This window comes from Ahaetulla prasina, chromosome 4, assembly GCF_028640845.1.
Source record: "Ahaetulla prasina isolate Xishuangbanna chromosome 4, ASM2864084v1, whole genome shotgun sequence".
Classification (NCBI taxonomy): domain Eukaryota; kingdom Metazoa; phylum Chordata; class Lepidosauria; order Squamata; family Colubridae; genus Ahaetulla; species Ahaetulla prasina.
Genome location: NC_080542.1, coordinates 25239703 through 25302820, shown reverse-complemented (window position 1 = coordinate 25302820; position 63118 = coordinate 25239703). Strand labels below are relative to the sequence as shown.

Genomic DNA, 63118 nt, shown 5'->3' with positions numbered 1-63118 from the left:
CTTTGCAGCCTCTGACCCGGCGCAGGTCTCAACCGGCTCCTTGGTTCTCCGAGGAGCTGAGGGAGATGAAATGCCGGAGAAGACGCCTAGAGAGTGCCTAGAGATCCAGCCGTTCTGAGGCTGACCGGACACTAGTTAGGTCCTATAGTAGGACCTTCCTAGTGGCATCGAGGGATGCGAAACGTTCTTACGTTTCCTCCCTCATTGCGTCGGCAGATAACCACCCGGCCGCCCTGTTTCGGGTAACCTGCTCTCTCCTTCAATAAGAGGGGCGGGAGGACCCATTACAAGGGCGTGCCAAGGAGTTTAACGGTTATCTACACGATAAAATCGTTCAGCTTCGGGTCTTGGGGTTTGTATTACTGGGAAAAGAATCCGGAAATTCAGTTTTGGAATTTCACTCATCGTGTGCCAGTTTCCTCATGCTAGTAAAGAACTCTGGAAAACAATGGCTTCTGAGTTTTTTTAATGCAGAAGAGGTTTTTCTGGAACCTTGACGTTATTCCAAAACTCTTAACTTTCTTTTGCTAACGGTACCCTCTCCTCCGCTCAGAGGGGGCCCGTTAGGGGGGTGCTGGGCCCCAGCCTCCGCAACCTCCACAGCGGTGCAAAGACCCAGCGAAGATGGAGGAGCAGCAAGCTGAAAGCATGGATATAGCACAGAAGCTTGAATCTAACGATTTAAGTGAAATAACCTACTTCCCATCGGAAGATATGACTCAAAAACCCGAAGTGGTAGAGCCTGCTTGTCAGCTTGGAGCACGGCCCAAAGACTCCGATTCATGGGTAAGCTGTCGTTCGGGAGAAAACATTTCCCCGGGGTGGAATGGAGAGCCCCCTCCCTCTTCTCAACCTCACTGGAGGACAGTAAAACCCGGAGAATCGGGAGAGTCACTGGATTGGGACCTGAGAAACCCCCTGAAATCCCAGTCCCTATTAGACCTCCCTGAAACTTTTGAGCGTTTGGAAGTGAGGCCTCGTATAAGCTCAGCTCACCCACCTTGAGAGCCTTTAGCTCAGCCTAAATTCACCTTCCCTCCCATCAGAGAGGGAGAAATTACTGAAGCTCAAAGCCGTTCCGATGAACACAGGAGGACCTCCCTTCCCTCCTTCAGACGGCAGGGAGTTCAGGCAGCACCAGGGACTTGGGGGGATTCGCAACTCCCCCCTCCAATTGACTTTTCCCGCCAACAGAGGCCTACGCTGCCTCCAGCAGCTTCTATTCCTCCTGGTTGGGCATTTTATCCTGGACAAGGGTGGATCCAATACCAATGGCAACCAGCCAGTTCAGCACCTTTCTTTCCTGGGGGCCCCAGGGTGATGTTTGCCCCGTCAGCTGAAGCATTTCAAGGACTTCCTTCTCAGCAGCCAGGGAATTCCACCCCCCTTCACAACTCAGCAACCAGCCACAACAGCAACGGCCGTCCCCCAAATCCCTCTTCAACCGCAAGCAGGCCAGCTAAACCCACCTGCACCTCCTCACCCAGCCCCTCCCCCTTTCAAACCAACCTTTGATGGGAATCCACACCACCTGGCTTACTTTCTCAGCAGAATTGAGGCTTACGTTGAACAATATAGACATCAATACCCATCAGAAAGAAGCCTAATCAACGCCATCTCGGATGGTATGAACGTGGGGCTAGCCTCAGAATGGATAGCTCAACTACACAATGAATGTGCACCAGAACTAAACGATGTTCACGGATTTATGGCACTGCTTTGAAACCGGTTTCAAGATGATGACCTAATTACAGAATGTGAAACCACCTTAAAAACAATGAAGCAAGGTAACAGAAGGGTTGCTGGCAATCTTAGACATTGGCCAGAACGCATCATCCTCCACTACTTCAAAGACGCGATTGATCAAAACATCAGAAAAGCCTGCTCCATCAGAGGAATCCCAGAAGAACTAAATGACTGGTACAACGTGTCCATCGCTCTGGACAGAGAATTCAACCCCCTTTTCTCATTGGAGATAAAGTCTTTTTATCTACGAAGTATCTGAGGTTGAGAATACCCAGCAGGAAATTCGGTCCAAAATTTTTGGGTCCTTTCCCCATTGTAAAAATTATTAATCCCGTTACCGTCCAACTCAAGCTCCCTCGAATGTACCCAGCAGGAAATTCGGTCCAAAATTTTTGGGTCCTTTCCCCATTGTAAAAATTATTAATCCCATTACCGTCCAACTCAAGCTCCCTCGAATGTTGGGGAAAGTACACCCGGTATTCCATACCAGCTTATTAAAACCTGCTAGACAGTCTGGTCTGAGACCTCAACCTGCCGCTCCCCCACCACCCTTGATAATCCAAGGTGAAACCCACTATGAAATCAAGAAAATCCTTGACTCTAGACTATACAGAGGTCAATTACAATATTTAGTCCACTGGAAGGGATATCCATTATCTGAATCTACTTGGGTCAAAAGTTGGAAAGTAAATGCGGACAATTTGATTAAACAATTTCACGACAGTTTCCCTGACAAACCTAAAAAACCTCTTGGAGAGGGGAGGAAGGGGGGCTGAGGGGTATGGTAACATTCTTCAAGCGGTCAAGGTCGGATGGTGTTCACATCTGCAGGAAGAGTGGCAAGAATGCCACTACATGTTTACTGGATCCGTGCCCCTCCTGGCTGGTGCTGGCCACTCAGGAGGTGACACGAGGCTGGCTCCAGGGGATTATAAATGCTTCTTTGATGGAGGGGATCTTCCCCGCCGCCTTGAAAGAGGCGGTGGTGAGACCCCTCCTCAAGAAGCCTTCCCTGGACCCAGCTATTTTGGGTAATTATCCCAGTCTCCAACCTTCGCTTATCGCGAAGGTTGTAGAGAGTGTGGTGGCGTGGCAGTTTCCTCAGTACCTGGAGGAAGCTGTCTATCAGACCTGCTCCAGTCCGCTTCTGGCCCGGCATAGCACGGAGACAGCTTTGGTCGCTGGTGGATGACCTCTGAGGGCCAGGGACAGGGGTTGCTCCTCTGCCTTGGTCCTGTTAGATCTCTCATCGGCTTTTGATACCATCGACCATGGTATCTTGCTGCGCTGGCTGGAGGGGTTGGGAGTGGGAGGCACCGTTTATCGGTGGTTCTCCTCCTACCTCTCTGACCGGTCGCAGATGGTGTTGACAGGAGGGCAGAGATCGACCGCGAGGCACCTCACTTGTGGGGTGCCGCAGGGGTCGATTCTCTCGCCTCTCCTGTTCAACATCTATATGAAGCCATTGGGCGAGGTCATCAGTGGCTTTGGGGTGAGCTATCATCTGTACGCTGATGATACTCAGCTGTACTTCTCCACCCCAGGCCACCCCAGCGTTGTCAAGTGCTGTCCCGTTGTCTGGAGGCCGTACGGGTCTGGATGGGGAGAAACAGACTCAGACTCAATCCATCCAAGATGGAGTGGCTGTGGATGCTGGCATCTCGGTACAGTCAGCTGCAACCGCAGCTGACTGTTGGGGGTGAGTCATTGGCCCCGACGGAAGGGGTGCGCAACTTAGGTGTTCTCCTGGATGAACGGCTGTCGTTTGAAGACCATGTGGCGGCCGTCTCCAGGAGAGCTTTTTACCAGATCCGCCTGGTTCGCCAGTTGCGCCCCTTTCTGGACCGGGATGCCTTATGCACGGTCACTCATGCTCTCGTCACTTCTCGCCTGGATTATTGCAATGCTCTCTACATGGGGCTACCCCTGAGGTGCACCCGGAGACTTCAGCTAATCCAGAATGCAGCTGCGCGGGTGATTGAGGGAGCACCACATTGCTCCCGGGTAACACCACTCCTGCGCAGTCTGCACTGGCTACCTGTGGTCTTTCGGGTGCGCTTCAAGGTTCTGGTTACCACCTTTAAAGCGCTCCATGGCTTAGGGCCCGGGTACTTACGGGACCGCCTGCTGTTACCTTATGCCTCCCATCGACCCGCACGCCTCACAGAGAGGGTCTTCAGGGTGCCATCCGCCAAGCAATGCTGGCTGGCGGCCCCCAGGAAGGGCCTTCTGTTGGAGCACCTACCTCTGGAACGACCTTCCCGGTTTGCGCCTAAATATCTGACCTTGGACCTTTCATCGGGAATTAAAAACTCATTTATTCATTCAAGCGGGACTGGACTGATTTTTTAGATTTTTTTAAATTTCTAAATTTTAAATTTTAAATTTTTAAATCTTCTGTAATTTTATATGGGGTATTTTAGGTTGGTCAATTTGACGGTTTTAATTCGGCCACTATTGAATAGGTATTTTAAATTGATTTTTAACTTTGTATACTTATTGCTTTTTATCTTGGCTGTACACCGCCCTGAGTCCTTCGGGAGAAGGGCGGTATAAAAGTTTAATAAATAAATAAATAAATAAATAAATAAGAAGATATTCGAATGAACTGGAAGAACGTGGGACCATGTGACCATCAAAGGGGTCAGGGGGGTGGGACTCTTGGGGTTTGTATAACTGGGAAAAGAATCCGGAAATTCAGTTTTGGAATTTCACTCATCGTGTGCCAGTTTCCTCATGCTAGTAAAGAACTCTGGAAAACAATGGCTTCTGAGTTTTTTTAATGCAGAAGACGTTTTTCTGGAACCTTGACATCGGGATGGATTGGATCAAAATTGGGTAGATCCAGGCGAGAGTTTCGAGACCCGTCTTATTGAGACTGTTTGGGATAGTTTTGACTCTGTGACTCCCAAGGACATGGACAGGTTGCTGGGAAGGTTGAATGCCACCACATGTTTACTGGACCTGTGCCCCTCCTGGTTGGTGCTGGCCACGCAGGAGGTGACACAAGGCTGGCTCCGGGGAATTACAAATGCTTCTTTGCGGGAGGGGGTCTTTCCTGTTGCCTTGAAAGAGGCGGTGGTGAGACCTCTTCTCAAGAAGCCTTCCCTGGACCCAGCTGTTTTAGGAAATTACCGTCCACTCTCCAACCTTCGTTTTACAGCGAAAGTTGTAGAGAGTGCGGTGGCACGTCAATTACCCCAGTACCTGGATGAAACGATCTATCTAGACCCGTTCCAGTCCGGCTTCCGGCCCGGATACAGTACTGAGACGGGTTTGGTCGCGTTGGTGGATGATCTCTGGAGGGCCAGGGATAAGGGTTACTCCTCTGCCCTGGTCCTATTAGACCTCTCAGCGGCTTTTGATACCATCGACCATGGTATCCTGCTGCGCCGGTTGGAGGGTTTGGGAGTGGGGGGCTCCTCCTACCTCTCTGACCGGACGCAGACGGTGTTGACAGGGGGGCAGAGATCGACCCCAAGGTGCCTCATGTGTGGGGTGCCGCAGGGATCGATTCTCTCGCCCCTCCTGTTCAACATCTATATGAAGCCGCTGGGTGAGATCATCAGTGGTTTTGGGGTGAGGTACCAACTGTACGCTGATGACACGCAGCTGTACTTTTCCACTCCAGACCACCCCAACGAAGCTATCGAAGTACTGTCCCGGTGTTTGGAAGCTGTACGGATCTGGATGGGGAGAAACAGCTTAATCCCTCCAAGACGGAATGGCTGTGGATGCCGGCACCCCGGTACAATCAGCTGCAGATGCGGCTGACTGTTGGGGGCGAGTCATTGGCCCCGATGGAAAGGGTGCGCAACTTGGGCGTGCTTCTGGATGGACGGTTGTCCTTTGAAGACCATCTGATGACCGTCTCCAGGAGAGCTTTTTATCAGGTTCACCTGATCCGCCAGTTGCGCCCCTTTCTGGACCGGGATGCCCTATGCACGGTCACTCATGCTCTCGTTACTTCTCGCTTGGACTATTGCAATGCTCTCTACATGGGGCTCCCCTTGAAGAGTACCCGGAGACTCCAGTTAGTCCAGAATGCGGCTGCGTGGGTTATTAAGGGAGCAGTTCGAAGCTCCCATGTAACACCTATCCTGCGCAGACTGCAGTGGCTACCTGTCGTCTTCCGGGTGCGTTTCAAGGTATTGGTTACTACCTTTAAAGTGCTCCATGGCTTAGGACCGGGATACTTACGGGACCGTCTACTGCCGTCCTCTATCTCCCAACCTAACCGGTCCATTCTCACAGAGAGGGACTCCTCAGGGTGCCGTCAGCCAAACAATGTCGACTGGCGGCCCCCAGGGGGAGGGCCTTCTCTGTGGGGGCTCCTTCCCTGTGGAACGAACTTCCCCCTGGACTTCGACAACTATCTGACCTTAGGACTTGAAACTATCTGACGCCGCTAACTTGAAACCTATCTATTCTGCCTTGCTGGACTGGCTTGATTTTTAAAATTTTTAATTTGATTTTATGGGTTTGAAATTTCTGTCAATTTTATAGGGCGTTATTACATTTTAAATTTGGCCATTTGAATAAGTTTTTTAAGGGTTGTTTTTTAGTATTGTATGTATTGTTTCTTTTGTATTTTATTTTATTGTTCACCGCCCTGAGTCCTTCGGGAGAAGGGCGGTATACAAATTAAATTATTATTATTATTATTATTATTATTATTATTATTATTATTATTATTATTATTATTATTATTATTATTATTATTATTATTATTATTATTATATGTAGAGAGAGATTTTATATGTACATCGGGGTGAAATGTACTTACCTTTGCTACTGGTTTGCAAATGTGAGTGTGTGTGTGCACTTGCTATGCTTGCGCGTACCTCCTCCACGCATGCACAGAGCCTTTTGCGCATGCACAGAGGGTAAAAAATGGGATGCGATGACATCTGGGCGGGTGGGCGGAGCCTCCGGCCGCCAGCTACCGGTTTGCCTGAGCCAGATAGAACAGGCTGAATTTCACCACTGATGTACATGCATAAAGATTCTATATATACACATATAAAGAGATCATGTAATCTTGCTCCCTGCCCACTTACAGGAATCTACTGTACAGCATTTCCAACAGATAACTATCCAGTCTTTGTTAAAACAGGGGTGTCCGTCCAATCTTGGCAACTTTCAGACCTATGGACTCAACTTCCAGAATTCCCCAGCCAGCCTTGTCCACAGGTCTGAAAGTTGCCAAAGTTGGATGCCCCTTGGCTTTAAACACTTCTAGGAAAAGAAATCCTATTATTCCCAAGACTTCCTGTTCCGCTGTAGAATGGCTCTTTGTGGCTAGCATTTTTTTTCCCTGGCATTCCATTTAAATTTTCTTTTTGAACTCTCAACCTCAACAACTTTAAAGATAGTATGATTGTAAGGTGCTCAGAGTTACCCTCAGGTAAGATGGGCAGCCAATAGATTTTATAAATAAATATTTTATAGACAAACTTCTGAAGGCAATTTCTCCTTAGTTCTTAAGTTGCTTCTCTCCTCGATTAGTTTCCATCCATTGCTTCTTGTCCTGCCTTCAGATGCTTTGGAGAATAGCTTGACTCTCTCTCTTATTTGTGGCAGCCCCTTAGTTATTGGAACAGTGTTATCATGTCACCTAGTCCTTCTTTTCATTAAATTAGACATACCCAATTTCTGTAACTGTTCTTCATATGTTTTAGCCTCCAGCCTCCTAATTATCTGTTGTTCTTCTCTGCACTCTTTCCAGAGTCTGAACATCTTTTTATATCATGGTGACCAAACCGGATGTAATATTCCAAGCATAACCAAGGCATTATAAGTAGTGATCTTCATGTGATCTTAGTTCTATCCCTCTGTTAACGCAACCTAGACTGTTTTGGCTTTTTGGGGGGCAGCTGCAGCACATTGCTGGTTCATATTTAAGTGACTGTTCTTTACAGTTTGATGTGGATTCATTAAATGTAATTATGCATATTTTATATGAATATAGAGACATGAACCAGGTGTGATGGCTCAGCAGTTAGATACTGAGCTTGTCAGCTGTAAAAGCTGGCAGCTCGGGTTCAAGCCCCAAGCAACAGGGTAAGCTCCCGTATCTTCCTCAGCTCTTACCCACCTAGCATTTCGAAAACAGTGGTGCTAAAACAGAACATGATTGTAGTCCACATGAATAAACCTAATGGATGAGCATTGAAGCTATCCTGAAGCTATCTCATTCTGAGGTTTCTGAATATATACTAATGGATGAGCCGACAGTGGAAAAGAATTCTAGATTTTTTTGTCATGTTTCAGTGGATTACTAAATTTTTGGCCTCCCAATTACTATATCTATCTGCTTCCAAAAAAATGACTTATATTGTAGCGACATCATGGCAAGTCTATGTAGTTTTCTTGCAAATGGTACATAGGTGGTTTATTTTCTTCTTCTTTTTCTTCTGATTCTAGCATGGAGGTTCCTGGTGGTCTCCTATCTAGCATTTATCCTAATTTTTCTGCAAGATTGACTAGATGCTACTATTTAGGCAGGACCTTAATAAATATCTCCCAGGGGTGAAATCTAAAAATTTTCCCTACCGGTTCTGTGGGCATGGCTTAATTGGTGGGCGTAGCTTGGTGGTCAGATGGCTTGGTAGGCGTGGCCAATAACAATAAATAAAAATAATAAACAAAGTATAAAAAAACAATAAGAGGTACCAAAAACCAACTTTCACACTTTACACACATACAACACAACACAACTGACTCACACACAATGTAAAGGCAGCTGCACTTCACACTTCACATAGCCACAAAAAGCTCAAAAACCAACTTTCACACTTTACACACACACAACACAACACAACACAACACAACTGACTCACACACAATGTAAAAGCAGCTGCACTTCACACTTCACACAGCCACAAAAAGCTCAAAAACCAACTTTCACACTTTACACACACACAATATGCCACATACAGCTTTCTGAGATTTGGTGTGTTTGTGTAGTTAGAGTGAAACACTATAGAAACACTACAGAAACACACCAAATCTCAGAAAGCTGCACAAATATTTTATTTTATTTTATTATTTTATTTTATTTTATTTTATTGTGGACTTCAAATCCCAGAGTTCCTCAGCCATGAAAGCCAGCCAGTTGATCACCGAGGAAGTAGATTAGCTAAGTGATTGATTCTGTCTGTCTGAAACTGAAACTGCTTTGGGGCTGGAAAAAGAGCCATGTGTTCATCAGTAATCAGGTAAGTGCCTTAGAATCTCTACTCTTACTTGTAGAAAATATGTTTTCTACAACCAAGAGTACAAGTAAGGTTCTGCTGATGAGGAACTCAGGTGAGATCGCCAGAGGAGACTTTAATTTTTTTTTTAAAGTTTAAAGTCTCTGCCGATCTCAACTGAGGGGCGGGATCCTCAAAGGCTTTTTTTTTACTTTTAAAGGCCTGTTTCGGCTGAAGCAAAACCGGCTTTTAAAAGCAAAAAAACAAACAAGCAAAAAAAACCCTCTGCAGATGGTGCGGCTCAGCAGAGGCGGGGGGGCGGGGCCAGGGATTTTTTGCTACCGGTCCTCCGAACCAGCAGCCGCCATCGCTACCGGATTGCGCGATCTGGTCCGATTTGGGAGTATTTCACCCGATATCTCCCCTTAAACCAGGGTGGTCAACCTTTTTATACCTACCGCCCACTTTTGTATCTCTGTTAGTAATAAAATTTTCTAACCGCCCACTGGTTCCACAGTAATGCACTGTGTTTCATCGTCTGCGCATGCCTCTCGCACATCATGGATTGGGTTTGGGGGGGTGCCGGCTACCAGCTCTACTTGTCTGTTACAGCTGGGTGGTGTGGAGGGAAATGCACAAGCTTTTGGGATGAGGCTCTTTTGTTTGGGGTTCACTATAGCGCCATTTAGTTTCATGTACATAACGTGAACTAAACTTATGCACAGGCGATACAAATACTATATTTTCAGAAATTTAAATTTCTGAATTTTATGAAAACCTAATGAAAATGTTTTTAAATAATGGCTGATAGGTATTTATGCACCTAATCAGCAACAAGAAAAGTTTTACAAAATGTTACATGAGAGGCTGACCCTCTGGGATTATAGTTCGTTTATTTTATTAGGAGACTGGAATGGAGTAATTGATACAAGAAGGGATAAGAGAACCTCCTCCAAGAAGATACCTATACATGCAAAACTACCAAAATCCTTTTTTGAAATGATGGAAGACTTTGAGTTTAGAGATATATGGAGGTTACGGAATCCAGATGAGAGAGATTTTACTTTTTTTTCTGATAGGCATCAATCTTTTTCACGTATTGATTTTATTTTAATTTCTAATGACTTGCTTTCTAGGGTGAAGAAAACGAAGATATTTCCGAGGTGTTTAACTGACCATAGCCCAGTATGGATGGAATTATTACAAGGGAAAAAAGGTGGTAGAACATGGAGGTTGAATGAAAATCTGTTTAGATATGAGGATAATGTAACTTATTGTAAGAAACAGTTGAAAGAATTTTTTGATTTTAATATGTACAAAGGGACACCTATAGGAACTGTGTGGGAGGCGAGCAAAGCGTTTATTAGAGGGATATTGATTTACTTGGACAATAGGCAAAGGAATAATAAACAAAGGCAGCGTAGGTACTTGGAAGAAGAAATTCAAAGGAAGCAACAGTTATTAATTCAAAACCCACAAGATCACAAACTTAAAGAGGCTATAAAAATATTACAGAGTCAATTTAATATGTTAATGGCAGACCAGGTGGCAACGAATATACAATATGCTAAACATAATACCTTTTGTAATGCAAATAAACCTGGGAGATGGTTGGCATATAACTTAAGGAAAAAACAGAAAGCACGTGTCATACAAAAAATAGAATATAAAGGTAAAGAGATATATCAACAGGATAAAATTAAAAAGGCATTCTCAGAATTTTATACTGCACTATATGCAAAAGACAAAATATTGAATAGGGACATTTATGATTATTTGAAAGATTATAAGGTTAATATTCTAACATTAGAACAGAGGGAGGAGCTGAATCGGCCGATAGCTACTGGAGAAATAGTGGAGGCAATTAAACAATTAAAAATGGGGAAAACCCCTGGTACAGATGGTCTTACAGCAACTTATTATAAAAAAACACAGGATGATATATTAGGCCCACTTAAAGAATTATTTAATCAGATACAATTAGGAGCGGGAATACCCCCGTCATGGAAAACATCTTTTATTTCACTGATACCAAAAGAGGAGCAAGATTGCTCTAAACCTGGTAACTATAGGCCGATTTCACTTTTAAATAATGATTATAAGATTTTTGTAAAAATAATAGCAAATAGATTAATGTTAGTTTTACAACAAAGAATTCATACTGATCAATCTGGTTTTATAAAAGGGAGGCAGATGAGGAATAATGTTAGACAGATTATTAATATATTGGAATATTTGGAAAAGAAGAATACTTCAGCAGCACTTATTTTTTTGGATGCAGAGAAAGCCTTTGATCGATTGCATTGGGATTTTCTATTTAAATTAATAGAGAAAATGCAATTTGGAGATTGTTTTGTTAGAATAATTAAAGCGATTTATGGAGAGCAAACAGCACAGATTATAATAAATGGTAGTTTGACAGAAGTTATTAAGATTGCGAAAGGAACGAGACAGGGATGTGCCTTATCACCATTATTGTTTGTTTTGACTCTGGAACCATTATTAGATAAAATACGAGAATTAATGAAAATAGAGGAATTAAGATTAGACAATATGAGTATAAAGTTAGAGCTTTTGCAGATGATGTAGTGGTTACGTTAACGAATCCTATAAATTCAAGTAGATTTTGTTGGAAGTAATTGATAAATATGGAAAGGTATCAGGATTTAAAATAAATCAGAATAAAACAAAAGTGATAATTAAAAATATGTCTATACAACAGAAACAAAAACTAGAGGAAATGACAGGATTTGAGGTAGTAAAAAGGTTAAATATTTAGGGTCTATATTAGCTCATCGAACAAGAAACTTTATAAGAATAATTATGACTTGCTATGGCAAAAGTTCAGAATGATATGAGTGTCTGGAAGAAATTGCAGTTATCCCTATTGGGAAGGATTGCTATTAAAATGAATGTGTTACCTAGATTTTGTTTCTGTTCCAGATGATACCAATAATTAAAAAGGATAAAAATTTGGAAGATTGGCAGATTGGGATTAACAAATTTATATGGCAGGGTAAAAAGGCGAGGGTTAAAATGAAAATAATACAGGACTCACGGGAAAGAGGTGGTTTAAGAATGCCTAACTTTAAATTATATTATGAAGCAGTAGCCCTTTCAGTAATAAGTGACTGGTTTAATTTAACGGAGGAAAGAATTTTGAATATAGAAGGTTATGACTTGTTATATGGATGGCATGCGTACTTATTTTATGAAAAAAGTGGATAGGGCTTTTAAGAATCATGTGTTGAGAAGTGCTCTTTATGGTCTGGAAAAATATTCCTATAAATTAGAATACAAGATTCCTATATGGGCGAGCCCTAGACATGCAATAGAGAATATAAATATAGAACAGAAACAGGAAATGATTACTTATAAAGAACTTTTGTATGCTGAAGGAGGTAGATTGCAATTAAAATCATTACAGGTATTAAATGAAGAAGGGAGGAATTATACTTGGTTTCAATATGGGCAAATAAGTGCTAGATGGAAAGAAGATCAAAAAATTGGTATAATGCAAAGGAGGAAAATTTAATAAAGCAAATTAGAAATCAGACCCAGGAGCATATAAAGAGATTGTATAATGTGTTGCTTGAAATAGATTCGCAAAAGGATTTGGTAAAGGATTGTATGATAAAATGGGCACAGAATATTCAGGAACCAATAATGTTGGAAACATGGGAGAAAATTTGGGTTAGAAATGTTAAGTTTACACAAGCACAGAATTTAAGGGAAAATTTTTATAAGATGTTTTATAGATGGCACTTAGATCCCAAAAAATTATCATGTATGTATCCTAATATCCAAGCAAAATGTTGGAGGTGTGATTGTGATGACGCTACATATTTTCATATTTGGTGGACTTGCAAGAAAATTAAGGTCTTTTGGATAAGAATTTGGTGGATTATTCAAAATGTACTGAAGAAGAAGATAAAGTTCCTGCCACAATTTTTCCTTTTGGGAATTATAACGGATTGTACAGGGATTGAGACTAAATTGATTCTGAATTTAATAACAGCAGCAAGACTGTTGATTGGACAATATTGGAAGAAAGAAGAGGTACCTACAATAGAAGAATGGATACTGAAAGTTATTAATTTGGCTGAGATGGCTAAAATCTCAGCGTTTTTAAAAGACAATACGCAGGAAAGATATTTAATTGAATGGAAAAAATGGATTGATTATTTACAAAACAGATATCAGATTAAGAAATATCAGATTGCCTTTGAATAATTAGAATAGAATAGAATAGAATTTTATTGGCCAAGTGTGATTGGACACACAAGGAATTTGTCTTGGTGCATATGCTCTCAGTGTACATAAAAGAAAAGATACGTTCATCAAGGTACAACATTTACAACACAATTGATGATCAATATATCAATATAAATCATAAGGATTGCCAGCAACAAGTTATAGTCATACAGTCATAAGTGGAAAGAGATTGGTGATGGGAACTATGAAACGATTAATAGTAGTGCAGATTCAGTAAATAGTCTGACAGTGTTGAGGGAATTATTTGTTTAGCAGAGTGATGGCCTTCGGGAAAAAACTGTTCTTGTGTCTAGTTGTTCTGATGTGCAGTGCTCTATAGCGTCGTTTTGAGGGTAGGAGTTGAAACAGTTTATGTCCAGGATGCGAGGGATCTGCAAATATTTTCACGGCCCTTTTCTTGATTCGTGCAGTATACAGGTCCACAATGGAAGGCAAGTTGGTAGCAATTATTTTTTCTGCAATTCTAATTATCCTCTGAAGTCTGTGTTTTTCTTGTTGGGTTGCAGAACCGAACCAGACAGTTATAGAGGTGCAAATGACAGACTCAATAATTCCTCTGTAGAATTGGATCAGCAGCTCCTTGGGCAGTTTGAGCTTACTGAGTTGGCGCAGAAAGAACATTCTTCGTTGTCCTTTTTTAATGATGTTTTTGATGTTAGCTGTCCATTTGAGATCTTGCGATATGATAGAACCCAGAAATTTGAAGGTTTCTACTGTTGATACTGTGTTGTCAAGTATTGTGAGAGGTGGAAGTATGGAAGGGTTTTTCCTAAAGTCTACCACCATTTCTACGGTTTTGAGTGTGTTCAGTTCCAGATTGTTTTGGTTGCACCACAAGGCTAGTCGTTCGACCTCTCGTCTATATGCGGATTCGTCATTGTCTCGAATGAGACCAATCACTGTTGTGTCATCTGCGAACTTCAGTAGCTTAACAAATGGATCATTGGAGATGCAGTCATTGGTATACAGACAGAAGAGAAGTGGGGAGAGCACACAGCCTTGGGGGCCCCCTGTGCTAATTGTACAGGTATTTGATGTGATCTTGCTTAGCTTCACCTGCTGCTTCCTGTTTGTTAGTGTTGGAAGAAATATCCATCTGGGTTCAGTTCCAAGTGGGGACAAAGACACTGGAAACATGGAGGCTGCTTGGAAAGATGGTTTAATGGTGGCCAGGATCACATGGCTTGAGATCCTGAACAGAAAAGGGTCCGAGATCCTGTGTGCTCCCTGGCTTTATGCTTTTTCTGAGCTTTGACCTTTCTGGGGCACAGGAAGAGTATCCTGATTGGTTGTCAGACTCCCAGGGGGTGGGAGTCTTAGCTAGCCTTGCTGGCTGTCTCTCAAGCTTGCTTGAGCCTTGCCATGTGGTGAGTTTCAGTTGTATTGTGTTGCAAATCATGGGGGGATTGAGTGAGCTTGGTTGAAGCCTTAATTGCCCATTGACAAAGGTGGGGAGAATGAGTGAGCTTAGCTGAGGCTTTTAATGGCCCATTGACAAAGGTGGGGGGGAGTCAGGAAGTTGCAGGGAGCTCCTTTGTCTTTAAAATATGTTTCTCCATTTCTCATCCAGGAAGGTATAATATTCTGCTTTTTTAAAATATTTCCTAGAATATTTCATTCTTCTAGGAGGGGGGTGGGTGCTAAATTCCTACAATCCCTACTTTTTTTTTTTTTTCAAAACGTGAGTTTTGAAACATGCTCTTGGCAAAAATTAAAATTGATCCAATCAGTGGGTGCTTTTAATTTTCCTGATGCAAAGGAAGCCATTGATAGAGACAACAGAAAAAAAGATTCCTTCAGTGGCTCCCAAAAACTTTCAACCATGAAGGTCTAGCAGCCAGGGGAAAAGTTCTGGTAAGAATTTTACAGTATCCAATTTTCTATGCCAATTAATTTCAGCTGTTAGATATCACTTTCTGAGAGCTTCCAGTCAGGTCAAGCAAGCACACATCCCAAAATTTTCACAGCCATGGTTTTCCTTTAAATTACAGGCTGCCCATTTCCAAGGGTTGGTTACTGAACCTGCCCTAGCTCTTACTTTAGTGCATCCAAGATTATTTTTTCCAGTCCAAATTGAGGTTAATCAGTGTGCAATCCAGGCTTTTTCCTTTCTTCTTCTTTTTTTTTTAAATTACGCACAATGAGCCCTGGGACTTCTACTCATGAGACCACCAGCGCAACATATCTTGCTTTACTGGGCAACTGGGCAGCATCATTTGTGAGTCAATCAGGGCTTGGGTTTTGGTTATCACTTTTTCTGCTATCTCTTCAAGAGAGGAATTGCCTGAGGGGAATGCCCCTCCCCCATGGAATTAGCAGGGAGATCTGACTCCTTGGGCTTTTAGTGCCACAGAGCAAAAATCAACCTAGGAGAAGCTTTGTGTGGAGGTAAGTGAAGGGAATAATTTCAGTCTAATTCTGAATGGTGTGTCTCTGTGCGTGCCTGTGTATGCAGCTACCTTTACAATTCAGGCAATACAAACAATACAAACATGCTGGACAAATTTCCCTACCATTAGACAGAAATCTCAGGTGTTCAGAACTTGCTGTGGTAGCCACTCAAATACAATCCTTACATGAATACTTTAGACTGATTACAATGTAAATGAGACAAGAAAGAAAACCTTACAATGAATTTTCCACCCTCCCCCATAGTCTTTCCAGTTGTCTTCTGGGAATTGAAAAGAGTCTTTTAGTCTTTATTTGTACATATCAGGGTCCTTTCTTTCATATCTTTTGGGTAGCATGCTTGGTAATAAGGCTGGTTAGTCAGGCTTGGAAGGTCTGCTCCACTCTGGTTGCTGTGATGACTTTCAGTGGGGGCTGGATTCAAACTCAATTCCTGGCTCCAACAAATGGAAGGTCTCCTCTGGGGGCAGCATCTGGAACCATGTGCTCTGCTTCCACAGTTGCAGAGTCATCTTTTCAGGGCTGAAAGACATTAGAACAGAATCTCCTCCCCACTTTTGTGGGTAATCTTCTCAGGAAAGGCATTGTAACAGGATTAAAAAAGGAGGGGGGTAGATATCTTGCAGGCAGAGTTTGAAAAGAAACAACACATCAATATTGCAGTTACTAAAAGGTAATGCAGTTTCAACAAAATGGAGACACAACTGATGAAAAAGAAAAAAAACTTCACATACTTCAGGAAGAGGATGAACAGGTAAAATCATTTAAACACACAGTAAATGCAAGTAAATTTTTTTTTCTCTTGTAAGTGAACTTAAAACGTTTCCTCATAAACTTATCTTGTAAGTGAACTTAAAATGTTTCCTTATAAACTTGAGTTGTTACTTTAAGATAGAGAGGAGAGAAAAAAAACAGAAATAGGATGAAAAGTCCTTTTTACTATTTTGTTGGCCGGACAAAGACAGGAAAAAGGCTCTTTCCTTTTTTTTTCTCTCTCTCTTCCCTATTTTCATTGCTTCAACCTTTTGTTTTTCTCTAACAATTTAAAATTCTTGTCTCTAGAGATCAGATACATTTTACAGTTACAATTACCTCAAGGGCCCACAAAGACAGACATACACACATAAAAAAACAAGGAGGACAAAGAGGAAAACAAAACTCTGAGATTTACACACACACTGATCATTCCCATAAATCTCAGTTAAATTAGGGAAGGCACAAATCTTAACAGACAGACCACGTGGTTCCATAGAAGACAGAGAAAGAGACAAACAAAACAAAACAAAACAAAAACCCAAACATTCCTATTTATATATTTCCTTTTTCTCTCTCTCTTCCCTATTTTCATTGCTTCAACCTTTTGTTTTCTCTAACAATTTAAAATTCTTGTCTCTAGAGATCAGATACATTTTACAGTTACAATTACCTCAAGGGCCCACAAAGACAGACATACACACATAAAAACAAGGAGGACAAAGAGGAAAACAAAACTCTGAGATTTACACACACTGATCATTCCATAAATCTCAGTTAAATTAGGAAGGCACAAATCTTAACAGACAGACCACGTGGTTCCATAGAAGACAGAGAAAGAGACAAACAAAACAAAACAAAACAAAACAAAACCCAAACATTCCTATTTATATATTTCCTTTTCTTTTAAGTACCTTTATTTAGCCAAATTTGTCTTCCTGGTGTTATCTCTTAGCAAAGCCCATTTTTACACAATTTCTTCAATTTCTATTCTCGCATGCCAGTCAACACTGGCACCTGCCTGGCGTCCCAGGCCCCAAGCATGTCTCTCAGGGATTTCCTCTACCCTCGAGCTTACGCTTCCCATGATCCTCGGAATGTGAGGCTCACTTTGTCATAGCCGGGCACTCCGCAGTTTCGGAAAAAAGGTATCCGCGAAGGACTCCGACTCCCTTCTGTCAAGTATGGGCCCCTTCCTTAAGGGAACTCTTATTTGAAGATCACCAATAAAAATAGTGATCCCGGAGGACCTTGCTGCCCCTACAGCAGGTACGAGCACCTCCTCTCACTCCACATGCTCCACTTTAGGCTTTGCTTTCCTTTTTAGATACACCGATAGTTCCTATATATTTCTTTTTTCCCTCTTCACACTTCTTTTCCTTTTGCTCAGCTTCCGTTCCTCGAAAACACAAAGTTCCACATTTTGCTTCCCCCCCTTGCTTTCTCTATCCTACCGGTCACGGCTCGGTGGAGCTAGCAGTAGGCAGAGGTGCGGCTAGAGGTTGCTCAAAGAGGTGGAATCAGACTGTTTCCTTAGGTGGAATCCCACACACACACTTCTTCCTTCCCTAACAGAAGGTCCTGTGCTCTGGCAAAACCCCCATGCTCTCCAGACTTTTGGTCTTTCTGCGGTTAGGAAATGCACAGAGGATGCAAGATCCAGCTATGATTGGGAGAAGGGCTCTCTCATTCACACACATGCAGGCATACACATATTTCCCATACTTTTCCATGCTTTAAAATTAAAATTTAGAGGTACTTACCTTCTTTCCAAGCAGTCTTTGAGCTCAACACTCAAAACCCCTTTAAAACCTAGTTCCAAATGGCCAAGGTCCAGGAAAACTTACCCACACACTCAATGGGTCTGCTGCTAGCAAGGAGGCTTACCTGGGCCAGGTCCATTGGTTAGGTTAACAGAGTCCCATCTGTGGGTGCCAATTGTTGGAAGAAATATCCATCTGGGTTCAGTTCCAAGTGGGGACAAAGACACTGGAAACATGGAGGCTGCTTGGAAAGATGGTTTAATGGTGGTCAGGATCACATGGCTTGAGATCCTGAACAGAAAAGGGCTGAGATCCTGTGTGCTCCCTGGCTTTATGCTTTTTCTGAGCTTTGACCTTTCTGGGGCACAGGAAGAGTATCCTGATTGGTTGTCAGACTCCCAGGGGGTGGGAGTCTTAGCTAGCCTTGCTGGCTGTCTCTCAAGCTTGCTTGAGCCTTGCCATGTGGTGAGTTTCAGTTGTATTGTGTTGCAAATCATGGGGGGATTGAGTGAGCTTGGTTGAAGCCTTAATTGCCCATTGACAAAGGTGGAGAGAATGAGTGAGCTTAGCTGAGGCTTTTAATGGCCCATTGACAAAGGTGGGGGGGGAGTCAGGAAGTTGCAGGGAGCTCCTTTGTCTTTAAAATATGTTTCTCCATTTCTCATCCAGGAAGATATAATATTCTGCTTTTTAAAATATTTCCTAGAATATTTCATTCTTCTAGGAGGGGGGTGGGTGCTAAATTCCTACATTAGGAAGCTTGTGATCCACTTACAAGTCTGTTCCGGTACCTGTAGCTGGTTTAACTTAGTTAGAAGAATGTCTGGAATGATGGTATTGAATGCTGAACTAAAGTCTACAAAAAGGACCCTTGCATAGGTCTTTGGAGACTCAAGATGTTGTAGGATGTAGTGCAGAGCCATATTAACAGCATCATCTGTTGATCTATTTGCTCGGTATGCAAATTGCAAGGGGTCTAAGAGCGGATTCGTGATGGTTTTCAGGTAGGAAAGCACTAGCCTTTCAAAGGTTTTCATGACTACAGATGTTAGAGCAACTGGTCTGTAGTCATTCAGTTCCTTGATGGTGGGCTTCTTCGGCACTGGGATGATGGTAGAGCGTTTGAAGCAAGAAGGAACATAGCACATCTCTAGTGATTTATTGAAAATATGGGTGAAGATGGGGGCCAATTGGTCAGCACAGACTTTTAAGCAAGAAGGAGTTATCTTGTCTGGGCCTGGAGCTTTTCCTGGCTTTTGTCTGTGAAATAGGTCCTGCACTTCCTTTTTCTAATTAGAAAGTTATTTTAGGTAATGGGGAGGGGGTTGGGAGATGAAAAGCTTTGGATGTGGTTATTTGGATTGGAAGGGAAAATTTTATTCTATGTTTGGTTTATGTATAACACTACCTTGTGATTGACCCGGGAAGCCGGGGGAGGGAGGGGAAGGGTTTTTGGTTTTTGGGAGGAGGGGAAGGGTTTTTGTTTTTGGGAGGGAGGGGGGAAAAGGGGGAAAATGTTTTTGTTTTTTAAAACTCTTTCAATAAAAGAAAATGTTTTTAAATAATGCTATGAATTTTTTTAAAAAAATCAATTAAATTAAAAAAAAGGAAAGTGCTTCAGTATCAAACAAAACCCCTACTGCCCACCATGAAAGCTGGAACACTCACTAGTGGGCAGTAGGGACTAGGTTGACTACCACTGCCTTAAACCTATACTAGTGAAATGGGGATATTTAGAATGAATTAAAACTGGATTTCGAAAGGGCTAAAGTTGGAAAGGGTGAGACTTCAGCTCACTTTCACTACTTCAAAAAAAGTTTGAAGTAATCTAATGGACAAATCTAAACTTTCTGTTTTAGGGGATTCCTCTTCATAATAGGCGTGGCTTTGTAAGCCGAAGCAAATCGTGTGGATGCTCAGTGATAGACAGCTGAGTTGACCAGTAAACTTGGTTAATGGTAAGGAACTTGGATAGATCAGTCGAACCAATAGAGAATGGCGGCATTAGGGCGGGAGATTTCAAACGGCGGGATCTACAGAAAGGGCAGCGAGGCTCGGTCAGCGGATCTCCCACCTTCAAAACTATTACTATGTCAGGCATAGGAGAACGCTACTCTTTGATCAACAAGAGTGGGGGAACGCCCACAGGAACTGAAGAAAGAGGATGATTGGTCCAAGTTCATTGAACTATCCAATGAGCTCTGGAGGCGTATTTTACTCATCGATAAGCATTGGGTTTGACCAATGAAGATAAGCGCTGGGGAGGGCTGTTGCAGTCTTTGTAAGAGAGGGTGGTTATATTTATTTGACATTCAATTATCCAATAGGGAAATACTGCTCTAGCTTCTAATATGCGCAATAAGCATGCTGTAGGCAAGATGCTGGTCCGAATAAGGAGCGCGACTGGAAAGGCGTAAGCAATTTGAGAGGCAGCATGTTTGCCCAATCGTACGCGTTGGCTGAGGGCCGCGTCCTCATTCGACTTCGGAAGGCGGGTTCAAAATTAATGGACATCAGCAGCGTCGAATAAGATGCGACCACACCCCTTCCCTTACGTGAACAGCGGTAGGAATCAACAGCAACACGCATCTGCCCTATCGAATAACAGACCGAGACACCCTTTCCAAAGGAAGTCTATCTACACCAATCATCCCCGAGCATGCGGGTGAGAAGTCCGAGAGGCCGTCTTTGCTTCAGAGAGACACAATAGAGACACACCGGGAAGCGGGTGGGGCCGCCTGTGATTGACGGCGGAGCGTGGCCAACGGCACCCCGTGACTACAGGACCGGGAGATTGACAGGCTTGCGGCACAGCGAATCGCACTGGGAGGGGGGGAAAGGTGGGCGGGAGCGCGCGCGCGTCGTGAGGCGGGCGAACCAACAGCGGAGAATAAGAAAACGGAGCGCTCGTGCTGTTCTGCATGTAAGAGAAAGGAAGAAAGGGAACAGGGGGGAGGGGGGAGGAGGAGGGAAAGCGAAAGGTGGTGGGGGGGGGAGGTTGCGGGGGCAAACTCCTTTGGGGACGGCCGCGGGTGAGGAGGGAGGGGACGAGGAGGAGGAGGAGGAGAAGAGCGCGACTGTCTCGCGCCCGGGTGGTTACACCAAGGCGCGGTGCGCGTGGGAGACCGCGAGGGGAGGGGAGGGGAGGGGAGGGAATCTCCCTTGGGTCGCGTGAGGGTTGCGTGAGGCTGGGGCACTTTTTGCCTGTCAAGTCAGTCAGTCGGTCTCTGCCTGTGGGGAAGGTGCCAAGAGAGTGCCACCCTCTCCGCCCGCCCGCCCGCATTTCCTTTCCCCTTCCAGTCCAGATCCTCAGGTAACAAAGCCCCGAAATAGGATTTTCCTCTCAGGATCGGAGCCCGCAGCCCCTTTCCCATCCTCTCCTGTTTCATCCTAAGCAGCTTCTATGAATAAAACAAAAACAAAACAAACGTTTCCTCATGCTTTCCCTCAAAGCCACTCTCTGCCCTTCAAACGAAGGCTTAGTTTTAGGGTTCAGGTAAGGAGCATTCCTCCACACACACACACACACACACACACACTCCAACCAACTTCTTCTCTTCTTCTTCGGGCTTTCTGGAAATAAAGAAACAACAGCTCGTTTACACTTAACTCTACCTGTCTGCCAAGCTATACTGACCTTCCCTTAAGTTTTTGGCAGCGTTCTCAATAGGTTTAAACAGTTTTTAGTCCAAGACATCAATGGGACACTAGGCTGGGGAAGTCTGATTAGATGTAGTTTTTATTTATTCATCTGTATCCCACCTTTTTTTTTAATTTTTTACAAATAACTCAAGGCAATAGTCACATGGTTGGTGGCATTAACTAGCTTTCTCTCCTCTCTTCACTTGGTGTTCTAATCGTTCTGTGTTAAAATATCTTCTCTTTATACAGTTGGTCCGGAAATTTCCTATCCGCAACTGTTGCATTCGGGTTCTGAATCCAGTGTAATAGCAGATTTGAAGCTCTTGCCCATTGTTATACATACAGGAAGTCCTTTATTTAACAATCACAATTGAATCCAAAATTTCTGTTGCTAAGTGAGACAGTTGCCCCATTTTACAGCCTTTCTTGCTATAGTTATTACGTGAATCCCTGCACTTAAGTCAGTAACATGGTGGTTAAGTGAATCTGGCTTTCACGTTGACTTTGCGTATGAGAAGATCACACATAACCCTGGGACACTGCCCCATTTGCAGATATGAACTAGTTGCCAAACATCTGAATTTTGATCATGTGACTGGGGATGCTGCAATGGCCATGTTTGTGAAAATGGTCATAAGTCATTTTTTTCAGTGTCATTGTAACTTTAAACAGTCACTAAATGAATGGTTGTAAGTTGAAGATTTCCTGTACTGTTCCACACACTGCTGGAATAGAATAGAATAGAATAGAATAGATTATCCAAGATGGTGCCAGCAAAGGCTGCCTCGGTGAAATGCTCTCTAATGGTGAAAGACCGGGTCTTATTTTCTTTTCGGCCCCAAAATAATATTTGTGTTTGTGTGTGTGCGTGTCTTATTTTATTTTCATGTATGGGAAGCCCACTTCTGCTTGCTTGTGGCAGGGCAGGAGGCCGTGCCCACGAGGTGAGGTGGTGGAGCCGCCCCATGCACCCCGCAGCAGCTTACCTCAGAGCCCCCGCGGCCAGATTAACTGATATCACCTCGCAGCAGCGGTTCCAGCAATCCTGTCCAACAGGACTTCTGCTTGCTCACGGCCGCAACAGAACAGGAGGCCAAGCGACATGCCCATGCTGTGGCCACAATATAGGGCTTATATTGGGGGTAGGGCTTATAGCTTATATTAGGCACATGTAAAAAACATGTTAGGGCTTATTTTAGGATAGGTCTTATTTTGGGGAAATGGTATTTGAGGCAGGTTTTAAAGCTTTTTTTTTTATATTTTAAAATTATTATTGTGTATCAAAAACAGTGATGTGTGCTGATTCTTCAGTATCAATCATGTTAATATCTTTCAGTGATTAGGACATTTAGGACCCCAGAGTTCAACGTTCAGCTATAAATAATTCTTTTATATTGGCACTTTCTTGTTTACTAGTAATTCTTTTTCCTGTAGCTCTTCGATATGTATGCAGTTATCACTGTATTTGATGTCCATTCCTTCTGAAAAGGACTCGGGTGTATGAAATCATAATGTTTTCCCCTTCATAACAGCCTGGAATATTGCACTTCATCCAATAACTGTATGGTAGTGCATCTTGCTTATTTCATAAACAAAACTAATAATATGAATGTATTGTTAAGAAAAATATCTCAGTAATTTTTTCATACAGTGCAAACAGCCATAATGTGGTTTCCTTATTTGCTGTTTAGTATGATGTATGAATGAAACCAAATATAGTTCACCCAATAAACCCTGGTTAGATTGATGTTAGTGTGGTACATAAGCTAAGTAAAAGGATTTTAGTTTGAAACAATTTTGAAAAATAGTCTGACAGAATTATATATTTGGAAATAGCAAACATGCTGTTGTTTTGACTCTGTGTTCTTTTCCCCAACCTAATGCCTTCCTGATGTGCAATGGGGTGGCATAGTTGTACTTCCTGATGTGCATTAGGCAACGTGTGGTGGCACAGAGCTGCATTTAACTTTTTGAGGGAATCCTAGAACATGATGAACAAATCAATGATGCAAATTGGATCTATTTTTCTTTGGTTTTTAAAGATGCGTTTTTTAAAAAAACTATGTTAATCTTACTAGAGGACATGCAATTTCAATTTTTGTATCTTATATGGTAACATATATTCCCACAAATGTTCAGCAGTAGCATTTAGAGGAATCTCAAAGTTATACTTTGCCATACTTGTTCTACAAATTTTAGACTAGTGCCAGGTCAGGAAATATTGCATTTTATCTACTCATAAAAAATAATTTATTTAAATTATATAATGCTCATATAACCTTCCCTAAGAATTCTGCCGTCTTGAAGACTAACTGCTATTTTCTTCTTCTGACATTGCTGGGAATTGGGACAAGAAAAGTAAGAAACCGCAGCCTGTTATAGTTCAGAAAACTAAAGTCAGGAAATTCTCTGGCCCAGATTATGAAACAGGAATTTACATGTTAATAGCATGAGCTCCTTACAAATAGATTATAGCAATCTTTAATTAACACCCTATCTCTTTTGAAGAATACTTTGAAGAAATACTTAGCACTGTGTGTGATGAAGTATAATGGATTCAACAATTCTATCTTGAAATAGTCACAGTGGTATAGAAAGAGAAAAATCTGCTCTATTCAGTTTAGCACAGTGGATTTATAGTATTTTGCACATCTCTACAAATAAAAAAATGTATATGAGTTAATGAATTTCAAACAATTTCAGTGTAAGATACGGAACTGTGTAAATCTGGATAATTTGTAAGATTTTTCTGGCATTCAGGCCGCAAATTCCTGACTTTTTAAACTATAGGAATTTTGTTTTTTGTCACTGTACCACAGTATTCTTTTACTGTTTCATATAACGTAATTAAATAATGAACTAATCATGTACGTTGGAGCTGCCCAATACCCTAGGCTAAAAATATCCTGTTTGTGGTTCAGTGTGTCATGTTAAAACAGAGAACTAGGCTGAATAAGTTGTGGTTTAGTTAACAATAGGTATTCATTTCAGGTGAGTATAGCTATTCCCTCACTTCAAATGATTACTTTGGCCTTAGCCGTATGGTTAAGTAGGACACAATAGCTGGCTGGCTTTGGAAGATAAGTACAGTTGGTTAGTATTTGAATGGAAATCATAGGTATAGACTAGTTTGAGAAGTTGCAAAAGAACGAAGGCAGCAGCAACTCATTTCTATATAACTGTCAAAAAAACCACATTAGCTGATTTGCATTTACAGTATGTCTTGCTGTCATCCAGTAAGAATTGCTAGTACTACACAACATGCTTGTGCTTCACAAAAGCTCAGGAGCTGGTAAATTAGAAACAGGCTTGGCAAGAATTTTGACTTCATATCCCAGTATAGTTTTCACAGTATCATGGTGCTCCTAACTCAGTAATTGATGTTCTGTTACAAAACATGTAGGTATTGTTTTCATAATAAGAGCAATTCTAGCAGAAATACAAATTATGAAGAGTGAAGGAGTTTGCAGGGTGTCTGGAATATAAATTGCTTTGATTCAGTTAGAAGCCAAATGGGCAAGTCTATTACAAGAAATAGGGGCCTTGCAAAATTATCTGGGGTGTGTTTGATTCTGTTAGTTCTGAGATAGGATGTTTGTGACATTAACATTGCCACTTGTTGATTGGATCCCTGCTTTTCCTGGTTGGTGAAGGCTCCTAAGGAGGTGACAGAAGCTGGATTAGAGGAGTAACGAATACATCCTTGAGAAAGGGTGGTTCTGCCTGCCTGCCTTGAAAGAGGTGATGGTCTACTACTACCCACACAGGATGCTGACGGGTGTCAAACTGGCAACCTGCAGGCTGGATGTGTCACGCGCAAGCCACGTCCACCCCAGCTCTGCGAATGGGAAAAACGTCGCAAAATGTCACATGATGGCAATGTGACACGGCAAGTTTGACACCCATGCTGTAACACCTTCGTTCCTACATTTCATTGGAAATGTAAGCTTAGAGTCTATTTATGACTAAAGCAGTGTACAGGCCTGAGTGAGTGGATAACTAGATGAATAAATACATAGTATTTGGATCAACTATCAGGAGATGAGAGGAATCCTGACATTTTTATATGAATCTAGAGTCGCTTTTCCAGCATATCTTTTGTTCTAATGGATAAAGCTGAAACTATCCTGGCCTCGACTCTTTGAGAACAAGTATTCTTAAACCAGCAATTCTAGCCATCTGGGGGAAGAATGGCGAAGGAGGTTCCATTTATTTTACCAAGAAAGTCCTTGTTAAGGATTTGATGAATCTGAGAAACAACAATGCAGTTTCTTTATGTTTTTATCATATCTCGGTGAAGATAGGGGAACATTCAGTCTACCTCTTGAGATCCTATATGTGCCAAGCTACTTTGGAAGTAGGGGTAGCAAGCATCCTGCTTGGTAAACCAACTAGTATTTGAGGATTCCTATTGAAGAATGCCTAATGTATTTGGTTTTTGGAGTGGGATTGGGGTATCATTTTATAGGGTTTCTGGGCATTAAATATTCACTGTTAAGGCAGTGAACTATGTAGAAATATCATTTGTAACGTTGATAAAGTGGGTCTTTTGAGTAGGTAGTATAAAAAGTTTTGGAAGCTTAAAGTACCGTAGCAGTGGAGAGAATTTTTTTTAACAGATTGGGACCAAATTAGAAACTTCTGGAATGTTTTATTTTCAGATATATATTTTGCTTTAACATACAATTTATAATGATTCATTCATGAATTGTATTATACAGTTTATTGTACAACATAAACTACTAATGATAATATTAATAAAGAGTATTACCAGTAAGTCTTGATCCTGCTGTTGTCTTGTAAGTCTGTGTCACAACTATTTTGAGAGAGAAGTGAAAAATGCATCAACAAAGAGGAGAGTAGGCATCAGCAGGTTTGGAATACTTCTAGTTCCAGTATTTCCAGAACTAGAAGGAGGCAAGAATTCAAGAAATATATGTTGAATGTTTTTGTATTTTAAAATGTAGTCTCTCTGGTCAAATTCATATTTTGGTGATGCAAGTGGTTTGCCATTTCCTTACAATGTTGCTTTGACATCCCAATCTACTTTACATCTCAGGGATTGCTGGTATTCTTCTATCCAGGACTAACCAAGTCCAACCCTGCTTGCCTTGTGAGCCTCACAAAGGTCAGTCAGATGCTGCCACCTGCTGGGTATCTGTCCCAAATATTCCCCCTAGATGGATTTTAACTCCTGTTACACAGGGTACCGATTTGAGGAAGATAAAAGAAGAATTATTTAAGGTTTTAGAATCTAGATTAAAATATTTGTATTTCATGTTTTGAGTTATGTAGTATATTTTTAAAACATTTTTCTAAGAAATATTTCATAGAGATGTTTGCAGTGCTTGTTCCCTCTCCCCTAACTATAGAGAATTTTGTTTTGTTGATCAGATCAAGTGAAAGTTATATGAGCTTCAGGCTTAATAAAGTGACACTAGAAGATTTGTCACTATATTAAAATATTACATCAAATATAGTTACATCAAATAGTTACATTAAATATAATGAAATAATTTTTGTTCATCAATTCAGTTTGTTAGAGATTAACCTGCAGGTATAAAAATTGTGTTTGTTGGCTCATACATTAATTATAAAAATTGTAGTACACAATGGAAACATCAACATAGTACAAACTTTATGCGCAAATGTGGCAAAATGCTATTTTTTACCAGTAGTTTTTAAATTAGTTTTAGTTTATTAGAACCATTCTAATGAAGGTTGACTTTCTTAAAAAAAGGAAAACTCAGTGTACATGCAGATAGCAAGGTAAAATTATGGTAGGGGTTGTAGGGAATACTTTTGCTTATTTTAATATTTGCTAGTCCTGCTTTTATTTGAGTTTTGATTCAGATTCCCAAATTCCCTGTATTTGGCTTTAATTGTCTTTCTTGTTTCTTTCTTGTGGCTAGCAGAGTTGAGAACAGCATGATTCTAGAAAGAAGATGGGCTCTACTAGGTTAACTGCAAAAGAACTATGTGAGAATGATGACCTTGCCACAACGCTAATTCTTGACTCCTACCTTGGCTTTAAGACTCATAAAATGAATGTAAGGTAAGATCTAGGAACGGACATGGAATAAGTCTAAAAATTAAGATTGTAAATAGATAAGGTTTTTATATATTTGAATATTAAGTGGTGAGAATTGAGAGCACAGATAGTCTTCGACTTACAATTGGGACCAGATTTTTGATTGTTGGTGGGCTCTGAATCTGGTAGAGGCCTCCTGTGCTACAGCAGATTTGCAAGCATGGTGCACAGCTGAGATGGGAAAGATAAGCGGGTGCAGGGAGTTGCAGGAGCACGTCTGTGATTGTTAGTGCAAGTAAGCTGCCATGCAACTAAATTTTGAACATATGATTGCAGAAGTGCTGCAACAATTATAACGTATCCATTTAGCACCATGGTAATTTTGAATGGTTACTGAACTAATGGTTGTAAGTCAAAGACTACCTGAAATGAGGGGAAAAAATGTTACAAAAGAAATTCTCTCCCTCTTTCATTTTTATAGCCCACTTCCAGCCATCAGGAGGAAGCACCATTTACGGGAGGCAGTAGAAGCTTTCCGGAAGCGCAAGGATCTAGAAGCAGCATATCAAGCCTTGATGCAGGGTGGCTGGGCCTGCCAGTATTTTGCAAATCGGAGCCATCAGCAGGAAGCTGCCCTCAAGACTCATGTACAATCCTGGTTTTTGCCTGTTTAATGGCTGGAAAGCATGTTGAAGTCTGAAAAAGTTATTTATATACACTTTTTCATTCCAATCACATTCCTTTTGGATTATTACATTATGGCTCTTATCATCCTAGTTAGCAGGCAGTTAGGGTGGTGGGAGTTTAATTTAACACCATTCCAAACAATCAGGTTTGGAAAGGCTGTTCCGTAACAAGTTATTTATTATTAAACGTGAATAAAGGGGCATGTACTTGTAACACGGGGTGAAATGCTCCCGATACGGACTGGATCAGCCGATCTGGTAGCAATGGTGGCAGGTGGTTTGGAGAACTGGTAGCAAAAATCCCTGCCCCCCTCTCCGCCCATGCCCTGCTGAGCCTCTTGATCATCAGAGCCTTTTTTACTTTTAAAAGCATTTTTTTACAACCTCTTTGGCTGAAGAGGTTGTAAAAATGCTTTTAAAAGGTTAAAAAAAGGCTTTGATGATCACAGCTGAAGCCTGCTGGGCAAAAAATGGGGATGTGAGGGATTCATTTTTGAGAGAGAGAGAGAGGAGAGGGAGGGAGGGAGGGAGGGAGGGAAGGAAGGAAGGAAGGAAGGAAGGAAGGAAGGAAGGAAGGAAGGAAGGAAGGAAGGAAGGAAGGAAAAAAAGGAGGGGAAGGAAGGACTACAAACCTGGCACTAGACGCAGCTTCAGGGGATAATCCAGGGCTGGAAGGGACCTCGAGGTCATCTAGTCCAACCCTGCTCCAGCAGGACATTGTTAGTGAGTTTCTGTCTTTTGATCTCCTAGTCACATGGTGACATAGCCATGCCTACCCAGTTACATGACCCCACCAAGCCACGCCTGCAGAACTGGTAGGACTATTTATTATTTTTTGTAAACAACTCAAGGAAGCAAACATATCTAATACTCTTCTTCCTCTCTTCCCCTCCCCCATACCCATCTTAGATTTATCGGTACCTTCGCATTTTCCTTCCTGAGAGCGGTTTTGCCATTAGACGCTGTAGTCGATATTCCTTAGAAATAAATGGAGCCCGGGTAGTGTCTACAAAATCATGGTAAGTTCATACTGCTATTGCTTCCCCATATGGAAAAATTATTAACTTGCATGCTGGATTATACTAAGAAAGAGAGAAATAAATAGAAATAGAACTATGACACCTAAAACTCCAAAAATGTATAAACCAATGTTGAGAGGAAAATAAAGGGAGGGGCAAGGAGTGCTTTTTCTGATGAGTGTATTTCATAACAGAGCATGTCCATTAGAAAAGCTTTCTTTCCAATTAGAAGTGGATAATAAAGTAGCCATGCATTTGCTCTTGCACGTTTTACTTAAGATTACAGCAGCATAATCCTCTGGATAGGTAAGGTTATTTTTTTTCCCTCTCCCATAAGGAGAAAGAATGATAAACTGGAGCTTTTAGAAGGCTACATTGCAGAACTGACAGAACCCGATGAGAGCCTCCTCCGAGCAGGTGAAAATGACTTCAGCATCATGTACTCCACCCGGAAACAGTGTGCCCAGCTTTGGCTAGGGCCTGCAGCCTTCATTAATCATGGTAGGTGGAAGCCTTCAGGTGGAAGCTAGAGAGGTAGTTGCATCAAACTGTTTAAATTGCTATGAAAATGATAATGGTAAGTCTCATATAACTGGTCTTGTAACTTAGACCAACTGATGAGGAGAAATAAGTTAGCTATCTATCCCAGATCAGAGAGCAGTACTAAATTATATTCTAGTCAAGTATTTGAGAAATTGAATTTTCTATAGATATCAATAGAGATACATCAGAACCAAACAGTGGAGAAGACTGATATGTAGCGAACATGCAGTTGTTATTAGTGGGGCAGTATAGCAATCAGGATTCAGTTGAGAGTATATTATTCAGAGCTCATGTGGGAGTGCTCATTAGACCTGTTGACATTTCTGTAAACCCAGTGTGGCTTTTCCAAGGCTGTTGTGAAACAAGAGAAAGCCACAACTTCTTTACAGAATTGCCACTTGAGCTGTGTGAGTGTCTCCAGATCTCCAAATCACTTGTTCCCCTTCAAATCTGAACTGCTGCATGGTCCTAATTACAGTATTAAGAGTTAATAATCTCATTTCAGCTAGCTTTGTAGGTGCTTCTGACATGAATACAGATAGACAGAACTCTATACTTAAGTTATTGGATTGCCAAAACTTGCATTATTTTTCATTGACAGAATGTTTTAAAATCTGTTTGAATCTTGATTTCTAGATACGGTTTCAGTTTTCTCTTACAAAAATGAATATATTTTCCTAGGTAATATGATTGACTAGGTAATAATGCTGAGGCATCTTTAATATTCATCATAACAGTCATTGTCTTTGTATAACATATAGGTAACTTATTCCTACTAACCGTTTCTTTTGAGATTTTTTTATATTATACTAAAAGAGCTAGAAAAATGGTATTGTAGTTGTAGCAGGTTGTTTCTTTGGTAGAATTACTGAAATTTAAAGGCACTGAGGCTTAAAAGAAGGTCAATTGGTTCTAAAGAAATACAAATGTCCCTACTTATCTGCCCAGTTAATGACTGGACAGAAGCAGTTTCTTTATAGGCAGTGGCCTAATCATGTCATTCTGTATGTGCACCTGTGCAAGTTATCAGTTATTATCTAAATTAAGCATTTGCCAAGAATTGTGATTATTTTAGCAACTAGGGGATATGTAGATGCTAACTCAATATAGGTGGCCTGTAGATTAAAAAATAGTTTGCATCGTCTAAGGAACTTCTTATCCTAAATGCATTTGAACATCTAGTCAGGATTGTATGTTTTATGTTGAATAGAGGACTGTTTAATTTTTTTGAATCTGGAACCAAATTCCATAAACGTTTAATCTTAAAAGTGTGTCATTCATATAAAGACTACTTAAAAAAAGGATGTTCTAAATTTATGTATTTATTATTTAGTCATTTTTCACATTTCAAGATATTCAAAATGGGAGATGTTTATTTTCCAGCTAGTTGTGAGGCATTAGTCTTTTAAGAAAGCTTTTTTAGTTGTTAATTGCTTAAATTAACAACAAATTAATTGCTTAAATGCTGTATTAGTAAGACTTTCAAATGACCAAGGGATTATCAGATAGATTTAGGGTTCAGAATTTAACTGCAAAAGGCAATAATAAATTGAACTTTTTTGGAAACTTCTCCTTATTCAGCCACAGAACTCATAGAAAAATTTACTTCCTTTCTGTATTTTAACATTTTCATTAAGGGTATAAGACATAAGGCACAATTGTTTTGCACATTATTGAGTGATTGAGTAATTTATTTATATGAATGACAAGTATGCTGCTCATAACGTGGAAAACAATGACGATTTAAGCCAAATCCAATTCTTCGATTGGATTTCCATAATTTATATGTTACCTACTCAATTTATTCAGATTTGTAAATGCTTCCAGATAAAGCAAAATGTACTGTTGAAAAGATGAGCAAATTTTCTCTGCTGCAGCTTCTGCTAAGAAGGAATACTTGTAATTCATGTTTAGCTCTTTTTTAAAATGTTCCTTTTTCTTCTTATTGTTCCCCTGCAAAATGTAATTCCTACCCACAGACTGCAGACCAAACTGTAAGGTAAGCTGTGTTGATGTATTGTTGGGGCAAGGGATGTTTTCATTAGAATACAAGACTCTGAGTTTGGGATGAGTCCTCAATGTATTACTGACTGCAGTAAATAGGAATGAGAGAGAATATATTTGGGGAGAGGTTGAAATAGAACAGGAGCACAATATATTGTAGTAGTGTCTGGAAAACACTTAAGAATTGTGATCATCTGAGGTAGAAAATATCTCCTTGTAATCCTAGAAGCTCTACCTCTTTAGGCTTCTAATTCTTTACTGGAGGTACAAGACTTTTTCCCCATCTTGAAAGCTGGAAATATGCCATAGTTTTCCATTGTTTAGGATCAGAAGAAACCAAATTCCTTATGATATCCTGTTTTGCAAAATTGTGCTACAAAGGCATAAGAAGTCTAAACAAATAGCTTTGAGAAAGAGTTGATTTGAATTGTGGACTTTCTGAAGGGGAAGAGGAAACTACTGTGTTCTCTTCCTCTCCTACGAACTTCTTGAATCCGCTTCTTTCCTTTCCTTTCCTTTCTTTTCCGATTATCCCTTTTTCCCTGCTTTTTCTATCCCCAACCCATTGTTTGTGCTGTAGTTTGTCCCAATGGATGGGAACACTGCTTGTGTCAAGGTGCTGCGGGACATTGAGCCAGATGATGAGATCACATGCTTCTATGGTGACGGCTTCTTTGGGGAGAACAATGAATTATGCGAATGCCACACTTGTGAAAGGTGAAAATGGAAGGGAGCAGAATCTCAAATATTGGGAGCTGGTTGGGAGTTGGATTTCTGAGTTTCTGAGAAACAGTTGCAGGAAGGGAAACCAAATGATAATCTCCATTAATTCTTGCCCCTATCTTCCAGTGCTTTCGGCAATCATTCCTGGCAAGAAGTGAAAACTGCTTAATGCCCAAGTGTTAACAAGCCTTAGTTCTCAAGGGATAGTTGCTAGCGAGCATAGGATTTTGAAAGGGGAGGGGCAGTATTTTTCTTCTATTGTCACAAGAACCCTGGAAAGATCGATGGTAGCATCTGAAAGCTAAGAAGAGGAAGTTCTGACACAGAGTTCATCAGTGGGAAATCTCTTCATCCTTAATGTTACGTTTATCATATCTTAATTTTTCGTGCATTTGACAAGTGCTTTGGACTTTGTTTTCTTGAAGGATAGAAAAGGATGTATAAATATTCTGAGTAAGCTGTGATCTTTTTGATTAATGTTGGGCTGCTCCTGATACTGTCTTTCATTCTCAATTTTTCCTTAGGAAGGGGGAAGGAGCTTTTCGCCTCCTGAATCGGACCCCATTGCTAGCTACCTCACTCAGTGAGAAATACCTACTGAGAGAGACAGATGGCCGTCTGCAGAGATGGAAAAATCAGTCTTGCAAACTTGCTCAACGTAATGTGAAAGTGGGACATAAAGCCCGGCGCAGGAAATCACAATTACATGGTGAGATATGCAAAAATACTTAACTGGAATGGATTTTGTGCATCATAGTGCTGTGCAGGGCAGTATGGTTTGCTTATCACCTATACGTAATCATAATGTCCATTATAATGAAGACTCTGTTACATCCCTGTCAGCCTCAGGGTTTGTTCCACAGCAGTAGTTATCCCAACTCTTTTTGTGGTACCAAATTTGTTTTTTTATTAAAGTGGATACTCAAGAACTATTCTAGCTACAGTATTAGATTAATGCCCGGCAGAACTAATTGGGTAGCCTTGCATACTTTCTGCATTGGGAAATGTTAGCAATGTTCAGATATTTGGCTCCAAAGTGGGAAAGATAAGCTATCCTGTTGCTGCCTCCTTAATGTTTTCTGGGATCTTGCACTTGCTGTGTGATTTCAGGAAAATGTGCAGCTTCTCTGTGAGACTGCTGACAAGTACAGTGAGGTTACCTATGCCAGATCTGTTTTAAAGTGTCAAATATTTACATGTTCGAAGAAAGAGTTTATAGGATTGTGGATGTTAGTGTCAGGGGTGGATAGAGAAACAATTATACACTTACTCCATCTTCTTAAAGCCCTTGAAAAATCCAGGGAGAAATGGAAGTTGCCTGTTGTATAGTGAAGATATGGCAACAGTAGCTAATAAGAAGAAACTGGGAAGTGGGGTGACGTTCTTATAATTGATACCTCTTTTCCTTTTCTAGGTGCTGTACACAGATATACCATCCGTTGGTATTTTAAGATGCTCAAGCCTTTATGTATCCCAGTGCACAACTGCTTGGCCTGCAGAACACATGGATGCAAGCTCCGTAAGCAGCCTCTGGTGTGTCTGCTTCGTTGTCCTTCTCCTGTGTTATCTGTATTGCGCCTCAGGCAGTCTTTGGGAAACAAGAATTGCTACTCCAAGGCCCAGCCAAGCTGCTCTCTTATAAAGATGCACAATTGCCCTGAAAGCCCTGGCTTGGCCAACCAGGGCAGCCTGGTAGTGAATCTTGGGAAGAGAATTTCCTTGGACTGGGCAAGGTTTCATAGGGAAGTAGCATGTGACATTAAGGAGGAAAACACCAATCAGGAGATTAGCCAGGGGACCGAGGAATACGATTCAAGGGATATGGAGAGTCATGCTGATGTTAAAGAAACCTATGAATCAGGATCTGGGGTTCTCCATTCAGGAGAGCAACCCCCCCTTGATTCTTCAGGTTCTCTTTCATCCAGTCAGTTCTTGTGCAGAACAAGGAGCACGGCCCAGGTTTTGCCCCAATCTCAGTTGTCATTACCAATGGTAGACCCCAAGCTTTCCCAGTATGCTCATGTCCGCCTGGAAGGCCCACCTTTTCGAGGCAAGCAGTGCTGGCAGCAGCCCCCTTCAGACAAGACGGAGAAGGAACAAGCGGAGGAGCAGCATCTTCCTAAGCGGATGGTTTCCTTTCCTCCTTTTGTTCCACCCAAACGGCTTCGACTGGTAGTGAGCCATGGTTCCATCAACCTCGAGGTAGCTGCAAGCTCCTGTGAGGAGATGTCCTCTGATCTGGCTGATCTTCTCTGATTGAAAACAAGACTTTAGCTTCTTATTGAATTTACCCATGATAACCATCTACCAGAATTTGCCTGAAATTATCCATCTTTTTGTTGTGCCCTTCTCCCCATCACCTTGTATGGGTTGATAACATCTCTTCTGAAATAATGTCCCCAGGTGGGCACAAAGCTGCCTGTGCTAAAAATGCAGCCTTGTGTTCGACTCCTACTTTTTTCCATTGAAATTGCTATTTCAGTTATCGTTCCAGAGTACTTCCTTTATCACTTCCTCACTGTTCTTTTAAAAAAAATTGTTCTCCACTACTTTGCCAAACTTCACTGTATAGTCTTGAAACCTAAGCCATATAGTAGACTGCATGGATGCTTTGGATTGCCTCCTGGTCTTTTCTTTGAACTCTACTTTCTCTCCCACAGAGTCCTTTCATCTCTCTACTCTCAATATCTCCATGCTCTGGTTTATAGCACTGTAGTCATAGACTTCTTGACAGATGGACATGGTATTTTGGCATTTATTGTCCCTCCAAAGTGAGGCAGAATTGGTGAAGTGACTTGTGGAGAAAAGAAAACCAGCATCTAATCAGGGAAGTCTCTTTAAAACTTATTGTGAGAAAACCAGCAACCAGAAGTGCACATTGGCATGCAGCCTAAACTGTTCAGTCCATTTAGCCTGAAGGCTGCTCTTTGCTAAACAGGCTTATATAGGGAATTAAATGTTCTTGCTCCTCTTCTTTTGCCGTCTCACTGTTTGGGTGCCTATTGTTACAAAACAGCTAATTTTCTAGTTTTGGAAGCTACTTTTATATTAGTTAATCTGCGTGACTTGTTTCTTCTCCCAGTCAGAGTTTTAAACTGGTGTCTGCTGGGGCTTTTTAGAATCTTAATGAACTTTAGATATTCAGGTGTTTTATATTTGATAAAGTTGAGCTGCTTGGCTCAGGGGCATTGTGATAAAGGGGCTTCCTTCTGTGAGAGGCTGATGAGCAGAATAAAAGTTCTACTCAGTTTAATGTGGCCTAACTCACTTCAAAGTCAAATATGGTAAGTGGATTTGCTGTATATTTTTCCCATTTATCTTGCCATGACAGGATTTTGAACAGATAGGGCACATTCTGGTAGAAATCTGAGTGCAAGGTATATGGGGAGAGGTGGTGGCAATTGAATGGGTGAAACATTGAGGTCAAGCTTTTCCTTTAAATGATTGCTTTGTTTTGAAATTTTGTGGAATCCTTTGTGGTGTTGACTTTGGATATATATCCAAGAGTCTTAGGACAGCCTGATGTTCCTTATCCAACTCCTCCTTTTTTGTTTGTCTGGTATTGTAGTTTGGTGCGGTTAGCGTTAGAGAAGCTTGTCTAGATGACTTGAAGGTCATGTTAAGATGGGGGTTAAGCTGTGCACATTTGAGAATAAATTCCAATAAACTTAGACTTTTTGTTAAATACCTAGGGGTAGATTCCAGCGTAGGTTCTTTGATCTCTGAAGTTAGAAAATCTAAATTATAGAGCTTTTAGAGTAGCAACTAGTTTGTCTGGCATGCATTTTTGGTCTGAGATACATAATGTATTGCAATTCTGGGTTTTTCAGTGCTCTGGAAAACAGGTGCTGATTCCTGGGAAACCACAGTAATTTTAAAAGTAGTTTTTAGGTACTAGCTTTGAAAAGCTAGAATGAGCTGATGCTGTTCAACCTGTCCTGAGAAAGAAATCTTAAGAAGAAGAACCACAGACAATGCATATTCGTGTAAAAATATCAGAGACACAATGCAGGCAACAGAGAGAGTGGAAACAAGTTTTCCACAAATTGATTGGGAAGGCATAACGATAGCATTTTTTGGTAACAATGCGAATATTTTCCTATAGGTGATTCATATGGTTGTCCAGAATGATCACTGTCTGTAGACATTCTTCCTTTTACTCTCCCAGACCTGTATGAAAAAAAAAAAGAGTTTAAAAAATGTTAGTGAACTTGATAAATGTGGTCCTTAACTTATGACCATAATTGGGACTGGAATTTTGATTACTAAGCAATGCAATCATAAAGTGAGACATAATGTGACCACATTACTCAGTGACCACAATCCTGGCAGTTCCTGTCACTGCGGTGAAGCAAATTTTACTGGCCATTAGCCAAGGACCCATTCCAAGCATTCCGAGATTGGTCCCTTCCAGACCTGAGCCTGCCTATCTGCCCCACCTGCCCAATCTCTGTACTTTTGGCTGTTGTGCACTCTGCCTTGGAAAGCTGCAGCTGTTCCAATTCTAGTTGCCCTCGTCATCTGGCACTCTGAGACCTCCCGCACTGCCCAGCTGCCATCTTCTTGCTTCCTTTGCTGACAAGGTTTACCCACCATGGCTGTTGGGCAGAACTGGGACTCTCTTCAAGGTGGGGGGGGGGAATCATATATATTAAATCATATATATTAATGAGTGATTGGAATGGTGTGTTGGATACTCGAAAAGGTGGGGGGGAAAGCACAAAGTCCATTCTAGAACTGAAATGTTCCTTTGCGCTGTGCTCCTGGGGACAAATAAGGCTGGCTTTGTGCTATTAAAAAAGGGGGAAACCCCAAAGCTGCTGAAAGAAGCTGCTTTGTGGGGTTTTTTTCCTTTTACATAGCGTAAAGCCATCCCATACATTCCAGAGCATGTTGCAAAGGGGTGTTTTGTTGCACTGTGGCCCCTTTAAGCTGCTTTGTCCTTTTTTTGCAGTGCAAAGCTGGCCTCAGCCCAATGCAGTACAACCACCAGGCCTCACATACCTTGTCAGCAGTAGAGCAAAAAAAAAGTGAAGGTCAGCTGGGGCAGCAGGGCAGCAGATGGCCAAATGGGAATAGATTGGGAGGGGATAGGCAATGGAAGGAGTTGAAGTGCCCCTGCGCTGGTAAGTGTGGGCAGGCTACTAAACACCTGAAGTTTGATTATGTGACAGGACACTGCCATGGCTATAAGTTGGGCATGGGTCATAAGTCCCTATGTTCAGCTACATTGTAACTGAATGCTTGCTGAACAAATGGTTGTAAGTCAAGGACTACTTGTATCACATTGCTCACTAAAATAATTGAGACATAGCTGAAATTGTACATCTTTTTCCTGTTCTGTAAGTTTGCTTTATATTTGTGAAAATTTGAACATAAGGCACAGTTTTCTTTCCCCAAAATTCTGTACATTAGTAATCATTTTATATTTCATAATAATTATTCCATTGATTATTCTTATTAATTGCACATTGTTGTTGATTGCATCACAGAATGTGTGATTCACTATGTATGATGCTATTTTAATGCCTATACGCGAGTGTCTATGAGAATAGTTTTGACCTAAAGTTGAGATGATGTCTCATTAGTTTTTGACTTTTCTTCTACAAGATGTGCATTTTCATCTGTGTATCAATGTTCGTGCACAGCGTAGATATATGTACTAAAAAGAAATAGAAGTTTTAGTGGTTGTTCTGACTTTGTGGCCCCTCTTAATATGGGCGCCCAGACTTGCTTTCTTGCTTGCTACTTTCCACTTATGGATGTTCCATGTTAGTTAATAGTTGGAGACTAGTGGCACAGCCTTTAGATAGTGACTGTAATGGGGGGAGGGGAGAGAGGAACAAAGAGGGCAAAAGATGGTCAAGGGTTTTGTGTGGGGAAAGGTCAGGGGTGGGAAGGGTGGATATTGCTAGTCAGGATACTGTACATTCTCTGGAAAGACAGACTGGGGCTCAGTTTTCACCTTTCTATGTGCCTCTCTTTCCCCCATCTTTCCTGGTGGGTTTATGGTTTGTGCTACCTCATTTGGGAAAGGAAGCATCAAGGCACTCTTCCATCTCTGACTTCAGTCTTCTTTCAGTCCAGTGTCCGTTAAGTCCTGTCATTTCTTTTCCCACTTTCATGCTTTCAGATTTTTGAAAAAACATACATGTTCTCATGAGGTGGAGTGGTAGCAGATCCAGGTTTTGTTGGGTTTTTTTGTTCTAGCATCCTATATGGGTAAGTTTTTAAATCAGCCTCTCCAGGTTCAACCTCTGCTTGTTTCCCTGATAATACCATGGTTTATTACGTTGCTTCTTCCATCTTTTATAAGATTTTTCAAAGATGCTTTTGGCCTGGAGCCACTCTATCCCCATTTTAAGAGAAAGATTGAATTCCACTTCTCCATAAAAGTTATTCTCAGGAGGGTATGCTAAGATACCTTGATTTTCACACAGCTGGGAAAAATAAGCAACCTGGACACTGGGGAAGGTTTCTGATTGGTTGGGTTCCTCAGGGAGTGGTTTGGTAGAACCCTGTATATCATTTTCTGCCCCAGGTTTTAACCACAATACATCAGTCTGACTACCTGCCTTTAGTGGTGGGGTTATTGCAGACTTGCTTCGTTAGGAAATAAATTGCTCAGCCCATTATATGCACTAACTAGGAATGTGGGGAATTTGCTCCATTGTACTACCCCATCTCTCAACATGCAATACTTTATTTAAATAGAGGATTCTTCCAGAACTTCAGAAGACAGAGTCCAAAAGGGGCAACATGGAACATATTTTCGGGGCATATGTACTCTGCCCCCCCCCAAAAAAGTAACATAAACTGAGCTCTGAATTTGCATGAATTATAATAATGAATTCTTAGGCCTTTTTTTGTAACATGGGCAACATGTTACAGGAAATTTGGCCCATGGGAAAAATTGATTAGTACGTCCCATCTAGCCTACCTGGTCTATACCTTCACAAATCTGTCATCCCAGTGTCAAGAGGCCAGGACTGGTTAGATGGAAGAATTTCAACAGGACCTGGACTCAAGGTCAAATCTTGCATTGGTACAGTATGATTGAGTGCATACAGCCCTGGGTGTGTATTAGTTTGGTCTGAGCAGGCCTGAGAGAGGGTGGGAAGGGTAAGAGGGTTGTCTGTATTTTTAATGGTGCTATATTTGGAAGGGTTGATGGAGGTTACTCTCAGCTCCAAGTGTGGAAAATTGAGGCCTCAGGGTATTTCCTGCCCCATGATCAGGCCGGTATCCTGAAGTGGGGTAAAGGCAGAAACTTCTGTTTGTATTTTTAATGGTGTGTGTTAGGGGGGAGGGGGTGCATAATACTTTTTAAAATACTTGATTGAAATAAACTCTTCTAAAACTGTTCCTGTTTCTTGATGTTGTGATGTATTTACGAATGCATGACAGAGCTTAATGCAAATCTGCCTCTTGTAAGATTTATTTGCAGAATTACTTCAGATATAACAAATGCTAGTTTAAAAATGAACGTTTAAAAACTATTTCATTATACAGAGGGATAAAAGAATCCTAAGGACATTAGACTCAATGTGTATTCTTCTCTCTAAGGTAAGTTGGACATTTTAGACAGGCTGAATATCTTGTAAACAGAATTAAAAGAAGTATACCTGTGGTATAATGATTGGAAATGAAGTTTCATTGTTAAACAATTACATAATATTCAGCTGAGGACAATAAATAGATTGTCCTTCCTTCCCATGCTTTGGCAAAAGTTTGTTTTGAACCAGAAATTTTAAGCCCAAGCAAATAAGTTTGATAACAAGATAAAAATGCTTGACAGCTTTGAGGATAAATTTTATGTTATGAGTGTTGAACAATGTTTAGTAAGATACTTTATTGTTTCTTGTCTGCAGGGCAGCTTAATGTAGACATATTTCAGTTCAGTTCTTTTATTTTGTCATGAATCCAAAATAAAAGTATAAAAATAACAAAAATATAAATTTATATACCCTTGTTTACATACATGAATTAAAAAGAAAATATTTTAAATAAAAATAGGGCCCCAAATACAAGAGATTGCATAATATGAATATTTATGAGTCTTTACAATTAAAAAAGATTATAGTTTGATACTTCCTAATAAATAAATTAGTTATCTAATTCTGTCTTTCCTACTGGTAGATATTTTAAAGAGTTGGTAGAGATGGTGCACTAATTTGTAAAATTTTGAACAACTCGTATACATATTTATGGTGAAGAATTTTATAAAAAAAACCTTTGATATTGAATTACTTTCTTTGTGAAGCTTAATATTTATTTTTTAAATATTTATTAGGAAAATATTTAATTTTCTAATCATCTATTAGATATTTAATCCATACTGTTTAGTTTCACTCAAAAGGGAAAGTAACAATGTGAAACGTAAAACCAATATATTAAAATAATTTACTTATTCAGTTGAAAAGGTAAGGTTTCCCCTGTCCAGTTATGTCTGACTATAGGGGGATGTGTTCATCTCAGTTTTTTAGCTGAGGCACCCAGGGTTGTTGGAAGACACTTCCATGGTTATGTGGCCAGCAGGACTACAGTATATGCTAAGGCACACTGAATGCTGTTGCCTTCCTGTCAAAGTGGTATCTATTTGTCTGTTTTCATTCGCATGCTTTCAAACTGCTAGTTGAGCAGGAGCTGGAGCAAGTAACGGGAGCTCACTCAATTGTGCAGTGTTTGGATATCAAACCCAGATTGTTGGTTTTTTAGCTGACAAGTTCAGCGTCTTTAACTGCTGAGCTTTCGCGCCCCCACTTATGCTGTAAGATAGTGCAATAACCTCTGTTGTTCATTTGTAAAATTTTTCAGGACACATCCAATGCTTGGACTTAAATTTTATATAACTCTTTCCCTTGGCCTCTGTTGAGGAAGTAGTTTCAGGTTTTTTTACTTCATGGGCAAGGACCGCAACATTCTGACTTTTTGCTTGTTCTATACAAATTACTCCCCTGTACAAAGCTTGTCTATTTTCCAGTTTATGCTTTCAGTATGAGTTGGTCCCAAGAGATGTAGTCAAAGGTTGGTGCAGAAAACACCTAATTCTGATCCTTTTCCAATCCTGTGTTTATCATACCATCCACCACCAATTCTCTTGGTTCTTCGTGCAAGCATATCTAACATTAAATGGATATTCATGTGCTAGTTGAGTAAATTCAGTTTTTGATGCCTTCATTGTATTTTATAAATATTCCAGACATCCCTTAAGTATTGTGGAAAAGCTGGAGAAATGCACAATTTCTAAGTAAAAATACTACACACAAAATGTTAGTTATTACCTTGAAATTGTTACTGTTCAAAACACTATTAATATTACAGGATGAACAAAATTGCTCTTTTAACATTTCCTGACCAGTATTGGAAATAAAGCCAAAGGCCTTAGAGCAGTGGTCATGAACTGGTGGTCCATGGTCCCGAAGAAAATTTTGGTGGTCTGCAGAAAAATTATTTGGATTTTTTATATTGCACTAAATCAGAGGTCCTCAAACTACAGCCCCTGGGACGGATTCGTGCAATGAATGTTTGTGTTGCTGCAGAGTCTCCCCTACAGGGTCTTTTTTGAGTGGGTCGGAGGGGGGAAGAAATGATGATTTGGGGTCTGCTTCAGCCTCCTGGTACGAGGCTTTGGGCGAAGGCTTAAGGGAAGTGCCACTGGTGGCGAAGAGCTGGAGGGACTGCATTATGGCCTGGAACTGGCTGACCATCTCAGCTTGCTGAGCCTCCCAGCAATGGTACCTGGTCTTGCACTCCCACAGGTCTTCCCTCTGCTTGGAAAGCCCATGCTCCTAGTCCTCAGTTAGGTGCTTCTGCTGAGCCTCCTCAGTCAGATCCAATTTGAACTGAGCTGTTTTGCCAACTCTTTCTCGTGGTTGCTGCTTAACTCCAGCAACTGCTTCCTGTTGGGGCCCTAAGAAGCCCGGGCAGGGAGGCAAGGAGTAGCGAGTAGAGGCTGGCAAGGCGCCCCTTGATGTGAGTGACATTGAGTTGGTCACGCCCACCCAGTCACATGACCACCTTGCCACACCCACCCACCTGATCATTAGGCAGATCATATTATCATGGTCCACAGTATTTAAAATTATAAATTTAGTGGTCCCTGAGGTCCGAAAGGTTAATTACCCCTGCCTTAGAGGATGCAACTCTTCATAAGCTAGTTTTACTGTATGTGGAAGAGCAGACTGCTTAGCAAAATTGGAGGCACCTGTGTTGCCTGCTTTCGCTCTCTTGAGCCGCCTTCCCAGTGTCAATACCACAGAGTTGCCAGAAAGTTTCAATCTTCACACAGGGACGAGAGGAGACAGGTAGTTTTAGAGCTCTGCAGCTACCAGCAAACAGTACAGCAGCCAAACAAAGGAAGGCATTTTTCCTTAAGAATTGGACGGTCCAAAAGAAAGAAAAGAAGTAGCAGCCTAGCAAGATGAAGCACAATGTAAAAAGTACAAGAGCTCAAGCATGGGTGTTTTCATTGGGCGCTACTTTAGCATAAACATTGGGATTCATGGAGAAGAGAAGAAGAAATTGAGACTGCAAAAAAGTGACTTTTTGAAGAATACAGTGCAGCTCCCACTGCTTAAGGATGGGGTAATGCAACACCTTGGAACTGAAGATGGCCCACCCAATTTTCTGCAGCTCACAGGTGGTTAAAAAAATGTGATTAATACACTGGTCTACCTTCCACATGAGTTGTCAAGGCTAGAAAGGATGACTGACTTTTCATACAGATGTTTACAGAACAGTGAAAGTGAACCTATGACGTGTCAAAGGTGATACATCACAATATTTTGAGTGATATACCGGTGTTTACCAACACCCCACAATTATTGAAAGCACGCCATGTTCTCATGTGATTTTCAGAGGATGTGGAGGCCACATTAGAAGAGAGAGTGCTCTCGCACAGCCTTCAGAAGTTGCATAAGAGCAGTGGTGGGATTCAAGTAATTTAACTGCCGGTTCTCCGCCCTAATAATTTATTCCAACAACCAGTTTGCCAAACTGCTCAGAAAGTTAACAACCGGTTCTCCCGAAGTGGTGCGAACTGGCTGAATACCACCACTGCATAAGAGGGTTAACTTATTTCATGAGCTGCAACTCAACTCATATGAAGAGAAATCTGGGAAGAAGCATTTCAAATCACTCAAAGTTCTCTCAACTGTAAATGTGGTTGGGAAATGCTTATGAAAATTTCTTAAAAGTAACACTAAGCATCACACTGGGCAAACGAAGGAAGTAAGAATTATACAGATTTCAGTAGGATTAATGCTAGTTTGGGGGGGTGTTTCGGAGGGGGATAGGGTTATATAATTACAAGAGGATATTTTCACCCTCATTAATATTTAAAGTGGAGCTTCTTGGAATATTTTAAATGTTTTTCCCCAGAGTTTTCCCCATTTGGGCTGGATTGCTGTCAACAGGCTCACTTCCTCCGGATGCTTTAAAATTACTTACATCTGTTTTTTCCCCTCTTCCTGTCCGTCACTTCCCTGCAATCTCTCACATCTGCTGAAATGTACTATTCTGTGTTTGAAGGGCTGGGCTACAATTTTTGGCTTTATTCCCCCCAAGGGAGGATTTAAGAATGAGAATAAAAGTAATTTTTCTTCCCAAATGCCTTTTGCCCCCATACCACATAAAACACGAAGAGAAAAATGGGGCAGAAAACATCAGCCCTGTGCAAATGTCTGTGGAGATTCTCAATCACCCAAGTTTTTTTGGATGAGAAGCGAAACATTTTCAAAGAAAACCAAGAACTCCAGCTGTCTTTTGGAAAAAGCACATTTGGAGACATCAATCCTGCCCATTTCTCTGATACTACCGCAGTCTGTTGTCATTGCGATCCTCTGACAGATCAGGAGGCCAAATGTAACCTGACTCTTCTTACTCTTGCTTCAGACAACCACAGGAGACCAAAGATGGAGGAAATGGTGTATGTCCACAAGGTCTTGATTTTTCAATCCAGGATGTAGCCTTCTTGTCAATCTTTCTTTTGAGGGAATAGAACTCACTGCTGTAATGGGCCTGGAGATCTATTATGTCTTCCCTCCCCAGAGTAAAAGTGATGGCTTGTCAAAGGGCAGCCTCATTGCTAGAGCTGACTGACCCAAGAATGCTGCTGCATCGTGACTAGAGCATTTTTTTAAAATGGCCATTTCATATCAGAGCCTACTTAAATTAAACTGATTAAATCAGTCTTGTTGGCAGATTCTTTGATCCATCTCCATGAAATACTGGAAAAAGCTACCTGTAACTTAAATGAGGTGGCCTTAGCAGGTAACAATACCTGACTGCCCTCACTAGATTAGAAGATTCTCGGAATCATCAGAGTTACAGTGAAATGCTCCCATGAACTACTGTGGCCATTAGGTGGCACTGTTAAATCACAAAATGTACAGGGCAGGATTGAAATACTTTTTGCTTTGACTATATCCTGGCTCCTATGCTTTTCTATTTATTTATTTATTTATTTATTTATTTATTTATTTATTTATTTATTTATTTAGTCACACAGTATATATAAGCATGAAATTACTATACAATATGTAAGCATATATATAAGTATGAGTATGTAATAACTATATTCATTGGATATAACAAAAGGAAACAATAGGACAGGAACTGTAGGCACGCTTATGCTCTTATGCACGCCCCTTACAGACCTCTTAGAAATGGGGTGAGATTAATAGTAAGACAGTTTTTGGTTGAAGCTTTGGGGATTTTGGGAAGAGACCACAGAGTCAGGTAGTTTATTCCAAGCATTAACAACTCTGTTACTGAAGTCATATTTTCTGCAATCAAGATTGGAGCGGTTAACATTAAGCTTAAATCTATTGTGTGCTCGTGTATTGTTGCAATTGAAGCTGAAGTAGTCTTCAACAGGAAGGACATTGCAATAGATGATTTTATAAATTAAACTCAGATTATTTCGAAGGCGGTGTAGGCTATAGGCTGCTGGTTTATGCTACTTTTTATTACCATTTAAAACCTACTGATTGGATTCATTTTAGTCACTCTGCAGCAGAAAAAAAACACCAAGCCAATGAAGACTATTTTAATGTATGCTGATTAGTGTACATTTACTGTGACAATAAAGTTTCTATTCCACTCCACTCCTGGGGTTGTGCTCAACTCTTGAGACCTTCCTTAAAGTGAATTTTTAACATACCTCATGTCACTTGTGCCTAAAATAAATCTGATATAAAACAAAAATAGAAAAATGGTTCTTACCTCTAACATGCACGTTTATCTAGTGCAATTTTCCTGCTTTGGTGTCTTTTATGAGAATAGCATGCAGTCCTAATGCTCCTTTTGTGTTCTTTATCCCTGGAGGGTGAGCAGATGGAGTTCTCAGTTGAAATGGAGAAGCTTTATATGCAGCGGTATATTCCTCCCCCCCCATATAGCATCAGTGAAATAAGGTTTTCTAGTGTAGGTAGCTATCGATTTACAACAGTTCACTTAGTGACCTTTCAAAGTTACAACAGCACTGAAAAAAGTGACTGATGGCCGTTTTTTGCACTTATGACCATAAGTTTTTCTTACGTATGATCTGAATTTTATCAGGTGATAAAATGGCAACTGAGTCATATTTATGACGGTTGCAGTGTTCATGATCATGTGATTGCTTTTTACGACCACCTGAGAAGCAGCCAATGGGGAAGCCAGATTCACTTGACTACCGTGTTAATAACTGCAGTGATCCACTTAACAAGTGTGGCAAGAAAGGTGGTAAAATAGGGCAAAATTCACTGAACTGTCTCGCTTAGCAGCAGAAATGTGGGGCTCAATTGTGGTCATAAATCGAGGCCCACCAGTACTTGTCTTCTGAGGTCCTTTCATGTGCCTAGAAGCTGGCTTCTCTACAGATGGAACTCTGTTTCCCTGTACAGTTCACCTGTGCAGCTGATGGAAAATGCTTCCCACAATGGAACCACATTGCTGGGTTTCCCAGAGATGGAAAACTTGCATTAATTTTGTCCTGGGATGGGAAGAAGAGCAAACCACAAAATGGAGATGTGCATCATTGGAAGATCTAAAGAATCAGGTTGAGGACAGATCCACCTGGAGGAAAATCTATCTGGTCTCTAAGAGCTTGGTAAACTCATGACTGTAGGCCACCATAAAATGGGAGATTGGCATATTGTGAGGGACACAGAATAGTGTGTTTAGTTCAGAAGATAAAAAGTAACAAAAACATGCTTATTGTATGGTATTAAATTAATTAGTGGCTTAATGATGTTATTTAGCCTGTTCAAGCAACATGAGTTTCATAGGAGGATCAATATTTTGAACTGAATAAGGACTCAAGTAAAATGTGCAAATTGCTGAAATACTGTCTATTTTACCAACTATTATATATTAAAATGAAGACCAAGCCTTTTTTCTACAGATTTTGAAAATGTGTACATAATATCTTGTGACATAAAGCGACTGCATTATGTGTCTTACCTGTGAATACTTTTAATCTAAATTGCTTAAAGGTAAAGGTAAAGGTTCCCCTGGCACATATGTGCTAGTCATTCCCGACTCTAGGAGGCAGTGCTCATCTCCGTTTCAAAGCCGAAGAGCCAGCGCTCTCCAAAGACATCTCCGTGGTCATGTGGCCGGCATGACTCAACGCCAAAGACACATGGAATGCTGTTACCTTCCCACCAAAGGTGGTCCCTATTTTTTCTACTTGCATTTTTATGTGCTTTCGAAGCTGCTAGGTTGGCAGAAGCTGGGACAAGTAATGGGAGCTCACCCCGTTACACGGCAGCACTAGGGATTCGAACCTCCGAGCTGCCGACCTTTCGATCGACAGCTCAACGTCCTAGCCCCTGAGCCACCGCATCCCTTCTTAAATTCCTTAGGAACTGGCTATTTTTAAGAGGTTGTTTGTGGATTTTCTATATAAATGTTCCTTGTTACAAGCTTTAAAAATGTAGCTTCCTTGTGATGTAATTTCTTACGAAATGTACTGAAGCCTTTTGGCCGGCACCCTTATTATGTATTTATGTTTTGTTTTGTTGCTTTGCATTCGGTTTGGGGTTTTTTTTGTTTTTTTTTGTAGATTCTTAGTCTGTTGAAAGTTAGATGCTAGGAGGTTTTATCTCATGCTTGTGGTGATTGTTTATTGTGAAGCTTAGCAGCAGAGAGACATCAGGGACACCCGACCAATCCCAGCCCAGACAATCTGAACTAAATTCTTCCACCTACTGAAGCATAAACTAACAAAATGGATTTGCATGTCAAAATAATAGTTTCCATCTTGAAAATGTAAGTTCAGGAAGACATGGCAGGGATGACAACTCAGTCTGACAAAGTCAGAAGTGAACTGGCTGAAATTTGAATGCAATAACAAGGGAGAGATGTCAACACTTCCTCCTCCCTTGAAGCAATAAGCCCTTGGTGTATTAAACTGTTTCTGAACCTTATGAGATTCCCCCATGCTTACTGGGAAATTCTGAGAACTGAAGTCCATTCGTCTTCCAGTTAACAAGGTTGAGAGACAAAGTTGCATTATATCAGCAGGAGAAAGAAGCATTAACCTTGAATTTCACTATGCCCATTTGCATTTTGGTTTTTGCAGTTGTCAAAAATTTTCTTTTCTTGTGTTTACAGTAAACAGTTTATTGATGCATTTTACTCTGAATCACTGCCCATAAAGCATCTCATTTCAGTACTTCTTTGAGGGGGGTAGGGAGAGGGAGAGATCGAGATTTTATTCTCATTTCCTAATCATGCAAAAAGAAATGTTAAAAGGTGTTGGCATACAGTTCCTACTTTTAACTATTAAATGACTCTGCTAGTGATTTTTTTTTTGAAGAAAAATTTAGAATCTGTGCTGTCACAATTGTACCTGATTAAGTAGGCAGCTTTATCTCATATCCATTTGGATCCAGGACCATTCAGTTTGGCTATAAACTGACACCTGGCATATGGATAACATAGGGTAAGCGATTTAAAAAGCAGCCTTCTTGGTGTCTTTCTGACAACACAACTATACCTCATGACTGAGGCTAGGAGTAGGGGAACATTAAGGTAAGGTAAGGAGTTTTTGGCAGGAAGTAGAATGATGTCCACATATAGAAATGAGGTTGGAGATCATGAAATAGGGTAGCCGGGTTAAAACTTTTCAGTCTTGGAATTAAATAATGGATAAAAGGACATATTGGCCAAAACTGCATCTGGACAGGGATTAGGAAGCAAAGTCCTGAAAGTTGAGAAATGTCCTACTTCCGGCTCTAATAAAATAGTGTTAATGGGGAATATTGATGCTTCTTTAATTGGAATTCTTGTTGAAAAGAATGTTGAAGGCAAGTAAGGTCTTCTTTTAGAACAGGGATGGGGAACTATGGCCCCTTTATGACCCATGGACTTTAACTCCCAGAATTCCTGAATTAGCATGGCTGGTTCAGGAATTCTGGGAGCTAAAGTCCACAAGTCATAAAGGGGCCATAGCTCCCCACCTCTTTTTTAGACGATGTGGACATTTTTCAGGCTGATCCTAGGACGGATCACTGAATGGGAGGCTTAGAAATCTGGCCTTGACAAGAGAAATGAGACTTGCATTTTGTATTAAGATACCAACCTGCCCCGCAACCCCCAATCATGATAAAGGACTCACCCTGTAGCATGTTATTTATGTCTTTATTAAATTATAGCCATGACATTTCAGCAATTTTTCAGTTTGCCAAGGATAAAACACAACAAGATCACAGAAAATATGAATAATAAAAGTATAGAAACGAATACTAATGTGGACATACCCCATTTCTGAGAATGGAGAAGTTCCAGAAGTTCCCAAATTTTCATTTTAGTGGATTAGTCACAGGATATTTATATTGTTTCAGTAACACTTGGTTTATTTACATGTTAAAATATCACAACAGCTGAGGCTAGTGAATTTGTCAGAGCTCAAAAAGCTAAGCAAAAACCAATCTAGTCAGTAACTGGATGAAAGGCCATGAGGAATCCTAGGGCTGAAGGCTAGATAGAGTAGTTGAAAGAAACTTATGCAGAAGAAAGCTATGGCAAAAACAAATCAATGGTTTGAAAGAAAATTCTAGGTGGTCACCAGTTGTGGATTTCAACTGAGGAGAACCTTTATTTTATGGCAGTGTTGCGCAACATTGGCAACATTAAGATATGTAGACTTCAATGTAGATTTCAACTCCCAGAATTCCTTAACCATGCTGCCTGGGGAATTCTGGGACCTGAAGTCCTTACATCTTATTGTCACCATGGTTTAGAAACACTGCTTTACAGACTAAGTAATGTAGTACAACATTAATAGTCTAGGACAGGAGTGTCAAACTCACGGCCTGCGGGCTGGATGCATCACGTGTTGGCTCTGCCCCAGCTCAGTTTAGCAAAGGGGGAAAAAATCCCAGTACGTCATGTGACGCTGCTGTGAAGACGCGAGTTTGACACCCCTAGTCTAGGAGACCCTTGTACCCATTCAATCTGATTTAACGTCTTGGAAATAGATCTCAGTCTTCATTATTTATTACTCAGGGCTCTTCTTTATGGCAACCTGAAGCTGCTGGTCTCCCATGGCGAGACCAGTTTTTTCCTTCCATAATAAACATTTGAAGTCATTGTAAGGCATAACCAGTATTCTAAGCTTCAGGCTACCCGCTTAAAGTGACTCCACTTTCTTTTTAGAAAAAGAAAACCAGAAATAAAAAGGAAGAATTCCAAATGTAGGTTCAGGAAGCAGGTTTTGCAGAATTTAAGAGTTCAGAAGCTAACGTTGACTGTCCTTCTCTGTGTGCCAGCTCCAGCTGACAAGATCCCAGTAAGGCAATTTACTTGCTCTCCAACTGCTCCTTTGAGATGTGAATTGAAAGGCCAGGTAAGAACTATGAAGTTGACTTCATAGTGGGGTTTCATAAAATACTTTTTTGCAACTTGGGACAAACTTCCAATGGAGGTTCTTCAGACTAGCATGTATCAACTATGTCTTAGGGTGTGTACATCCAATGGCACTGACTGATTTACCACAAGGAGGTGGTGTTTGTACGAATGTGTTGGAAAATTCAGGATTTATTCTGTCTAACACTCTGCCTGCTGTTTGTCTAAGAAGAAATTGCAAATCTTGGCTCACTGTCTTTTGCTCTTCTCCCCACATCCACAGAACCCATGCATTAACTTTCATCTGATAGGATGTAGTCAGGTAAAGGCCTTGCCTATCCTAATTGTATATGCTTGTTAGTCACGAAACCTGCTTCACTAATCCTTGCTCAGATTCAATTGCCATTCTCAGGAACACATACAGAAATTCAACAAAGCCAACAGAAGGAACTTCAAATTACTCCTGTTTTCCCCCATTACAGTATAAAAATTACATCTTCTGTCCCTATGATCCTGAATTTGTCTTGTCACCAAGCCATTGTCCTCCTCTCCTCCATGTTGCTAAAACGTCCCTGTACAAGTTGCCATGGTCCTGCTACTATGCCATGGTGGGTCAACTTCCTTTCACTTTAATTTTCAAGAACATGTTCCCATTATTCCACCAGATGTGATCAGATTACCAGATGTAACACCTGAGATGAGAAAGGTGGCTTAAGAGAGTTACAGTTCCACTGGCTATTTAATAACCTATCAGCAGTCTCGAGCTATTTATCTGTCCACCCTCTTTTTGTTAATCTGTCACAAATTGCACAGGTTGAGGACACAACTGTCCTCACAAGAATCAGAACAATATAATCATCGTAACATCATATAGCCACTACAAAGGATGGGTTTTGGTACTGTTGGAAAGCTCTGGTTTTTAATTAAAACCTCACCTTTTTAATTATAGTAAGAATATTCAACTCAGCCTTGTCCATATCCTCGTTCTAGACTCAAAAAGATCCATCCTTGTATCTGGCAACTGAAGATCAGTTGCAAAAGGGGATTTTTCACCCTGATAATGAGGCTGGTTGATTGGGTATAAACAATATCTAAGTGCAGGTTAACTTGCTTTCACAAGGCCTCTAGTGGCTCAACAGACTAAGCCGTCTGTTATTAACACAGCTGCTTGCAATTACTGCAAGTTCAAGTCCCACCAGGCCCAAGGTTGACTCAGCCTTCCATCCTTTATAAGGTAGGTAAAATGAGGACCCAGATTGTTGGGGGCAATAAATTGACTTTGTATATAATATACAAATGGATGAAGACTATTGCTTAACACAATGTAAACTGCCCTGAGTCTTCAGAGAAGGGCGGGATATAAATTCAAATTAAAAAAAAAAGACATAAAATTCTTTAGTCAGGAAGTCAGGAAAAAGCAAGCAAGATCCAATGGTTTTGATAGAATTTCCTCTAGATGGAGTTCATATTTAAAAGCAAAAATATTCCTGCGTGGTCCCTTTTAAAAATACATTCTTTTACTGATCAGAACATCGGAGGAGTTTTTCCTTAAGTATTCCCTTCCTGTCGTGATTATGGTTATAGAGTTCTGATACTTGTAACTCCATAGTGAATCTTTCAGCAGCTCCCTGTCTGATTCTTTCTCCTATTGGCCCATCTCAGTCTTGGAGAAAGAATTGGACTTGAGCTACAGAATGCCGTGATTCAATTTGCAGTATCAGATATTATAATAATCTACTTGTGAAGACACCTATGGGCAGGATATGTGCTCGCCTGAACCCAGCAATCTCTCTGACATTGAACAATCAAAACCATGAAAGAGGAAGGAAGATGTGTACAGCAAGATGATCCCAACATGGGTATCTGTAATATAGATGGGTACACCAACATCTCAGAATTATCTTCTCTTCTGAATAGCCATCCCTATTGGTTCTCCTTAGTGCTTTCTTTGGCCACATTTGCATAGACACAGGATTCAGGGACTGTATCATAAAGGGTTGGTGGTCTTTTCACAATTTTCTGTGAATTGTGGTTTATTGCAGCATAAGAAACTTCATCAGGGGTTTCCTCCATGGAAGAGCTTAAGTACTGCAGAGAACAACAACAATAAAAAAAGACATTGAGAGTGCAGTATTTCTGCTAATGTTTCAACAAAAGCCTTTAAGTATACTCTAAAAATGTTAGGTGTGGCCTCTCCTGAACAGCTAAATAATGCTGGGATATTGATACTTAACCAAGAGCCAATTTGGTCTAATGGTTAAGGCACTAGCCTAGAAAGCAAGAGACTCTTAGCTGAAGTCCCTGGTGGGGCTCTGGTGGCTCAACAGACTAAAGCAGTCTGTTATTAACACAGCTGCTTGCAATTACTGCAAGTTCAAGTCCCACCAGGCCCAAGGTTGACTCAGCCTTCCATCCTTTATAAGGTAGGTAAAATGAGGACCCAGATTGTTGGGGGCAATAAAAGTTGACTTTGTATATAATATACACATGGATGAGACTATTGCTTAACACAATGTAAGCCGCCCTGAGTCTTTGGAGAAGGGCAGGATATAAATTCAAATTAAAAAAAAAAAAGTCCCACCAGGCCACGAAAACCAGCTGGGTGATCTTGGGCCAGTCACTCCTCTCAGCCCAACTACCCTTATGCTTTTTGGTGTCCCCATATGCCAAAAGAGGTGGTTTTATGTTATATATCATACCACACATTTTGTCACTTGCCTCCATGTTCTCCCAACAGAAACCTGAGGTTGGCGTGGCTATTAAAAGTAGATCACAATTCAAAATATTATGAATCAACAGCATTCATTCAATATTCACTGAGAGCTGTCTGGTGTGGTGGTTGGGATGCTGGTGTGTATGTATGTATGTATGTATGTATGTATATGTTTGTGTGTGTGTGTATTATATATATAATTTCCTTCAAGAGCATTATTGATGGCTAATTTTGTCAAAATCCCTACTCACAGTCACTGATGCCCTAGTCACTTCCCATCTTGACTATTGCAACACGCTCTACATGGGACTGCCTTTGAAGAGCATCTGGAAGCTCCAGTTGGTGCAAAATGCAGCAGCCTGCATGGTTTTGTGCAGACCCCGGTGTGCACATGTATCACGTCTCCTGTGGGAGCTGCATTGGCTGTCGATTTGCTTCCAGGTGCAATTCAAGATGCTGGTTGTCACCTTTAAAGCCCTTCCATGACTTGGGACCAGGTTGTGTGAGGGACAGTCAGTTGCCAGTCACATCTACTCGACCCATCAGAGCACGGAGACAGGGAATGTTGTGGGTCCCATCCCTAGGGAGATACACCTGATGTGACCCAGAAGAATGGCCTTCTCCATGATGGCTCCCTCTCTCTGGAATATCATTCCTCCAGAGATTAGAATGGCCCCTACTCTAGCACTCTTCCAGAAGGCACCGAAGGCCTGGTCCTGCCAGTGGGCCTAGGGAACGCTGAGCGGAATGGAGCACATTAAATGGCTCGTGTGAGGTACTGTAACTGGGGTGGGGGTGATTTTAGTATATTAATTTATTATATGACTCTTCTTTTATTAGTTTTATTGTTTTTTGTATGGGGTTTTATATTCTGTAAGCTGCCTTGAGTCGTCATTTGCGAATAGGCAGCAATATAAATTCCCTAAATAAATAAATAAAATACTATATGCAGGATTCTTGATCACATGGTTTCTTCCAGTTATCATTCTAATTATATAATCTGGAATTATAGAGGAATTCATTTTGATTTCATTTTATAAAAGACAGTGTAGAAAGCAGAAGTAGCCTCATGCCTTGTTCTGAGTTAGCAAATTTAATTGCACATTCTCATCGCTAGGCAAAATTTTACCCCAAACAATAATAAATGTTTGGAGAAATCATAAAGAAAGGGTTGTGATCACTAGAACTTTTGCAGATTAATCATGCACCTTGAAGTGACATGGATATTGAAAACCATTTTTGGTAATGTGTTGGAGAAGCTGATTTGGAATTAAGTATGTCTTTCAGTAGCTATTTTTGGTCCCTTGATTGATAAAATGCCATCAACTCTTAGTGACCGCATTAATCGACCTTTTCCAGGGTATGTCCCCAGTTTGACCCTTCAGATCCCCTCATGGTGCATCATTGTTGTTGTAGTTAAGTCTGTCCAATGTGCTGATGTTGGTCCTTTTCTCTTTCCTTCCATGTTTCCCACCATTATGGACTTCTCAGTAAGGTTGTTTTTTTGCATAATCTGGTCCCAACATGATAGTTTGAACATGAGTTTTTTTGGTGACTTAAGATTCTGATTGATTTGTTTTACGATCTATATTTTTTGTTTTGTTTTCTGGGCTGTCCTTGACATCTTCAAACAAGTTCTTCAACTTCAACTTTTGACCGAAGTTGAAAAATATCTACTTCTTCAAAGTCCAAAGTTTACTTCCATAGAATGTCAAAGAAAAATATTGCCTGCACAATTCTAACCTTTATAGATATAAACACATCATGGACAAGAATGACTTTTTCTAAAGGCTCCCCTGCTAAGTGCTGGTCTGTGGCATATTTCTTGATTGCTGGTTCCTTTATTGCTAATACACGTAGTCCTCAATTTACAACAGTTTGCTTAGCGAACGTTTGAGGTTACAACGGCACTGAAAAAAGTTATTTATGACAATTTTTCATACTTATGACCTTTGCAGCATCCCATGGTCATGTGATTTACATTCGGATGCTTGACAACTGGCTCACATTTATGACAGTTGTGATGTCCCAGGGTCATATGAATCTTCTGACAAGCAAAATCAATGGGGAAACCAGATTCACTTAACACCCGTGTTAGTAATTTAACAACTGCAGTAATCCACTTAACAAATGTGGCGAGAAAAGCTGTAAAATGGGGCAAAACTCACTTAACAAATTTTTCACTTTGCAATGTAAATTTTGGGCTCAATCATGGTCGTACGTTGAGGACTACCTGTAGTTGATCCTAAAAGGCAGAAGCTATCCATCACTTCAATCGCTTATGTCTGGCTGCTGTGCCTTTTGCCATTAGCTTGTTCTTTTTTATAGTTTCATTTTTTTCCTCTGTACTCCTTGCCTTTTGTTATTACAGCTTGCAGATCATTTGCATTTTCAGTTACCAGAAATAGCTGGTTTCCAGCATAGCATAGGTTATTGATGTTTCTTCTTCCAGTTTTAAAACCATCTTCTTCCAATCCAGACTCTTTCAAAATTTATTCAGCACAGGTTGAATAAATAAGGAGAAGGTATTCAGCCTTTGCTGACATTCAAACTTACCTTGAAAACTTGCACGCTGCTTGTGATCGCTTAGCAGACCCAGTAAAAACATTGGCCTAATATGAAATGCGAAGGTTTTCTTAAGGACAAGATACTTTTCCTTGGCTTTTGTGAAACTCATCTTGTTTTAAAAATGAAAATGTTGATTTATGATCTATAGATTCATGGATGACATGTTGACAATTATAGGACTAGGGAATGTTTCTTACCATCTTGGCTGGTACATTGCTTTCTTTGGTAACAGAGCCTGTAAGACAAAAAGATCTTGTGAAAATTTCTTCTTTGGCTTATTTTAAATGATAAATGCTGGTTTATTTTCTACACCCAAGCTCCTGGTCTTAACTGTTTGGCTGCATATAATCTGTATTAGGAGATTTCTGCAATCAGATAGATACATTTTACATTGCTTTCTGTACTCCACAGAAACACAGTGAATTTTCCAACAAAATTATGCAATTTTATAATTGGAAAGGTTCCAGTCTTCTGGAAGATTGAAGGACATCATCCAATGTGGTGTTCTCACCACAAAGGAATGTGGTAGAATTTTTGGGTGGGTTTTAAGGACAGCAATGGGAATGGAGCCATTGTCCATTTTTCACACTTACAACCATTGTAGCCTCCCCATGGTCACTAGATCAAAATTCAGACACGTGGCAAATGACTCATATTTATGACGGGTTGTAATATCCTGGGGTCACAGGATCAAACTTTTGCAAACTTTTGACAAGTAAATTCAATGGGGAAGCCAGATTCATTTTATAACCATGATACTACCTTAACAACTGCGGTGATTCACTTAACAACTGTGGCAAGAAAAGTCGTAAAATGGGACAAAACTCACTTAACAAATGTCTCACCTAGCCACAAAAATTTTAGGCTCAATTGTGGTTGTGAGTTGAGGACCACCAGTACCTGATTCACCAAAAAATGATCGCTTAAGGGGATTCCTTAAAGTTACCTTTCATCGATTTAATGTATTTGTAATATTTATGGACTAATCCAAGCTATAGTAGCAAACAATAGTTGCAAAATACAATAAATGATAATAGCAATAATATTAAATTACCTGTGGTGGTTACCTGACTGAAAGCTGCTGGAATAGTACAGATTTAACTTCCTTCCCAAATCAAAACAGTTTGGAGACATTTCTACTTCTACATCTGGTACTAAGCTGCTCCAAAGGTAGAAAATGGAGTTCTGTGCCTGCTTTCTGCAACCTGTTTCCTTACTGTTATATCTTATTTCATTTTTAAAGGAAAACACTTCTCTTTCTCACCAAATTGCATCTTTGTACAAAGCTACAATGGCACTGACAAAAGTGACTTATGACCATTTTTCACCTTTATGACCATTGCAGCATGCCCAAGGATCATGTGTTCAAAATTTGGATGCTTGGCAACTGATTCATATTTATGACAGTTAACAGTGTTCTGAGATTTTGTGATCCTCTTTTGCGACTTTATGACAAGCAATGTCAATGGGAAAGCCAGATTCACTTAACAATCATGACACTAACTTAACAGCTGCACTGATTTAACTTAACAATTGTGGCAAGAAAGGTCATAAAATGCAGCAAAATTAACTGAACAAATGTTTCACTTAGCAACAGAATTCAATTGTGGTCGTAAATTGAGGACTACCTGAGCTATGAATAGGTTTTTATCAAGTGAAATTCTTAAGCAAACAGAGGAGCATAACCAGTGGTGAAATCTATTTTTTTTTCCTACCGGTTCTGTGAGTGTGGCTTGGTGGGCTTGGCTTGGTAAGGTCATGCGACTGGGGGATCAACAGACAGAAACTCACTAAAAATGTCCTACTGGAGCAGGGTTGGACTAGATAACTTCCAGGTCCCTTCCAGCCCTGGATTATCCTCTGAAGCGGCATCTAGTGCCAGGTTTTGTAGTCCTTTCTTCCTTTCCTTTTCCCTTCCTTCCTTCCTTCCTCTCTCCCTTTCTCTCTCTCTCTCTCACTCTCTCTCCCTCTTTCTTTCAAAAATGGACACCCCCCCTTTTGGGCCTACACCAGGGTGAAATCTACTTACCTTCCCTGCTGGTTCATTATATGCAGAGAGTTAAAAATGATGTCACGGCGGGTAGCAGAGCCTCCCCACCACCAGCGCTGCTGGTTTGGCAAACCATGCCATGGGCACTACCTACTCACGCATACTGGACAGAACCGGGGGGGATTTCATCACTGAGCATAGCCTTATGTTCGGCTGCTGCAAAGCAATCCATCTTTAAAGGAGTCTTTGGTGCTTCTTCTGCTGGCATTGATGATGTTACCTAGTTTTGATAATGAAATGTCTGCCAGAAAACAGAACCTGAGCTACAAATATTCTCCTCTACCAATCCATATCTCTTACCTTTTCTTCTTTTTCTGCATAAAATGAGGATAAGCACCAAAAAGAGGACAGCCAGAAAGAAGAGGCACGCAGCAATGCTTGTCCATAGGGTTATTAAGGATTCGCCTGTAAAGCCATAGACATCTTGGATAGAAGGCTAATAATGATATCTAATAAATGCAGACCTGGCGATGAATAACTACCGGTACCTATTGTGATATTTTTACCAGTCCAGTCCACCCAATTTGTTTGTCTTCTCACCTTCCCTGGCTTAACAAGGACTTCTGTGGCTTAACGTCTCAACTTCCCTGGCTATTAAGTGTCTTAACAGCCTCTTAAAGATTCCAGGCAAATAATACTGGTAGCAAGGAAAACAATGGTGGCCTTTTCCCATTTATTTATTTCATTAATATCCTGCCTTTATTTTATACAATTTAAGGCAGAATACACAATGCTCCCTCTTCCCATTTTCCCATAAGAGCAACCCTATGAAGTGTGTTGGGTTAAGGCAGATGGATGGGCCCAAAGTTACCTATTTAGCTGCTGCATCTAAAGGAGGATTGGAACTCATAACCAATTTAGTTTCTAATCCACCATCTTAACCACTACAATAAAATAGCTTTTGAACTTCTCCTCCACTCACTAGCTCATTACTGTCAATCATCTACTGGGAAGAATACCAGAGCTGCCTGTTGGTTTTAAAATCCAATTTACAGACAATGCAACTTTTAACAATTTAGGCAAGTTGCACAACTGTGTTTTTCTTGAGGTGAGGTTGAATTGTGGAGTCCTTGGTGCTCTCTGAGCTTGATTGTTTGATTCAAGATAAGAAGGATTATGACCATAATCAATATGACTTGCTATTCATATGTAAACTTCGAGCTAATGTACTGGCAACAAATTCCTTGTGTGTGTCCAATCACACTTGGTCAATAAAGCAATTCTGTTCTATTTCCATTTCCATTTCTATTTCAAAACATATCCTCTCCAGCAGCCAACACTGAGAGAAGCAGGGATTAACACCAGACAAACAATCAAGCAAAGCAGAAAACAATACCCTAATAAAAAAAATATGTTAAGAAGAAAACCACTCACCCACCAAAACAGGCAGAGTAAACTACTGAAGCAATCGTTGTTGCTGATGATGTTACCTATAGTAGTTGGGTAATGTGACATCTAAACCACCAGCCTCAGAGAGCAATAAGGACTCCACTTCTGTTTCTTTCTGCATTGTTTTTCAATTAGAAAATCTTTTTCTGCTCTTGGCATAGTTCCATGCTTGGAGGTCCACCTGAACTGGTCATGTGATCAACTTCAGGGGACTGGTAGAGCCTGCAGCTGAAGCTACTGCAGGTACAGTTGTGACCAAAAGATTTCTCCTCCCCACCTCCCACAGAAAGGAATACATACATTGCTAACATCTCCACCCCTTCCACATTTTCTTGAAAGCACTTTCTTATCATGGGAATTTTAGCAGTTGCTGTCCACCATAATTATTATCATTAACGAAACCTTCTCATTTTATGGTTAACACAAACAATCATCACAAGTGGTTCACTATTTCATTAATAGTGTATAATCAGGGGTGGTATTCACTTACCTTCGTTACAGGTTTGCAAATATGAGTGCACGCGCCACCTCCGTGTATGCGCAGAGCATCAGAAATGGGACATGATGTCTGGGCAGGTGGGCGGAGCCTCTCACAGCCACCACTACCGGTTCGCCTGAACCTGATATAACCAGCTGAATACCACCACTGCCTATAATATGTATCTGTTGTAATCTGGTGATGGACTAACTCAGCAATGCAGATAAGCCTCTGGTACATATCAGAGCATGTGTCTACTCTCTCTTCTTTATTTCTTTATTTCTTTTATTTCTTTTATTAGATTTTTATACTGCCCTTCTCCCGAAGGACTCAGGGCGGTGTACAGCCAAAAGATAAAAACCTAATATATATACAATTAAAACAAAAATTTAAAACAGAGCATAATTACAAAAGTGGCTGACATTAAAATTTAAAATTTAAAATTTAAAACCCTAAAATAATAAAATCCCAATTAAAATTTAATAAAACTGTTAAGCCAGTCCCGCTTGAATAAATAAGTGTGTTTTCAGCTCACGGCGAAAGGTCCGAAGGTCAGGCACTTGGCATAAGCCAGGGGGAAGTTCGTTCCAGAGCGTAGGAGCTCCAACAGAGAAGGCCCTTCCCCTGGGGGCCGCCAGCCGACATTGTTTGGCGGATGGCACCCTGAGAAGAACCTCTCTGTGTGAGCGTACGGGTCGGTGGGAGGCATAAGGTAACAGCAGGCGGTCCCGTAAGTACGTGGGTCCTAAGCCATGGAGCGCTTTAAAGATGGTAACCAAAATCTTAAAGCGCACCCGAAAGACCACAGGAAGCCAGCGCAGACTGCGTAGCAGTGGTGTTACGTGGGAGCAATGAGTGGCTCCCGTTACTACTCGTGCAGCTGCATTCTGGACTAACTGCAGCCTCCGGGTGCACTTCAAGGGCAGCCCCATGTAGAGAGCATTGCAATAATCCAGACGAGAAGTGACCAGAGCATGAGTGACCGTGCATAAGGCATCCCGGTCAAGGAAGGGACGCAACTGGCGAACCAAGTGTACCTGGAGACGGCCGCCAATTTAATTTAATTTAGCTTTTTCTCAGTCTCTTATGTTCATTAATTTAATTTCCATAGCCTATTAAAAAAATGGAAAGTCTAGCTCTCAGTCTATCTGTCAATATTTCTGTCTCTCTATCTTTACTTAATGGCAACCACAAAATATTTTCAAACGTCCCAAGATAGGCACAGGGCAGGCCCACCTATTCCTCCTCATATTCAGATGTGTATGGCTACCACATTGTGCAGGCAATGTGTCCCATATCCCACTGTCTTGGTTCAAGGTCATCCAAAAAACAAGTCTGTCTCTGATTCACTGACAGGGCAAATGGGGAAAATGAAATACGTTGACATCCTACCTTCTGAAGGCCTCTCCAGTGGGTCACTTGGAACTGACCAGACAAAGAGGCTGCTTTTATGGTGGTACTGGCAGGCATAATTTTGTGTCTCTTCCAATTTCATCCAGTGGGGAGTAAAATTCACCGCCTTTTCCCCTGGCTCCGCAGCTTTGTAATCTATCTGTTCCCCTGATTTCAGAAGAGCAAAAATCAGATTTGGTTCTGTTGCATTGCATTGTATGGAGACATTTGCTTCTGTAGCACCTTGTTCTGCCTTTATAATCTGGATGGAAGGCTTGGTCAGGCTGGGATCTAGAAGGGAGAAAGATTCAGTGGAACCTCAGAGACCAGTATCTCCCGTTTCGCTCAACCACAAATAACATCTCTCCCTTTTCAGTCTTTTGCCAATAGAAGGATCCTCTTCACCATTCTCACATATATATTTTTTCCAAATATTTATAAGAAAGGCTAGTTATTTCTCCTCTACTCCGTTATTCTATCCAGCTGTCCAAATATGCCTTATATTATATTCTGTCTCTTTAAAGTGATGTGCTAAACAATTTAGCTTACAGAGAAGACTAGCATAAAGCAGAAAAGATGTCAAAATGAAACTATAGATGCTCAGTGCATCCTCTTCTATCTATCAGCCAAAGCAGGGTTAAGTTTAAAGCATGGCTGGGCAATTAATTTCCCCAGAGGGCTACATGAGAAGCAGGGACTGTTGTGGAGGGCTGAACCAATAGGGCTCTGAAGATGTATATGCACCCACACATGAAGATATAAACTCCTGTTTTACAACCTTGTAATCTCTTTAATTACAGTCAGGAACATATATACATTTTTAAAAAGCAGTTGTCTCCAAAATAACAGCAATGCAGTTATATTGCATGCATGGCATATACTTATTTACATTTGATTCTTAATTTCCAATAGACCTCAAGAGGGTCAGACAGGGGCAGCCAAAGGGCCAGATGTGGGTTAGGATTACACATACATATCCCTGCTACTGCAACTGAAATTTTGTACATCTAATAATCTAATTAAGACTGTGATCCATGAATGCATGTTTGACCCAATTAAAGTGGCTTGAGCTAAGAATACAAATATTAAAACTAATCAAGTTTCATTTATGGAGAAAATATAATCACCAGCTTTAATTGGAGAAGGGAACAAACTTTTTGTATAAACTCAACTGTCCAATCGCAGCATTTCCAAGAAGGACAGGGAAAGGTTTTCCCTTAAGACCTTGAAGAGCAAAAGATTATTTCCAAATTTCATTGCAGGAGAAACCTTTATTTCAAATGGCAAACCTTGACTGAGGACTTCTGGGGAAGAAATGGCAAACTGAAGATGGAGTCAACCCCATCCAGAACTAAAGATGTTAAAGAATGTGGTAAGTTATTAAAATTATTTATATATATTGTATTGAAGGTATTGGAAGGGAGAAATTTTCTGACAGTGAGAACATTCAACCAGTGGAACAGCTTGACTTCGGAAATTGTGGGAGCTTAATCACTGGAGGCTTTCAGGAAGAGATTGGACTGCCATTTGTCAAAAATGGTGTAGGATCTCCTGCTTGGGTGGGGTGGGGGGGTTGGACTAGATGACCTACAAGGTCCCTTCCAACTCTCTTAATCTGAAGGGTGAAGTCATTTCTTTATATATTTCTCTTCTTTTTGTTATAATTTTGTTGTGCCTCGCCCGCCCTCCTCTCCTCAGCTGGGCCCCTCCCATCTCCTGCTATCTCAGCCAGAGACTGATAGTGAAGAAGAATGGCCTGGCATGCCTCCAGCCCCCAGCCCTGGCACCATGCCCGGACAGAATGAGCAAACAAATCTCCCTCCTACAGTGTGTGAGCAAGAAGCCAGCCACGAGCTAGAATTGCTGGCAGCTGAGCAGGAGGACAAAACGTGGACAGATC

The 63118-nt window shown here is 40.9% G+C and overlaps 2 protein-coding genes and 1 long non-coding RNA gene across 8 annotated transcripts in view; 2 read left to right on the top strand and 1 right to left on the bottom strand.

Moving 5' to 3' along the window:
• The first annotated feature begins 20511 nt into the window (after positions 1 to 20511).
• On the top strand, positions 20512 to 40862 carry KMT5C (lysine methyltransferase 5C). 4 transcript variants are annotated; one of them, XM_058181488.1, is made up of 10 exons: positions 20512 to 20807; positions 26844 to 26912; positions 27700 to 27839; positions 28297 to 28462; positions 29411 to 29520; positions 29858 to 30021; positions 32043 to 32062; positions 32648 to 32784; positions 33315 to 33499; positions 34205 to 40860. In XM_058181488.1, exons 3-10 carry the CDS (start codon positions 27730 to 27732, stop codon positions 35044 to 35046), a joined length of 1734 nt encoding a protein of 577 aa, XP_058037471.1. In that variant the 5' UTR covers positions 20512 to 20807; positions 26844 to 26912; positions 27700 to 27729; the 3' UTR covers positions 35047 to 40860. The 4 variants fall into 4 exon arrangements, with proteins under 4 accessions (XP_058037471.1, XP_058037470.1, XP_058037473.1 ...); XM_058181487.1 differs by lacking the exon at positions 20512 to 20807 and adding an exon at positions 20977 to 21065; XM_058181490.1 differs by lacking the exons at positions 20512 to 20807; positions 26844 to 26912 and adding an exon at positions 20993 to 21065 and having other exon boundaries at positions 34205 to 40861.
• Positions 40863 to 49408: 8546 nt separating this feature from the next.
• The window catches only part of LOC131197431 (immunoglobulin superfamily member 1-like), a 25530-nt gene continuing 11820 nt past the window's right edge, over positions 49409 to 63118 (bottom strand). The window contains exons 6-9 of one of the 3 annotated variants that reach the window (XM_058181496.1): positions 61219 to 61386; positions 58260 to 58364; positions 56107 to 56144; positions 49409 to 52716 (exon numbers count right to left, since the gene is read on the bottom strand). In XM_058181496.1, coding sequence (XP_058037479.1) covers positions 52552 to 52716; positions 56107 to 56144; positions 58260 to 58364; positions 61219 to 61386 — 476 coding nt within the window. In that variant the 3' untranslated portion in view covers positions 49409 to 52551. Of the gene's footprint in view, positions 52717 to 56106; positions 56145 to 58259; positions 58365 to 61218; positions 61510 to 63118 lie in introns of all 3 variants that reach the window. The other 2 variants (XM_058181494.1, XM_058181495.1) reach the window with 2 other exon arrangements.
• Positions 58371 to 63118, top strand: part of LOC131197434 (uncharacterized) — a 6665-nt gene continuing 1917 nt past the window's right edge. The window contains exons 1-3 of the long non-coding RNA XR_009154950.1: positions 58371 to 60060; positions 62481 to 62590; positions 62917 to 63118. The exon at positions 62917 to 63118 is cut by the window's right edge and continues 1917 nt beyond it. This is a non-coding gene — a long non-coding RNA (uncharacterized LOC131197434). The remainder of the gene's footprint in view (positions 60061 to 62480; positions 62591 to 62916) is intronic.

Bases quoted from the DNA above. Each gene is read 5' to 3' on its own strand.
- KMT5C (XM_058181490.1), top strand. From the start codon at position 27,730: ATGGGCTCTACTAGGTTAACTGCAAAAGAACTATGTGAGAATGATGAC. The intron at 28,463-29,410 runs GTACAATCCTGG...TACCCATCTTAG, and splicing joins AAGCTGCCCTCAAGACTCAT to ATTTATCGGTACCTTCGCAT. The intron at 32,063-32,647 runs GTAAGCTGTGTT...TTTGTGCTGTAG, and splicing joins ACTGCAGACCAAACTGTAAG to TTTGTCCCAATGGATGGGAA.